Source organism: Desmodus rotundus, chromosome 12 (assembly GCF_022682495.2).
Source record: "Desmodus rotundus isolate HL8 chromosome 12, HLdesRot8A.1, whole genome shotgun sequence".
Lineage (NCBI taxonomy): Eukaryota > Metazoa > Chordata > Mammalia > Chiroptera > Phyllostomidae > Desmodus > Desmodus rotundus.
In genome coordinates, this window is record NC_071398.1 from 39,543,389 (window position 1) to 39,613,451 (window position 70,063).

At 50.3% G+C, this 70,063-nt stretch overlaps 2 protein-coding genes and 2 long non-coding RNA genes across 10 annotated transcripts; 2 read left to right on the top strand and 2 right to left on the bottom strand.

Moving 5' to 3' along the window:
- The first annotated feature begins 5,756 nt into the window (after positions 1-5,756).
- LOC112319959 (cell adhesion molecule CEACAM6) lies at positions 5,757-16,383 on the top strand. 3 transcript variants are annotated; one of them, XM_024577353.4, is made up of 9 exons: positions 5,761-5,987; positions 6,917-7,270; positions 10,920-11,198; positions 11,598-11,852; positions 13,774-13,894; positions 14,876-14,928; positions 15,268-15,299; positions 15,729-15,771; positions 16,021-16,148. In XM_024577353.4, exons 1-8 carry the CDS (start codon positions 5,924-5,926, stop codon positions 15,768-15,770), a joined length of 1,200 nt encoding a protein of 399 aa, XP_024433121.2. In that variant the 5' UTR covers positions 5,761-5,923; the 3' UTR covers position 15,771; positions 16,021-16,148. The 3 variants fall into 3 exon arrangements, with proteins under 3 accessions (XP_053771893.1, XP_053771892.1, XP_024433121.2); XM_053915918.2 differs by lacking the exon at positions 15,268-15,299 and having other exon boundaries at positions 5,757-5,987; positions 13,777-13,894; positions 16,021-16,383; XM_053915917.2 differs by lacking the exon at positions 15,268-15,299 and having other exon boundaries at positions 5,759-5,987; positions 16,021-16,383.
- Positions 7,917-23,710, bottom strand: LOC123478391 (uncharacterized). Of its 3 annotated transcripts, XR_006653582.2 has the most exons (9): positions 23,338-23,710; positions 22,157-22,296; positions 21,953-22,036; positions 21,292-21,411; positions 18,039-20,860; positions 17,714-17,925; positions 17,304-17,409; positions 16,668-16,744; positions 7,917-8,377 (listed from the first exon to the last, which is right to left on the bottom strand). It is a non-coding gene; the product is annotated as an uncharacterized lncRNA (long non-coding RNA). The 3 variants fall into 3 exon arrangements; XR_006653583.2 differs by having other exon boundaries at positions 17,714-20,860; positions 21,292-21,372; XR_006653581.2 differs by having other exon boundaries at positions 17,714-20,860.
- Positions 23,711-25,282: 1,572 nt separating this feature from the next.
- Positions 25,283-29,157, bottom strand: LOC123478393 (uncharacterized). Its single transcript, XR_008425827.2, has 3 exons — positions 29,010-29,157; positions 28,722-28,915; positions 25,283-27,278 (listed from the first exon to the last, which is right to left on the bottom strand). It is a non-coding gene; the product is annotated as an uncharacterized lncRNA (long non-coding RNA).
- A 15,141-nt stretch (positions 29,158-44,298) lies between these two features.
- LOC112319958 (CEA cell adhesion molecule 1) lies at positions 44,299-61,639 on the top strand. 3 transcript variants are annotated; one of them, XM_024577349.4, is made up of 8 exons: positions 44,299-44,507; positions 45,343-45,702; positions 51,113-51,391; positions 51,720-51,974; positions 57,166-57,292; positions 58,023-58,075; positions 58,756-58,787; positions 59,835-61,639. In XM_024577349.4, the coding sequence occupies exons 1-8, from the start codon at positions 44,444-44,446 to the stop codon at positions 59,952-59,954; spliced, it is 1,290 nt and encodes a 429-aa protein (XP_024433117.2). In that variant the 5' UTR covers positions 44,299-44,443; the 3' UTR covers positions 59,955-61,639. The 3 variants fall into 3 exon arrangements, with proteins under 3 accessions (XP_024433117.2, XP_024433119.2, XP_024433120.2); XM_024577352.4 differs by lacking the exon at positions 58,023-58,075 and having other exon boundaries at positions 44,300-44,507; XM_024577351.4 differs by lacking the exons at positions 58,023-58,075; positions 58,756-58,787.
- The last annotated feature ends 8,424 nt before the right edge of the window (positions 61,640-70,063 follow it).

Sequence of the window (70,063 nt, forward strand, 5' to 3'; positions counted from 1 at the left end):
CTGAGGGTAACTGCTCTGTTTTTGAGAAACAGCCTTTAGCTTCTTAACAGCCTTTGCAGAGACTGCTGCTTGACCATGGGCCACCACATCACCATGCAACCTGAGCTACGTGTGCACTGGGAAAAGGAATAATCAGAGCTTTCGGGGGTTACTGCACACAGGCTCTGAACTGACACCGGTTGCACCATGAGCTGGGTGCTGTTGGGCACACTGAGCCCTGACTCTGGTACACACAGCAGCACTCCATCATCTGTGGAAGTGCTGTGTGCACCATGCAGCCTGAGCAAGCCTGAGGGACAGGTAGGTAGGTGAAGAAGCAGCTCAAACACCCATGGTCCACACTCCTATACATGGCCCTCACTCCCAGCCACACCTACCGGGAAGGAGAAAACTGGGCCTGGCCTACAGGTTGTATGTGTGACATGCAGGTGCCACTGGACAGAGGGCAGTTGCCGCACTGCAGCCCCTCCCTGGGACGTCCCTGAAGGATCGTGTGGGAGGGAAATGCTCTCAGAGGCAGAGCTTCAGGCAGTGAAGCTCACTGTTCATTTTTCTTGGAAGGAGAAAAGGCCAGATGAGTGATTAGATACCAAGTCATGGGCTGTGGGCAATGCTTTGGCAAATGGTCAGGGACTTGAACATGATTGGAAAATGGAGTACAAGGAGCCTGGGGAAGAAGTGTGTGTGAGCTTAGGCCTCTCGGAATGCTCACCGCTGGCCTCAGGGGAGGGGGTTCAATGATCAAGTGGGTGGGACGCCCTGCTCTGTAGGCACAATCGGCCGTCCCTGTCATCCCCTGGGGGGCTCAGGAACAAGGTGGCCATGGTAGCAGGGATGGAGGGCATGCACGGGCTCAGCTACATGGACTTCCAGTCAGCAGCACCCGCCTGGCTGTGGACACCACTAAGGGCCCCATCTGTCTGCTCAAAGACCAACACGGGGCCCCTGACAACACTGCTCCCTGGGTGATCAGCAGCTACTTGGTGCAGGTTGATTCCCCTGGACCACTCCCGTCATGGAGCAGGAGCGTTTCATTCTTATTGGAAGAGACTCTCACTCTGGGTACACACTTGCCTTCCCTGCACACGTGCTGCAACAGACGCTGCCACCCACTGACCACAGGGTGCCTGTGCGACACCACGGTTCCCCACAGGGCACTGCTTCTGACCGAGGCCTCACTTCACAGCACATGAAACGCAGCAGTGGGTTCCTGCCCATGGAGGCCACTGGTCTCACCATCCTCAAACAGCTGGCTTGACAGAAAAGTGAAATGGCCTTTTGGGAACACAGTGACAGCACCAGCTATGTGACCATACCTTGCAGGGCTGGGGGAAGGTACTCCAGGAAACCACATATGCTCTGAATACAGGACGCTGCTTCTCCCAGAGCCAGGAATCACAGGTCCAGGGATCAGGGGGTGGAAGAGGAGAGACACCACTCTTTCTTACCTCTAAAAACCCACTAGCACGTGCTCTGCCCCCTGTGCCCAAGACACCATGCTCTGCTGGCCTAGAGGGCTCAGTTCTGGAAAATGAGAAAGGTTTCCACCTGAGACACAGCAGTGACCCCATCGACACATCAGGGCCCCTCACTCTACAGCTCTCCAGACAGTGCAGCACCTTGGAGAGCGCCAACCCCAGCTCCAGCCTTCCTCCCTTGCTGGAGCCAGGGCTCAGAGCAAATGAGAGGCTGCTGAGCACAGAGATGGTGAGGGGGCAGCACCACAAGGGCAGCTGCCTGGAATGGGAGCAGGTGAGGCCCTGGCTGAGGCTGCCCACAGAGGCCCAGGGAAAAGGAGGTGCAGGACAGAAACCCCAGGAATGAGGAGGGGGAAGGTGAGGCACACAGGCATTAGGGGGTTCTGCCTGGGCCCTGGGTGGGGCTGTGTGTGTGAAGCAGTCTCAGGACCAGGACTTCACCATCACAGCCCATGTGACAGAGAGCACCAACCACAGCTCTGGATCAATGTGGACCCAACACCTGACAGCCCAGCCACGGGCACAGGGCGCGTGAGGCCCAGGTCATGACCAACTGCTCAGGAAGCAGCTCCACTCACCTGATCAGGACCACAGAGAAGTGTGTGGTGCTGTGTGTCCCCAGAACCAGGGTCCCTGTCCTGGGCACCAGGAACTAGCAGTGAGGGGGACCATGACTCATCCATCCTGCCCCCTCTGCTGCCCTAACACAGACCTTCCCCTCCTGACACGCCTGGTTCCCTGCTCCTCCTTCTCCCCACAGACCCACCACCCAGCACTCCAGCCACACACACCACTCCACCCAGGGGCACCCTCAGTGTAACCTGCTGGAGACAAACACAAATGGATACACATTCCTGGAAATGTGAGCCTGGTAACATGTCTCTGAGGGAAGAGGCAGGGCCAACGTACTTACAGGAACAGGGACTAGGAATAACGGACCAGGATGATGATGGAGCATGAACATGGTATGTTTAACCCACGTGAAATGTCAATAAAAACATGTCAACGTGACTGCTATACTACCATCCCTCTCTACCAGAGGGCAGCAAAGACACTCCACAGGCAAGAGACACCCCAGGGGCGCTGCTGAACCCTGGCCTCCCCCTACTCTTCCCTGGCAGCAGCACCCACAGACCTGCAGGATGTGACCCTCCCCAGCACCCCACAGTCCACAGTCCTCCTCGCTATCCATTCTCCCCACACTGGATTCCATCAGCTCCTCTCTCCACCCAGAAAAGGCCAGCCCTCTGCAGGCAGCTGCTCTCAACACACCCTCCACATCCTTCCGGGGGTGAATGCCCACTCATGCTTCAGTCACAGCCAAAAGGCCACTTTCTCAGAGGGGCTCTCTGTGATCCCCAGACCAGCTGAGACTCACGTGCGTGCTCCAGATGTACCAGACACTCGCCCTTCACAGACCATCTCTCAATAACTGACTCCTTCCTTCCATGATTTCACTGAGTGACCGTCTCTCTGATACAAAGTAATCTCCATGAGCACAGGGCCCCCTATGTCCTCTTCTCTGTGGAGTTCCCAGGGCCCAACACAGGGCCTGACACATCACAGAAGCTCAGTAAATGCTCATTAAGTGGATGAGTAAACCACACAGCAGACGCCTGTAACCCGTGTGACACCTGGGCTCAGAGCATGTTCCTTAGTCAGGAAGACACTGGTGTCAGCATGGGAAGAAGCCACCAACTGCCCGTGGCTGTCACAGGGACAGGCCTGTGCTCCTTGTAGAGTCATCACGAGGACAGGGACCTCCTAACAGAGAGGGGTTGGAATCCCCTCATTCCCAGAAAACCACAGCCCTGCCTACCTCCTCCCTGTGAGTGACATCTCTTGGGGAGGGGGTAGGGCAGCAGCCTGAGTCCTTCTCTCCTCACAGAGACCTGACTGGGTGCAAACTCTGGATTCTCCACCCTGGTGAGTCACCACCAGGGAAGGGGGGAGTCCGTCCTGACCACAGAGAAATCAGCGGGTGACTTTTCAACCACAGGGTCCCTGGTCCATAGGGACACCTGCCTGTGGTCCCCAGAAGACATCTCACCACCCAGTCCATGGTGTCCTGGGGAACAAGAGGCACTCCCCGTGCATGATGGGACTGGAGGACCCAGGATCTGGGGTGGCTTCCATCTCAGAGGGGCTGAGGGTCCCACAGAGCCTCCCCATCCCCTGCCCGAGTCTCCATGTGGAGCTTCTCTGGCTCCTGGGCCCTGTGGGGAGACCTGGAGCAGATGACAGGCAGGGACACAGGTGACTTGTGTTGGGGACACACAAGGCAGTCTGTGGAGCAGCCCCCCAGGCTTATCCCTCTCAAAAAACACCAAAGAGACCCCTCACTTGGTCCTTTCTAAGAAACCTCGGGGACAAAGAGCTCCTCCTGAGACAGCACATCGCCCTTGGAGAGCAGCTCTGACACTGAATCAGGACTCAGCTGGACAATGCCTGTCCTCTCACTGGGTTCACTCTGCCCTGGGATGGACTCGAGAATCCATGGCCAGGAACCGGGGTGACTGGCCACTCATACTGGTGGTGTGAGTCCACCTCTGCCCAGGGCTCATGGTCAGCTCCCACCCTCTGGAGCATGGTCAGCATCCTTGTTGCAGTTCTGACATTGGCCGCAGGTTTCCTTCATGCCCTCCAGGGGGCATCATTGAGACACACAGACAACACAGGAAATAATACAAGAACCTGGCTTTGGCTAAGGAGATAGAAAGAGCCTGATTTCCATACCACAGACCTTTCTGGGCCCCTCCCACATACCTGCTCTGTCCTACCGGCTCCTTCTGGGGGTCTAGGAGCAGCTGCTCTGCCAGGGGTCCCTGGGCTGCCTCCCACTCCATGCCTGGGACCACCTGTAGGTCCAGTCAAGGCTGGGTGACCACAGGGAAGTCCCCCAGGCAGAGGACAGAGACAGCCCCAATGGTCAGGGAGCACATGGACATGCTCGGTCAACAGACACGGAGAGGGGGGTCTCCCTAAAATCACCGACCTCAACAACCAGGGAGCCCACAGTCACCTGACCGCCCACCACAGGCCTCTCTTCCCAGGACACACAGGACACCTCTCCCTTCACAACCATGGGCTACCAGGCTCCTAGTCCTGGTCTCTGTCCTTAGAAGCAGAAGCCAGGCTGGTGACACCTGAAGACAGAGGATGGGTCCCCTCAGCAGTCATCACCCAGCTTGTCCCTTTGTCACTCCAGAATCACCTCTGTGACCTTCCTGCTGGGAGGATACCCACCTCCCCAGAGCATCTGAGAACCTGGGGGAGACCCGGTGCCCAGCTGGGTTTGGTATCACAGACAGAAACAATCCCCAGGTTTGGGGACACAGGGGCTCTCTGTGTGGTGCTGCCAGACCCAAACCAGGACACAGCAGAGACCAACTCTGAGGAGAGCTGTCCTCTCAGGGAAGGGTCTCCATCAGCCTGGCTATTGGAGCGTGCTCCTGCGCTCTTGTGATTTTTTTAATGAACAAATTTAGATTGTTTACAAAAAATGTCAAATGAAACACTCCAATGGATTTATTAACAAGCATTGTATTCTCACTTTTGTGTTTTGTTCACTGCTGTATGTCCAGTTTCTAAAAACAACTTGGCAGAACAGTAAATCTCAATAAATATTTAGTAAACAAAAAAATTAAAAGAAAGTGTGCTCCACAAGCCAGCAAGATTAACTTCCCCTGAGAGCTTGTCAGACGCAGAGTCTCTGGCCCACTGTCCCCCTGCAGAGTCAGAATCTGCATTTTTAACGGGACCTGAAGACCCTCCCAGCACACAGAGAGGGGTTGAAGCTGCCCTATCTGTACTCACAGGGTCTCAGCCTGGCGGAACACCCAGGTTAGCAGAACAACTGCTGAAGCACCATTTCTATGGAGTCACCTGGGCATCAAGACCTTTACAAATTTCCACAGGAGATCAGATGAATAGCAGGGTGATGTCCCTGGGACAAGAGTACCTGATGTGGCCCCAGGGCTCCTGCTCTGAAAGAAAAAGCCAGAAGAAATAAGAGAGGCCTGAGGGTGATGCTATTGTGCACAAAGAAGAGCTGTGGGGAAGGAAGAAGGCCCAGGCCCGCTGTTCCAGGCTTGTGCAGGTTCAAACAGGTTGTCCCTGGGTGTGCGGATGTGCGGGAGGGAGGGTGTTAGGGGTAAAAGAGTGGAGAATCACTTTGGGAAAAGGCAGAGGCCTCAGCAGGTCCCAGGATCTGAACACTAAACAAAACTAAACGGGAGGAAAAAACAGGGGAGGGGGGAATGGGGGAGGGAGAGGGAGGGCCTGGGCACAGGCTCCACCCCAGACCCCGTGACTGGGGAGCTCTCCAGACCCCGAGCAAGCTCAGACCTACCGCAGATTGCATTCTCCAGGACAGGGTGCCCCTGAGCATTTCTGGAATCCAAGCTCCTGTCACAGAGGGAGGGACAGAGCAGACAGCAGACGCCATGGAGGCCCTCTCAGCCGCGGCTCACAGAGGGCGAGTCCCCTGGCAGGGGCTCCTGCTGGCCGGTAAGGAGGGGACAATCCCTGGGGGTGGACCGGAGGATGGGGGCAGAGGCTGTCTGGGTCTCCTGGGGAGGACAGCGCTCTGAGAGGGGACAGAGGGCTTCTGTTTGGCCCTGAGCAACATGGCAGGGGAGCCGAGTAGGATGGGGGAGGGGGCTCAGCAACAGGGAAATCTCATGATCTGGAAGTGTGAGGGGCAGGAAAACCTCAATGGCTTTTCATACCTCAAAATTATACATCGCTGAATATTGAATTTTGAAAACATTTGTTAATAACAATTTATGTAAGGAGACAAAAAACATAATTAGGGACACAAAACAGTTTCCTTACCACCAACCTCAGAAATGGCGAATACAGACTAGGAGATGCAGGACCTGGGACCACTCGCTCATTCCCCCACAGGTACCTGCAGCCTGTTGCAGGCACTGGGGGTGCAACACAGTCAGACAAGCCCCTGCCTGCGTGGAGCTCACATTCTGTGGGGAGGAGAAGGACAAGGAAAGATCTAGATGTGATGTCAGGTACCCACAGGTGTCATGAAGGGAACAGGGCAGGGACAGGTCAGAAAGTGAAGACAGTGTCATTAGAGGAGGTGGTCAGGGAACGTGTCTCCCTGGGACACCCCTGAGGGCCAGCAGGGGTCTGAGGGCAGTGAGGGGGGAGCCAGGCAGACACCTGGGGAAGTTTCCAAAACAGAAGAAATAACAGGATCAGAGGTGCTGAAGTAATTAACGGTGGCCATGCTGCTGACCTGGACCATGGGAGACACACTCACTCACACTCACAGACCACACTCAAACATAGACCAAGGCTGAGAGAAATGGTCAGGACCCAGGGCCTCACCTTTACACCCCAATACATAGACCAAATATTGGATCAATTTCTCTTTTTCGTTGGTTTGTTTTTGCATCAATCTCTCTCTCTACTCCTAGTCTCACTCTTATCCTTCTGGAGCCCGCCCACCACTGCCCAACTCACTATTGCATCGACCAGTGCTGCTGAAGGGGATGATGTGCTTCTCCTGGTCCTCAATGTGCCTGCGAACCTTGGAAGGTGGGACTGGTACAGAGGCAAACGTACAGACAACAAACAAAAAATTGGAGCATATGTAATAGAGACTCAGGCAATGCTCCCCGGGCCAGAAAACAGCGGTCGAGAGAGAATACACCTCAATGGATCCCTGATGTTCCAGAAGGTCACCCTGAAGGACACAGGATACTACACTGTACAAATCACAATGAAAGATTTGAATAGAGACACAGCTACTGGACAGCTCCGAGTGTATGGTGAGTGATTCCTCTCTTACCTCTGGGTGGCGTGTGGGTGAATTCTACTTCACACACAGCACTCACACCCTGCACTCAGCCCCCACCTCCCTCTGCTTCACGTCCCAGGCTGGGGTTGGGCATTTGGTGCAGGACACACACAGTGCAGACAAGCTTCCTAAGATCAGAGTTCCCCTCCCGGATTCCAGCCCTGCAGACGTTCACCGCAGAGAGAAGGACCAGTCTCATGAGAGTAACTCAGCAGAGGGAGACCCTCTCAACCCAGCCCTCTGGGTCCCTCCCCATGACCATGACTCAAAGGAAGACCCTGCAGGGCTGGGTCAGGGCCTGGACTCAGTGAGGAGCCCAGGGCCCCTGGGATCCTCACTGAGAAGTTCAGCCTGGTCAGCCCCGCCCAACACCCCTGTCCCAAGGATCCTGACTCCAGGGACCTTGGGGAGACTGTGTCAGGGTGGGTTTGTGCTTCTGGGCAGGGCTGACTTGGAGCAACAGTTTCCTGGGTGCCCGAGCCACAAGGCTGGTCACCAGCCAGGGATCAGCCTCAAGAGCCACATCTGGGAACTGGTAGAACATGGCCCTTCACCTGAGACTGTGAGTGGACAGCACATGTGGACAAGATCCCCAGGCCACTACCTACCTGCCCTGAGGGACATAGGAGACTCCAGAGGAAGGTCAGCGTCCCCAGGAGAAAACAGAGAAGACACTGCTCCCAGCTCCTCATCCACCAGGGGTCAAGCCAGGGAGTCCTCTCTCGGGGACACAAATGATAACAGACAGAGGCTGTTAGCTGGGGCAGCTCCTCTGTTCCAAGCTTCAGGTCAGGAAACTGGGGAAGATTTAAGGTTCGTTCACAGACAACCTGGCAAGCCTGAGACCACTCGCCATCTACCCTGCTTTATTCAGGGGAGCTGAGTTACTGGGGCACATTCACGCAGAGTCACACAGACCAGGACTGTCCAATGAGTCAGGCCAAGACCTGTCTGCAGTCACAGCCCATCCCCTCCTCCCCTCCAAGGGCCTTATTGCACACGTGTAGACTCCAACACCAGCTGCCAGTTCAGATCTTTTCTTCTTAGGGCTTGTCAACTCAGAGGGAGAGATTCTGGTCTGGGGAGGGAAAGAAAGTGGAGAATTAATGTTTTTACTCCCGAACCAAAGAACCTGCAGTAACAATCAGAGTCCGTGCTGGGAACGCCCAGGCCTCCCCCTCAGGGGGCCGGTCCAACCTCCCTGCCCTGGACTTGAAATCCCTTCTTTGCTTCCCAATGTGCTGGTGTCACTCCCACTGGACATGAAGGGAAGGACTGTGCCTTCTCACCCCTCACCCCACACCTGCAACCAGCTCAGGGACCAGCACTCAGTTGCTCTTTCATGTAAGATAAGACTGGAAGGTGAGAAAAGTGAATAACTAAATGAATGAATGATTCATAACCTGTACAGAGGCTGGAACCTGGATAGAGTCATAGAAAGTTTTGGCCACACTTGTTCCCTGTCTCTCCAGGGCAGAGACCCACATTCCATCACTCTGACCAACTGCCCCTGGAGCCCCCTCAGGAGCCAAGTCTCACAGTGACTGTGGGGCTGCCCAGCTGCGGGAGGCTTTCTGGGCTGCACTGGCCCTGCCCTGGGGCAGCCCTGGGCTCTTGATCCCTGGGGTCCTTGAAGTTGCCTATAACCTCCTCTGCTTACCAAAGACATTTCGGGCTCTCTCTGCTTCTTCCATGTCCCTCATCTGCTTCCTCCTCACTCCCAGCCCACTGACCTAGTTTGTTCTGCTTCCTCCACACTGCAGGCTCCCCCGATTCTCCTGCTCACACCTGTGTCCAGGCCCACCCCCCTGGGCAACCGGAAAGGACACAGAAGTCAGTCAGAGCAGCAGCCCCTGGCTCCATCATGAGCCAGGTCCCCAGGTCACCAGGAGGAAGAGCCTCTGCTGTGCCCCCTTCCAGGGCTCCTTCCCTCCCAGAGGCCAATAAGAAGCACAGAACAAGTGATAGGAACATGTAAACCATTCATCTGCTCTCTGTGTGACTCAGCCAGGGAGTCAAAGGCAGAAGGACAGGCCCCAGTCCCCAAAAGCTGATGTGCTCACTTCACTCCTGACTCATAACTCACATGTGATGTGAGGCTCCCAATCCTCCCAGGGACCTGGAGACCTTGCCAAGGTGGGGCTGGTGACCCAGCCCCATGTAACTGGTTCACAGCCTGTGTCACACACGTGTGTCCTCATGGCAGCACCTTTGCCGTGGGTTGGGACCCTCTCAGATGATGAGGTGCACCTGCCTCTGTCCTTTCTCTTAGGTGCTGTTCAATTTGAATGAATTTGATTAAAATCTAGTTTTGCTTCCTGAGTTATAAAGAGGGAAGAACACATGACATTTGCCCACTGGGGGCTCCTCTGCATCTGCTGACTGTCCACAGACACTGGTGACAGGGACCGTCTTCCTCCATGTACTAACATAACACATGTCTTTTCTACCAGTTTGGCGTCATCCCTCCCTTTATGCAACAGAGACGCCTGCATGTGCCCTCTGGTCACTTCTGTCCCCTCAGCAGGACTCACAGTGTCTCCCCCCCCCCAGGGAGGCACTGACTTCACACTCACTGTAGCGTCCTCCTTTGGTCACAGTGTGACTCTGGTGTAATGCAGAACTTGCTCTGTGACCTTCAATGTTCTCTTGACAGATCCCTCCAGAGACTGGTCTTAGATCTTTGGGGCATGAATAATGATTGTCACATGTTCTTTCACAATTTAACTCCAATTTTTGTCTCATGATGCCAAACACGAATGGTCCATGAGGGCCATATTTCAGCAAGACCAGCTCCCCCACTTCCCACATGTCCCCCCTTCTGTAGCTGCTGTTGTCTGGGTGTTTGAGGAAGGGTCCTGCCCGCTGCAGTGGGAGACAGCACAGCAAAGAACGAGGGCAGAGAGCCTGCTTCCACTGCCCAAGCCAGCCAGCTCCCACATCCCTCACTGTATTCCAACTCACTCCTGAACTCCACTCAATCCTTTCTGGGATCACTCTCTCATGTCAGTCACCAATGAAACAGTCACCAGTCCTGGGCACACTGCCCACCTCCTGAACTGACCACCAGACCTGCTCCAGTCTCCCCATGTATTGTATCTGCTCAACCACCCAGTCCCAGGCTACACTGCCCAGTCTTCTTGGGCTTTAAGGACTGTGGGATGGCCCATCATGACTCATCTCTAGGATAACCTTGGAATGAGGCTACCGTGGAAACACATCTTGACCCAGCAATGTAGCTTTGTGTAGCTTGAAGGGACCCAGCACCTGCACATTCCATATCAAATCTCCATAGAGGATAGTCAGGCAGTCAGCTGGTCAGTGAAGAACCAGGACAAGTGCCCAGTGGACTCTGACTCCCAGGCCTATGTCTTTCCATGATCAAATCCTGATAGTTAACTGACTCATCAGAAAGTCTGTGCTTTCTCCAGACACAGAACAGGAGTGCTCACATTCTCTGAGCACTCAGGTGCTCATTTTGTTGTGTGATACACAGACCTGCCTTATTCTTTTAAGGACTCAAGTTAGCTGAGAGGTGAGAGGTGACAACCCTGATTGAAGATGCCTTTGAAAAGTCAAAGGTACCACCCAGGGCAATGTTCTCTCTGTTACCTGCACAGCGGTGTTACCCAAACCCAGCATCACGAGCAACAACTCTAACCCTGAGGAGCACAAGGACCCTGTTCTGTTAACATGTGGACCTGAGACTCAGGACACAACCTACCTGTGGATGATCAACAGTGAGAGCCTCCAGGACAGCTCCAGGCTGGAGCTGTCCGAGGACAACAGGACTCTCACTTTGCTCCATGTCACAAGGAATGATACAGGACCCTATGAGTGTGAAACCCGGAACCCAGTGAGTGCCGGCCGCAGTGACCCATTCTTCCTCCATGTTCTCTGTGAGTAACTTCTGTCCCTGTGTGGTCCAGGCTGCCACCCAAACCCATACTCCAGAGGCCAGGATAGAACTATCCCTGTCCTGAATACATAGACCCTCACCATGGTAACCCAGGGTGGCCACAACTTCCTGTGCCAGACAAACCCGGGCAGGACCAGCCCTGAGCCAAGACTACGATGGGATGGGCGGCCCCTGTGCTGTAAGGCTCACAGTCAACACCCTGTGGTGGGACAACAGGTTAATGTCTTAGACTCAGCTCAGTGAGCCCAAGGGTTGTGGGTGGGAACTTTCACAACAAGGCTGGGGCCCAGCTCAGAGGGACAGTGTGGCCCTTGCACAGACAAGGAGCTTCCCCTTCCCTCTGATTACATCATGTGTGGCTTTGCTCTGTTTGCTCCAGATGGCCCGGACGACCCTTCCATTTCCCCCTCGGACCCCCATTATCTACAAGGGGCAAACCTCAGACTCTCCTGCCACGCAGCCTCTAACCCACCTGCACAGTATTCTTGGCTTATCAATGGGAGACCCCAGCAACCCACACAGGAGCTCTTCATCCCCAACATCACTGCGAATGACAGTGGGTCCTACACCTGCCTCGCCCATAACTCTGTCACTGGCCTCAGTAGGACCACAGTCAGGATGATCACAGTGACTGGTAAGTACCTCCTGGACCATCAGCACTGAGCGCTGGGGTGGAGGTCAGTCTGCTTTTCAGAAAAGAGGCTGATTGTTGTCTCTATCCTGTGGCCATGGACACAGCACATCACAAATCCTTCCCCTGAACCTTCCCCACGTCTCTGTAGTCTCTCTCCTCCCCTTGCCCTTCTGATTTCTCATGGCAGAGCTGCAGTCCAGTCTTGGAAAGAGAGGAGGGGGTTATCTCAGCCTCAGAAAAGCCCCATGTGGTGAGGGGGCCTCACAGAGGGGAAAAGCAAGGGGCTTCATGGTCAAGTTGCTTCTTCTGTCACTAACACATTCCTTCTGGCCCCTCCTTCTTTTCTATGACCCACTCCATGTGCTCTAGGGACCATATGAGGCTTTGAGTCAAGCTCACCTCTTCCTCCCCAAAGGAAACAGTGAAACCCCCTCTGAGGAGGTGAGCAGCACAGACCCCTGCTCCCTACTCTGCTCCAGGCTCACTTGGTACCTGACTCTGCCGCCCCCAGTGCAGGACAGGCCCCATGGAGGAGTTGCATGGGTGGCCTGTCCTCAGTCTGGCCAAACTGAGCCACCCACCAACACCAGAGCCTCCCTCAGGTGAGGCTGCTGGAAACAGCCATAATGTAGCCGCCTCTGAGCTGTGTCCTGGCTCTGAGTCTACCAGCTGTGTAATGCTGTGCGACACCAACATGTGTGATGTTCAGAGGACAGCAGTGAGCGATGGGGCTTCCCTGACAGATAGGTAGATCCCTGCACGAAGTCCCTTCACAGGACAGAAGGAGCAGTGCCACAACCCTTATAGATTACGGAGAAGGCTGAGTCCCAGCCTTTGCTAAACTGGGACTACTTCTCTCTGGAGGTTTCTCTTCTCTGTGATATTCACTCCACAGGCCAGGGAGCAGGAGTCCTATTCACACTGAGAAAGCCTTTGGAATGGAATTTATTGAGGCTCTAAGGTCAAGAAGACTGGCTGGTCTGTTCTCACTGTCTTATAAGTTATTTAACAAACAGGAAATGCCTTCCCTTCTGAGCCTCAGTTTCCTCATCTATAAACTGCAATAAAACAGCTGGAGTGTAGGACAGTTGTGAGGATGTTTATTATGAGATTAACAACATTAGAGGCCTTAGGGTCACTCACAGGTAGGGCTCAGTCAGTGCTGTCAGATAGTGTCATTTGTATGAACGTTGTTGTCATCAGCTGTAAGTCAAGCAGAACTGGGTGAAAATGTTGTTTATCACTCACCAGTTCTGTTACCTCCAGTGATTTTTAAGCACTTCCCATGCATATTCTGTCCATGCTCCGTGGGGTGACTCCCCACCCCTCGTGGGGATGGATGGAGCAGATGATGTACAGTGTTTCCTACCCTCCCGGGGCCACTGAACACAGTCAGCACGCCCTTACCACAATCAGCACTGAGCAGACAGGTCAGGCCTGCCCTCTGAGAGTGTCTTCAGGGCTGGGGAAGAGGAAACAGAGGGAAGAGACACAAGGTGAGAGGGGAGAGGAGTCAGGAGGACAGTGAACAGGACGCAGGTGTGGCAGGTATGAGAGCACGTGCACCGTTAGAGCCGATGGAAGGTTCCAGTGTGCAAAACGACATGATGCAACCATGGGCAAAGGATCAAGTGAGGCCTTGACCTTCCCATGACGTCACAGCCTGGGGTGGTTCCTGTCCTGGGTCCTCAGTCCCTTCCCTGGTCACTGCCCCTCGAACCCGACCTGCCTGTGGGTCCTTCCCCTGTGGGCCCAGGTCAGCCATGGTTTCTTAAGGCCTTGCCTCACAAAGGCAGTGGGATGACGGCACATCTGAACCACACACAGATGGTGACAGTTCCTTCCTCCCTAACCAGGCCTCCCCCCTGCAAGGCGCCTTTTGATTTCCCCTCAATGCTCCCCCTTTCCCTTCTCCTTTCAGCAGAAAAAAACTACACGGGCTCCTCCGCGGGGACCATCGCTGGCATCATGATTGGGGTCCTCATCCTGCTGGCACTGGGGACCTCCCTGGGGTATTTCCTGTACCGCAGGAGGACTTGGAGGTACGATGGCATTTCCTTCACCAGGATCCTGCCCCGACCCAAGGCTGACCCCATCACACCCCAGGCCAGGAAAGGAGGCCCCTCCCTGATGCTGGGCTGGCTCTCTGTGGTCTCCCGAATTTCCCCAGGGACGTTCCTAACTCCCTCCCTCCAGCTCCTCCCACACTAGCTGCTGACCAGGGCAGTTTCCTCAACAGCTTCCTCATCTATAAATTAGTCACAACTAAGGAGCTGTCCCCTCAGGATGGTCCTGGTTCTCTCCTCACACCTGCACGGAGCTGACAGGGAGTATGTGCTCAGTGAGGCACCTGCTGCTGTTTGTCTGAGTCCACCCATCTGGTGAGGGGGATATGCTGCCCCAGGATCTGAAGGGCATCCTCACCAAGGTCACACAGCTGAAGGTGGCAGAGCCTGCACAGGCCGGGTGGGCTCAGGAATGTGGGTTGGGAAATACAACCCCTGATGTGTGAGACAGGAGACCTGGGCCTGGACAGGACAGCAGATCCTGTGCTGCTGTTTTGGCCTCTAGTCCAGGCAGATAGAGACAGAGGACCGGCCCCTGTAACAGTTCAGCTCTTGGGCCTGAGGGGCAGGTCTGAACCCAGCAGGGCACCACGTTCATCCAGAGGCAGCAGGCACAGGGCCCCAGGGTCCTGCACAAGCCACTGGCCCTGATTCCTTCTGTGGCCTTGACCTTCCCACGAAGTCAGACCCTCAGGGTGGTTCCTGTCCTGGGTCCTCAGTACCCTAGGTTCTCAGTAACTGCCTGTCGAACCCGACCTGCCTGTGGGACCCTCCCCTATGGTCCCAGGTCAGCCATGGGTTCTAAGGCCTTGCCTCAGTTTCCCTCTCCTGTGCCCTCTCCCTCCTAAACAGTGGAGAGAGGTCCCCACCCCTATGAGAAAGGAAACCCTCCCTGTCCCCTGTTGTGACACCAAAGCTCCCCTTGCTCCCCTCACAAGTATGTCTGACTTTTCCTAGATCCAGTGACCCACAAGGCCTCAGAGAGCACCGACCCCCAGCGTCCACCCCTGGTGAGTGTTTGTGCAGCCTGGGAGAGGCTGGAGCCACTGACCTGCCCCACCGTGCCCACTCCTGCTGTTCCCCTCAGGCTCTGACCCTTCCCTGGGCTTCAGGGTGGGGCTCTCATCACCCACTCAGCACAGGGGACCCCGATTGCCCATCACCCCTGACCTGTAGGGTTGTGTCATGTGTCACCACCCCCCTCAGTGGACCCAAAAATGGCCAGAGGGTCTGTCTCTGGGAGATGCTCTGGCACCCCTGGTTCTCTGGAGCTAAAGGACCCAGCCTCTCCCAGGAGGATGGGTGAAGCTCCCTCACCCCTGGGTGCTAACTCCTGTCTCTGCCCCCAGGCCAGGGTCCCTCTGGAGCCTCCACCTCCTCGGTGAGTCCATCCCCTCCCCATCTCTCTGCCCAGGGTCACAGCTGAGCAGGCTCAGGGCAGGGGCACTGTCCAACCTCGCCACACAGCACAGACCCCGTCCCCAGAGCAGCCAGCACAAGGCCTGCCCCAACTGGCCTGGAGGGGGCACCCACATCAAGGGCAGACCCCAACCCAGTCCTAAGTCTGCCCTGGTCCCCTGGGGCAGCCTGAGGGGAACCCTGGGGTCCAGCATGGAGCACAGCGGGTGCTGAGAGCACCAGCCAGGGTTCCCAGGCTAACAAGGGCCAGGGGGGTGCAGCGTGGACTGAAATTGGGGTGCAGGGTGACAGTAGGTGTGGGGACAGCTGCTCAGGAGGCAGAGTTGTCACTCCTGTGCAGAAATGGGCTCCCATCCTGTCCCCTGATGCCCTCTCTCTGCCCCCTGTACAGGGTCCCCTCCCCAGCACCAGGACAGCTGTGCCCCATATTTGAGGTGAGTGTGGTTGATGAACATTCTGCCCTGCAGGTCAGAGGGGGCCCATGATCTTCCCCCAGCCCAAGCCTGGCTGTGCTTCATATTCAGGAAACAGCAGCATAAAGTGAAAACAGAGGGTGGGGAGGAGGGAGGTGCCCAGGGACAGGCACCCCCAGCAGTCAGGCACCAGCGAGCCTGCGAAATGCGGCACTCGGCACTCGTTCTGAGGAGGCTGCAGGGCTCAGAGGTCTCTCCTTTCTCTCACAGGACTTACTGCACCCAAGCACAGACTTGTACTGCCGCATCAGCCCCAGAGCTGACGGGGCTTCTTAGTTCCTCTGGGTCCTGCTCCTCCAGGGCTGTGGGGAGGGGTCAACCTGAGACCCAGACACTGGGGGTAGGGGAGGGGGGGTCTAGACCTGGAACCTGAGCCAGAGAACCAGCTCCAAGCCTGGAGGATATTCGGGGACCTGGGCCTGAGGTTGGGGTCCCTCCCAATTACTGAAGACCTGACAGGCCTCCCTGACCCTGATGGACCAGGGTAAAGGCTCCCATCTTCCAGAAAGTGACCGGGCCACTAAGGCACCAAGGACCACCTGCGTGATCTGAATAAAGGGTGCCTTCCCCTCATTTGCTCTTTTTCTATGAATGTGTACTTTTTTAAAAAGATTTTATTCATTCATTCATGGAGAGAGGGGGAAGGAAGGGAGTAAGAGAGGAAGGGAACATCAATGTACAAGAGAAACATGGATTTGATGCCTCTCACATGCCCCCAACCAGGGACTTGGCATCCAATGCAAACCTATACCTTGACCAGGAATTGAACCAGTGACCTTTTGGTTTGCAGGACAACACCCATCACATTGAGCCTCACCAGTTAGGGCTGAAAGGGAACTTCTTTAGCAAAAACTCACCTGAAACTCTTGGTCCTTTTGCTCCAGGGTCACACAAGGGAAAGAACTTGCAGTTAGTCCAGGCTGCTGTCTGTTTCCTGGGAGAGAGAAAACACTATGGATATGGAGATGGGGGGATGGGGTGTGAAGGGAAAAGCAGAGCCCTGACTGGGTCGCTCGGTTGGTTGTGGCATCTCCCCATTGTGCCAGAGTTAGGGGGTCACTCTCTGGTCCAGGACATGCAGGAATCAAACCAGTGAGTGCATGCGTGGGTTGACCAACAAACCGATGTTTCTATTTCCTCTCTCTCTCTTTCTCACACACACACACACACACACACACACACACACACAAACCAATAAGTAAAAAAATATAAATAAAGCAACTGCAGAAATAAATGGAGATACAACCAACCAGGAGAGCCCTGGGCTGTCCTCACACGGCCCCGGGGACCAGGCCATGGACACCTCCCAGGGTTTGACATTTGCTCATGTGCCCTATGTCTCAGAAGCACCCAGTAGGAGTCATCTCGTATTCTCACAAAGATGGGCAAGGATACCTCTGTGAGGTCATTGCCTGCACCCATGGGGAGGGCATATTCCTGAGTGGAGCCCCTTCTGAGTGTCCAAGTGTCCTGTGTCCTTCCTCCTTCCTCACCTGGACCCTGGTGGCCTCCAAAAGTTGCTCCCCAAATCCAGGATCCAAGGAGCTGGGCTCTCTCCATGAGTTTCTGCTTTGACCCAAAAGCCAGCCTTCAGGTCATCTTCCCATTGGGGAGACACAGAGAGAGGCTGTCAGAGTAACCAAGGTGGCAAGGACCCGGGACTCTTGCCCTGAGCAGCCCCTCCTTGTCTCTAACCATGACCTCAGCCCCCACTTCCCATCAGTCCCCACTCTCCTACTGCACCTGGATCTCACTGACACGGTGTCCTTTCCACAACTGTGAGTCCAGGTGTTCCACCAACAAACTCTAACCCAGGGTCCCATGGAGAGAGGACAAAGTGTCTCCTCCTGCACCTAGCCCAGCTCCTCCCACACACACCTCACCTGCCTCCCCCTCTACACACCTGGGCCTGCTGTTCTCAGTCCTTCCCTGAGGGCCCAGGATGGGTGTGTTCCCATGTAGGTCCACTCGGGTCAGGGTGCCCACATTCACACAACAAAGCTGGTCCATTACTGAGGGTTCTGCACACAGCAAAGCTGGTCCATTACTGAGGTGCAGAATCCTCAGTAATGGACTCATTATTCAGGAGGACATTCCACGTTGCCCGAGCATCATCTGTCATGAGATGAGATATAGTAATAAACTGCCAAAGGTTCACATCACGAAGGAGCTCTGACTCCCCACCCTGTCCCAATGCACACAAGGTTGGGTTAGACAAAGTGACGCACGCCTCTTGCTGGTTTCCTACAGCTGCTGCAGCCAATCACCACACACTTAGCAGAGTCACATGGCACAAATCGCAACATCGACATGGTTGGTTCCTTCTGGAGGTTCCCCCTGGTGTCTTTGCCTCTTCAAGCTGCTAGAGGCACCTGCATCCTGTGGCTTGTGGCCCTCCTCCATCTTCAGAGCCGGCAGTGCAGCATCTTGAAGCCCCTGCACTCTGCTTCCATCACCACATCTTCTTGGGCGCTGCCTCTCCTGCCTCCCTCTGTCCCTTATAAGGACAGGACCCTTGTGATCATAATGGGCCCAATGCTGAACCACCATAAATTCCCAGTGACATCCTCTTTCATCTGTAAGTTCCCTGTATCAGGTGACATATTCACAAATTCCAGGGACAAAGATGTGGACTTTAGGGACCCTTGTTCTGTCTACCCCCCCCCTCTCCAGGCCAAGTCCATCATCTTTCTCCACCATAAAGTGCCCGTGGGCAGCCTGGACTTGGTCGTGCTGACTCTGGGGTCAGTTCACGCAGTCAAGTCCATAACACCCCCCCCCCGCCTCCAAGGGAGGGAGACAGTGGACCTTCCACACACCCAGCAGCCCCCTCCACCTCCTCCTGTTAGTAATGCTCCTTGTAAACAATGAAAACAAGGCAGACACAGGTCCCAGCTACCAGTGCACAAGCCCTGGTTGTGGGTGGTCAGCAACACAGACGGGGTCTGGGATGCTGCTCTCTGGGGCTGCAGCAGGGCAGATGCCATGAGAAGGGACTGTGGGAAGGCCACTTGTTCCATTCCACATGAGAAAGACACAATGAGGGGGATGTTATCACCAGGAAAACCCGATTCTGCTCCAATCTGTGAATCATGAACCCATTGTCCATGGCTGGACATCAGTTGTTGGCACTGTCCACACATGGCCGACTGTGGCACCCAGAGGTGACCTCTCAGAGGCTGACCGTGCTCTGGCCTCAGGGAATCTCCCTGCCCCTGGGGGTCAGGCCACTGTCTTGCCTACAACACGGAGGGGATGTTCCCAGAAGAGCTCTACATTTGCTCCCTCCACACTAGGTGCTGCCCTTCTCACTCCCTCTCCATTGTCATTCATTAGTCCCTCCTATAGCTGCTAAGTGCCTGGCTCCCTGCTCCAAGGATTGGAATCACTCAGGACTGTCTCCGTGGTGTCCCCAGGCCATCCTGGTCCTGGCACAGAACAAATGCTCAGGGAGTGCTCACAGGGACAGAAGCAAATCAATGAAGAAGAAACCAAAGACCAGACAGACGGGACACTAGAAGACACACGGACACTGGCACCATTGCGGGTTCTCCCATGGACCTGGGTCATGGACCCTCATGAAGTCAGGAGGACAGGTGTGCACAGGTGTGAGGGACAAGCTCCTTCAGGGCCAGGACACTGACCACACCCACCCTCACCTCTCAGCTGTGAGCAACTTCCCTCCCTGCTGTGGGCTCTCCTGGCACCACCTGCTCTTCTCACACAGGGTCCTGACCAGGCCCAGAACCCCTGACCCAGATCCAAGGTGATGTCAGCACCGGGCAGGACTGAGCCTCCATCCTGCAGAGGGAGTCAGGACAAGTGTCCCACAGCCCCAGCTGACCCACCCCCACAGCCTCTCCTCCCAGACACGCAGAGTCACACTTCACACTTCTAGAAACTAGTCTTGCTGGGGCCCGCAGGTCCTGACCATCTGTCCCTGGAAGCTGTGTCCAGACTAGAGCCCCATGGAGATAAGAGGGGGTCCCTCTCCGCAGTCATCACCGACTTGACCCCTTCTCACCCCAGTGTCATCTCTGTGACCTTCATGCTGAAAGGAAACCCATTGTCCCCAGAGCATTACAGGACACGGGGATGATCCGGTGCCCAGCTGGGATTCTGTCACAAACCAATATAGTCACTTCCTTTTGGGGACCCTAGGGCTCTCTGTATTGGGCTGAGAGACCCAAGACCAGGACACAGCAGAGGCCAATACCAGGATGGGTGAGGAAACAGGTCCCCAACAACATTACCAACACAAGTGGGCAAACAGGAAGGACCGGACAAGAGAAGCAGGACTAAGTGGATGGAGGGAGAAGGGGTTCCCGGGCACAGACTCCACCCCCAGTTTACTGACAAGATGGGTGCTCCTGCCCCTTGACGATCTACCCACACGGAGGAGGGACATCAGCTCTAACATGTCTAAACAGAGGGGCCTATGAGCATTTCTGGAATCCAAGCTCCTGTCACAGAGGGAGGGACAGAGCAGACAGCAGGAACCATGGAGTTCGCCTCATCCCCTGCCCGCAGAGTGCAAGTCCCCTGCCACGGGCTCCCGCTGGCCAGTAAGCAGGGGCAATCCCTCGGGGTGGATGGGAGGATGGGAACAGAGACTGACTGGGTCCTCTGGGGAGGACATTGCTCTGAGAAGGGACAGAAGGCTTTTGTTTGGACCTGAGGGGAGAGGACAGGGGAGCACAGTAGAATGGGGAGGGGGCTCAGCAACAGGAAAGTCTCATGATTTGGAAGTGTGAGGGGCAAGAAATCCTTGATTACAGTAAATTTTACAAGTTCTTCATCACTGAGCAATAATTTCTGAAAACAGATAAAAATAACAATTTATATCAGTGTGATACGAGAATAACTTAACCAGAGACAGTAAACGTTTTTTTACCACCAACCTCAGAAATAAGCAGATACACCCCAGGAGGGTCATTCAGGACCTGGGATCACTCACTCATTCCCCCACAGGTACCTGCAGCCTGTTGGAGGCACTGGGGTGGGGGTACAACAGGGTCAGACAAGCCTCTGCCTGCATGGAGCTCACGTTCTGCGGGGAGGAGACAAAGAAAGACCTAGATGCAATGTCAGGTCCCACAAGTACCACAAAAGGAAAAGAGCAGGGGCAGGACAGACAGTGAAGACACAGGATCTCTAGAAAGAGTGGTTGAGAGAGAAGTCTTTCAAGGACACCCCTGAGTGTCAGCAGGGGTCTGGGGGCAGTGAGCGGGAGCCAGGGAGACACCTGGGGAAAAGCATTTGAAACAGAGGAAATAGGTTCAGAGATGCTGAAGTAATGGTGACCATACTGCTGACTTTGAGACACAGACAGAACAAGGCTGAGAGATGATAAGATTTGCTCAGGACCCAGGGCCTCATCTCTGCATCCCAATACATAGATTCCAATATTGACCAATTCCTCTCTTCCCTCCTAATCTCTCTCTTAACCTTCAGGAGCCCGCCCACCACTACCCAACTCACTAATGAGTCAGTGCCGCCCAATGCTGCCGAAGGGGAGGGTGTGCTTCTCCTTGTCCACAGTCTGCCTGAGAATCTTGCTGACTGTGCCGGTACAGGGAGAAAGTATGCATGACAACCATTCTGTTTGATCATATGTAACAAACACAAGATATTACACTCAGGCCCGTGTACAGCCATCCAGAAACAGTGTACCCCAATGGATCCCAGCTGTTCCAGAAGCTCACCATGGAAGACACAGGACACTACAGCATACAAATTAAAAAAAAAAGTTTTCAGAGTGAAGAAGGAACTGGACAGTTCTGTGTGTACCACAAATGATCTCTCTGTGAACTCTGGGTGGCAGGCGAATTCTATTTCACACACAGGACTAGTAGCCCTGGACTCAGCCCTCTTTCCCCCTGCATCATGTCCCAGGTTGGGTTTGGACATTTAGTGCAGGACACACACAAGTGGAGACAAACTTCCTAAGATCAGAGTTCCCCTCCCGGATTCCAGCCCTGCAAATGTTCACCAGAGACAAGGACCAGTCTGATGGGAGTAACTCAACAGAGAGAGACCGGTCTCAGTCCAGCCCCAACAGACCACGAGCAGCAGCTGATCCGCGTCCCTGAAATCTGTCTGCAGTCATAGCCCCTTCCCTTCTCCACCCCAGGGGCCTTACTGAGGGTCTGTGGATCCCTAGACCACCCATTGGCTCAGATGCTTTCTTCTTAAGTGTTCTCAGCTCAGATGGAGAGGGTCTGGTCTGGGGAGTGAAATCAAATGGAGAATTAATGTTTTACCTCAAGAACTGAATTACCTCCATGAACAATCAGAGTCAGTGCTGGGAACGCCCAGGCCTCCCCCTCAGGTGGCTGATCCATACCTCCCTGTGCTGGACTTGAAATCCCTTCTTTGCTTCCTGATGTGTTGGTGTCACTCCCACTGGGTATGAAGGCAAGGACTGTGCCTTCTCACTCCCCACTCCATATCTGCAACCAGCTCAGGGACCAGCACTCAATGGCTCTTTCATGTAAGAGAGAAGAGTGAACCATGAATGAATGAATGAATGATCCAAAATCTCCTTAGAGACAGGAAACTAAATGCAGACTCAGGCTATACAGCTGTCCATCCAGGAGCTGAGACCCATGTCTCAGGCCCTTTGTTGATCTCTACAAAATATTCCTTCCTGCAATTGGTCCTAGGTCGTGGGGTATTAATAAGTTTCACATATGCAAGAATTTTAACTTCTTTTTACATTTCTCTCTCATAACTAACAAATGCAAACAGTCCAAAGGTCCACAACTGCAGCAGGTCGGTGCCTTTCTCTTTCCTTTGCTCACCCCTCTGCACTTGCGCACGTCCTCACCCGCTCTCGGCAGAGGGAGAGTGACGTTAATGACCAAGGGCAGAGCCCAGGGTTCTGCTGCCACAATCAGCTCGTGACTGTTCCCCTCACTCTTTTCTAGATGATTCTTGGACTCTGCTCTGTCATTTATTGGCTCACTGGCTCATGTCAGTCACACTCACCTAGAAAGCCCTGACCTACCTCTTGGCCCTTCGGTCTGAGTAGTCAGGTGACCACCAGCTTGCTCCTGGTGTCCATGTGTTATTTCTGCTCAAACCAGACTCCAGGATGTCCTGGGAAGTGGTCTCTCACAGAAACACACATCAGCTGGGTGACAGAGGGCTGTGCTGCTGGAAGGGATGGCCCCTGCCAGCCAGGCTGTCAGGAGGTTGGTGAAGAACCAGGAGAGGTGCAGAGAGGGTTGCGGTCTCTGACTCCAGGTCCTCCGAGTGCTCTGTTCTCTCACAACAAAACCCTGCTGACCTGCTGGCACCTGAGAACATCTGTGCTTCCCCCCAGACATGGGGATGAAGGCCTTATGCTCTCTGAGCGCTCAGATCTGCACGTGTTTGTTCTGAGATATGCAAACCTGCCTTATTCTGTTAAGAACATAAGCTGGCTGAGAGGTGACAGGTGCTAACCATAAGTGCGGAAGCCTTTGGGGGACTCACAGGTGCCACACAGGGCACTGTTCTCTGTTACCTGCACAGCAGACTTACCCACATCCAGCGTCACAACCACAACACCCATCTGAGAGTTCGGATTTGCATTTTCCTGATGATAGTGATGCTCAGCGTCTTTTCATGTGCTTATCGGCCATTTGTGTATCTTCTCTGGAGAAATGTCTGTTCACGCATTTTGCCCATTATCTGAATCATGTTACTTGGTTTTCTGCCTGCTGCTGAGTTGTGGGAGCTCTTTGTCTATGCTGGTATTGACTCCTCATCCTGCACATGGTTTGCAAAGCATCTTCCCCGTCCCCAGGTCACATTTCACTCTGTCGATTGTGTCCTTTGATGGATGTAAGTTTTTCATTTTGACAGAGTCCAATTTCTCTCTTTTTATTTTTTCACCCATGTTCTTCATGTCAAACTCAAGAAATCACTGCCAAAGCCAATGTCATCATGCTTCTCTGTATATATTCTTCTAAGAGTTTTATAATTTCTGGTTTTATTTCTAGGATTAATCTATTTGAGTTCATTACTGTGCATGATATAAGAGAGCAATTCACTTCATTTGTTTCCTTGCACATGTTGTTCAACACCTTTTGCTGAATAGACTGTGTGTCTCCGTCAGTGGGCTTGGCTCCTTTGCTGCAACCCTTTGATTGTGTCTTTGGATGAAGAGAATTTTCATGCCAGTGTCACTCTATTCTCTTAGCTCTGCGATAACTTTTGAAATCGGGGTATTTGAAACCTCCCATGTTATTCTTTTTCTTTAAGATCATTGCCACCATTTGGGATCCCTTGAAAGTCCCCATGAATTCTGGGATGGATTTTGCTGTTTCTCCAAAAAAGTCATTGGGATTTTGACAGGGGTTGTATCGAATGTGTGGGTAGTTGGTGGCTTCCAATCCATGCGTATGGATGTCTTCCCATTTATTTGTTCCTTCTTAACTTTCCTTTGGAAACGTTTGCTACTTTCCAGGGTACACAGCTTCTACTTTTTTGGTTAACTTTACTTCAGACTATTTGAAGTCTTTGTGAAGCTTTTGTAAATGGAACTGTTTTTCTAATTTCATTTGGGGTTTGTTTACTTTGCTGAAAAAAAAATGGAAATGATTCTGAGTGTTGGTTTTGTTTCCTGCAACTTCAGTGGCTTCGTCAGTTCTAAGTTATTTTTCTGTGTGGTGAGAAGGGCAAAATCTTTAGTTTGCACATGTAAGATTATGCCATCTGTTAAAAGAGAACATTTTTCTTGTCTCCAATTTGGATTGCTTTTGTCTCGTTCCTGCCAGAACTTCCAGTACGATCATGAATAATTAGCAAATGCAGCATCTGTGTCCTGTTCACAATCTTAGTAACATCTTTGTTATTTCCCCTCAGAGGACTGTGTTTGCTGTGGGCTTTCGTGTACGGTTTCACCATATCAAGTAGTTTCCTTCTACTGCTGCAGTCCCAGGCTTTTGGTAAAAACAGCACCCTTCTCTCTAGAGTTGTCCTTCACAGTGATATTCAGTCCACAGGCCAGGAAATAATGTCCTGTTCAGACTGAGAAAGCCATTAGATGGAACCTGAGCTCTGTCCTCCCTCCAGGGGGACTCTGACATGACAGTAGAAACGCAGGGAGGACCCGCACACGGGTAGTAACACTGAGACAAGAGGCTCTAGGCACAGAGCGATCTCCCTGCCTTGTCCTGCTCCGAGAGGGAGAAGAAGGGACCTGAGAGCCCAGGTCTCAGGCTAAGACCCTGGGACAGGGTGCAGCCCGAATGAAGGGGCCATTTCCAGGCAGGTTCTACCCCATCTAGAGATCACACTGCACCACTGCCCACCTGGCTGGGATTTCCTGCAGGGAACTGTGTGAACCAGGGACACGAGTCTCTGTAGCGACTGGGAACCCCTGGGCTGAGACTCAACAACAGAGGGACCCGTGCAGGACAAAATGTCTCCCCACAGCAGACTTTACCTTCAATACAGAGACATCTCCCAGGCACACCTGCTCCTGAAGACACCCGTCCAGGCAGTCTCCTGCTAAGAGAGAAGAACCTCAAGTCCTGGGACATCCCACACCCCTCCTGCTGGCCCCAGCCCCTCTGAGGTCTCACAGGAAGGGAGCTGCTATGTATTCTACTGTGGGGAGGGCAGGGACAGCTAAGGGGGTGACCCAATTCTCTAAGGCCGTGGAATCACTGTCACTTCCCCCACACAGGGTGGGGCATCGGGGCCCTGAGTGTCCAGTCTATTCTGTCCATCCCTCTTCCCAGTGACTGGGGTCCTGGGGTTGGTTCTGGGTTCCACCCTGAAAAAATCTAAAGAGTATTTGAGCATGGGGGTTGTGGCTGTAAAAACACTTGCATTTCTTTGTCTCAGGTGATGGAAATGGTGCAGGATCTCATCGCCCCCTACTGGATGGTTCCTGCTAGAAGAGGAGTAAATGGGAGGGATTGCTGAGAGGTTAGGGCTGACCTGGACAAAGGGCATATTCAGGATCAGAAGGACTGGAATTGAAGATGAAAGAGGAGGTGGACAGTGTGGGGGATTGGGGGGGCAAGGTTGGGAGAGAGAATAGCAGGGCCAGGGAGGCCTCCTGGGAACTCTGGGGGCAGGACGCCCAGCAGGGCTCTCGTCTCCTCAACAGGGATCTTTGGGGCTGGTCATTCTGGTTGGGGGCTGTCCTGTGTGCTGTGGGGTGATTAGCACTGTCCCAAGGCCTCTGCCCACTAGATGCCAGGGAAACTCTCCACCCCCCACCTGAGTGTGAAGAGCATTTCCTCTGACATTGCTGTGTGTCCTGGGGAAAGGGGAGAAAAGGTGGGACCATCGCCCCTGGTCAGGAACCACTGATCTGCACTCATCTCCAGCATCAACTGAGCAAATGACGCCCTGCTCCTCTCTGGGAGTGAAGAAGGGAAGAAACAGACATGGTTACTGTGTAAGAACAATGAACTCTTCTCAACCAGAAGTTCACCTGTCAGTTGCAGGCATATTTAGAGGAGATTAACTGACGTCTTCCTGGAGCTCAGCAGCTGCAGGACTGGAGTGGTCAAAGGTGTCACCTCAGGTCAGAGCCACAGCACTGGGCTGTGCTGCAGGCAGATGAGGGAGGTGCTGCAGACACTGGGAAGAGGAGACACAGAGCAGATCCGCACGCAGTGTCGTTACACCGTCTACTCTGATGTCCTTACCGTCTTAACCAGAGTGAATGCAATGGATGCAGGGTCCCCACTGTAATTTGGAATCAACATGTTATTAAAAAGAATGTTTGTCACCCTGGCTGGTGTGTCTCAGTGGGTTGAGCGCCGGCCTGTGAACTGAGGGCTCGCTGATTTTGATTCCCTATCAGGGCACACATCTGGGTTTCAGGCCAGGTCCCCAGTTCGGGGCATGTGAGGGGCAGCTGATCAGTGATTTTCTCACACATCGATATTTCTCTCCCTCTCTTTATCCCTACCTTCCCCTCTCTCTAAAAAGTATATAAAATCATTTTTTTAAGAGAGTATTACATCATAGAAGCTTTCTATATTTTCACAATCATACACCATGGCATTATTCCTTACATATGAACACCCAAAATGGACTCCGTTGTTGACTAGAGAGTGTGGGGTCTGGTTCCCACACCTGTGGACTGACAGCACCCCTCCTCCACCCCGGCCCCTCTCTGAAACACAGGACCTTTGATGCCCCCTCATGTAGGGGACATTGCAGTGTCCTCACGAGTCATCCCTCCATTCTCTTCCCTGGGAAGACCCTGTTGTCCACTCTTGACTGTGATATTTAAGTCACTGACCTCCATTTCTGTCCTTCATCAATCCCACCATGAGACAGGCCCAGGAGGTGTCTTCTGCATGTGATTCTGAGGGAAAAATTCTCAAAAACAGTTGCATTCGCCCACCTTGCACAGACCTGCACCTTGGGTGCCGTCGTCATTACCAGCAGTGTTTGGACACCTTCCTTTTCTCACGGTGTTCAGTCCTTCCCAGCTCCGGGGAAGTGTGACTCTGCGTACAGGGATGAGTGACAGAAACGCACAGAGAGCAATGGCATTAGTGTTCAAGGAAGATGATCTATGTGAACCTAATAAAGATTAAATCATAGGAGAGTCCACATAAAGTTGGCATTGCCCTTCTGAGCGCAGCCCCTCCATACCGTCAGAGCAGGCACCCAGGTCTGCAGTCACCACCGTCAAAGCAGTTCCCACACCTCAGTGCCCGGGGGACTGTGCTGAGCCCCCAGGCAATGACAGAGGAGCCTGAGGTTTGAGGAGGACCCCTCTTCTTCCAGAGCCAGACAGTGAGGGCAGGAGGTGGGGGCAGGGTGGGGGACATTTCCTTGAAGCCCCAGATGAGAAATTGGGGGGGTCCCTTCCTTGAGTTCAGGTGGGAGTCTGAGCAGAAGCCTTGACTCCTGTCTGGGAGGAGGAGACACAACCTAACACCTGCCATCCTCGTCTCTGATCACCTGGGGCCCAGACGCACCAGCCCAGGGCCCAGACCCTCAGCTGGGTGAGGATCCGACACCAGGACTCAGGCCTGACCTGAGTTTACAGTAGAGGACACCATTAGGGGCCCCATTTTCCACTGAAGACACCCACTTTCTGGATCCCTTCCAGGAACCTCTGGACACTCAAGTCCCAGCTGCTTTCACCCTGCTGGGCCCTCATCTCACTGCCGTGGGTCACGGGCCACCACGGACCACCTGCACCAGCTCCCACCAACAGGGCTGCCAGGCTCCCAGACCCCAGTCCTTCCCTGAGGAGCCCACCAAGCAGAGGTGTTTGTTTGGAATCATGAGATCTCAGCTGCCCAGCATCTGGCACTGCACTTCCTGTGGACACTCCGCCCTTCCCATATGGAGTCCACTTGGGGCCCCCAAAAGAACATTGGGAACCCCTTGTCATCCCATCCAGTCACAGCTGCAGCATCCCCAGCCCTGCCCTCTCACCCCTCTCAACACATCAGTCCCCGCCTTTGCCAACCTCAAGGACACCTCACTCAGAAGTGGTCTGTGCCTCCATCACCCCCACCCCAGCTCAGACCTCAGCTGCCTCGGCCCTTCTCTCTCCTGTGAGGCGAACACTCCCAGGGGCCTGCCCCAGCCATCAGTGAGGTGGTGGTCGCCATGGGGGCTCCTGACCTGTCTGCCTGGAAGCTGGGGACCCAAGGCCTCTGTGTGACCCAGGGGGAGGGAGGCAGGATCCCTTTGCACATGAACTACCCTCCTGTCCACATTGGAAAGACGTTGCTCCTATCAAACCCTTACCCTCCCGCTGCCTGCCCGCTTCTTCCTGCCTTTTCCCCAGGGTGCAGGCTTGGCAGGAAGGCTCACCTTCCCTACCTGTTCCATTGCCAAGTTTGAACATACACATTTGTTCTCCTCAAATACTAAGAGGCTGCTGCTTTATTACCATAGAATTTGTCACATTCTTTCTTGTTTAAACTCACAGAGTAAGACTTTGGTGTGCAGAAGGGTTTTTGGCTTTGGACCACATCCCTGGGCTCAGTCCAGGAGGCACCAACAGGTCACCCACAGTCCTGACAGCCAAACGCACCTGCAGACACTGCCCGACGTCGCCGGTGGGAAGAATCCCTACAGCTGAGAACCGCTGAACTAATCCACACACTCTGCAGGGCTAAGTCTAAAAAGAGATGATGAACAAGAAAATTAGAGACAGACCTTATTGTAGCACAATGTCATTTAAATGAATACAAATAATATTTCAGGCAGCATACAGATCAGAAACCAGGTGAGAGACCCCTGGGACACTTCCTGCTCTGCTCTCTCCGTCTGTAAACACTGTTCCAATGTCAGGCTGTGGTTGTTCCTAGTTATGGAGACAGAAATCTCAGCTGTGGACAGAGCAGTCCCTTCGCTCACGGAGCTCCCTTTCTAAATAATGAGGAGACAGAAGACAAACAAGTAAACAAACATATCCTTTGTCAGTTAAGGATATGGGACATAAAGAAAAATAATTGATTCACTGCTGAGGAATGAAGAATTGTCATTTTCATGGGAAATTCCTTGTTGTGTCGACAGTCCTGGGCCTTCCCACGTTTATTACCTCTCACCCCACACCACGTTCAGGAAGGCCTCCCAAGTCACTGATGGAGCCAAAGTACTCCCCAAACACAGAACATTTCCTAAGAGGGGAGAATGGTGAGAGCAGTGCTTCCCCAGTTGCGGAAACTTATAAATATATAACATTTATGTTATACAGGCCTTGTGGCCCTCCCCTGAGAGAGTAGGGGCTTCCAGGGAAAGCAGACAGTCTGTGAGCCTCCTGTGGTCACCAGACAAGGATCTGAACAACGAGGACCCTTCCCTCATTGGCTCTTTTCCTGCTCATGGGAATTTGCTCATAGCAGACATTCACCTGAAACTCCAGGTCTGTCCTTCCCTGGGGTGCACAGGGAAAACCTTGTGTCTAAGTCATCCCGGCACGCATCCCTACTTCCTGGGAGAGAGGAGTTGTGGTGGGGACAATACTGACAGGGAAGGATGAGAATCACAAGAGCCCCTGTCCAGCCAGGAAGGCTCCGGACAATCCCTGGAACCCAGGGACCTCGGACAGCTCCCAGCCTTTCTCCCTTAGCAAGTGCAGGTAGGAGCCCAGGAAACAGAATGCCGGGCAGCTGCTGCCCCACAAGTATGAGCAAGGAAGGAGCAACCACGGTGGTGTGCACCTGGTGGGGGTAACTTCTCAGCCCTTCCCCAGGGTCCTGAGCCATCTTCCCCTTGCAGCCCAGGCTTTGGGGGAAAGACACCTACAGAACACATCAGCTCTTCAGAAAAGCAACCCTCTGGGTCATCTCACCGTCCCCCTGACCTCCCGGCTCCCCTGCTCCTTGTCATCCCAAGTCCACACACACTGCATCCAAAGACTCTTGGTCCATCACCACCTGCTCTTGGCACAGGTGTGGCTCAGTTGGTTGGGTGTCACCCCACAGAGTGAAAGGTCTCCAGTTCCACTCTCAGTTGGGGCTCACGCCTAGGGTGCAGGGTCAGTCTCCAGTTGGGGTGTGTTCTAGAGACAATCAATTAATGTTTCTCATGCCGTATTTTTGTTTCCTTCCTTTCTCCCTCCCTTTCCCTCTCTCTAAAAATATACTAATTTTTTTTTAAAGACTTGCTCTTCTTCCCCCGTGTCTGCACGCACAGTCCCCACCTTAAATGCCCTCTCCCCTTTCTCCATGAACCTGCTTTTTCTTCTTCTTGGCAGCCAGACTCATTGGTTGTCCCCCCACAAGGTCCCCCCAGCCTCCAAGGGGACACAGTGGGCCCCTCTGAACTCCCACCTCCGACTCTTCTCCTTTGTGCTGTGACGTCCAGGAGCACTTTCCTGTGCTCATGTCATGCGTCCTGTGGATCCCTGAGCTCCTGAGACAGGCAGGATGAGATCGCTGTGCTTCTCTGTGGCCCCATCACTGCTCCACAAGCCCTGGCACAGGAAAACGGTGGTGCGTGTCAGCGAGTGAACACAGGGAAGAGGGGTGGATCAATGGGGGGACACTGCCTCTGCCCCCAGCAATTCCTGTGCATGTGCCAAGGGCGTGAAGAAATGCATGTTTACATGCACTCCCACTGTGTACTAGTGCAAGTTTTTACAAGGTAATGTGTGGGTTTCACTCCTAAATTTTTTGATTGCTTTAAAATAAAATTCACATAAACTGAAAATTATTCTTTAATCATTTCAAAGTCTGGGGCCAGAGGAATGTGGCCCATCTGGTCCTACCAGAGTTCCATGCTGCGGGACAGACCCAGGGTGGCCAGGGTCCTGCACTGACTGTCACTGCAGGTGAAAGGTCGCAGCCCATCTCTGCCCAGAGTTCCTGTCCACAGCACTGACCTGAACCCTGCTCAGGTGCCTGGCCTCAGGGCTACCTAAGGGTACAGTACCCTCGTGTCCACCAGAGGGCACTATGGGGACACACATGGTGTCTGTCACACCCCCACACCCACCCATCCCTCAACCCCCTGACACACACACACACACACACACACACACACACACAGGGCACTGCTAGACTCACTGACCCACAAATGTCCTCCAGTGCCCTGAGTCAAATATGACTTTAGGAGGACAGTGACCACCATCCTCTGTCAAAATAATAGACGTGCCTTTACTGGAACAATGATCCTGCCCCAGGAGAAGTGGCATCTGTCTCCATGTGCACCTCCTGGGAGAGCTGAGCTGAGGGACACTTGTCCTGTCTGAGTGGGGTAGGGGTGAGTCTGCTCTGCGTGCAGACATGGCAAAGCTCCTTCTCCTTGTTCTCTCCCCGCAGGTGAACAGGCCCAAGGAGCCTCAGCACTTCCTCCCTGCTGGGCCACCATGGGCACTGTGACTGGGGTCCAGGCTGGGCTCACTCTGACACAGAACTCCTGGGTATCTCTGTTCCCAGAAGCCTGTGGGGCCCTTCTTCAGGCCAGGCTCCTCTCTGTCTGTTTCCTTTACTTGGCAGTAGGCCAGGGGGCTCCCCTCCTCTGCAAAGGGGTCTCCCTTCTAGTCCTCCTCCCTCATCCCCAGGTCCATGATAATCTCCTGCACTCACGTAAAGAGGGTGACTTTCCACTGGGCCTTGGACTGAGGCAACCCAGCTGCCAGCAAATCCCCAACCCCAGTTCAGGAAGCAGTTGACAGTGAGGGCCCCAAGGACACCCACATCCTCTGTCTCCTTCCTCCATGCACTTTGACCCCTGTCACATTCAGGTCATGAGCTTCCACACAAAGAGCTCACACTTCCCGAAAAGAATAGGACAGTCCCAAGGGAAATGCCTCCAAAGAGCGGACCCTCCAGGCTGGCCCTGTCAGGCCAACCAGAGAACCATGTCCATGGGCTCCTCACCTGGTTCACTCCCCTCAGCCACCCCAGGAGCACCTGGGACTCTGAGGTCTGTGGGCTGGGGTGCCTCAAGGTCTTCTCAGAGAAAGGTACCTCCAAGTCCTCCCCCACGCAGCTCACCAGGGCACTTACATCTGTATCTGTTTCTTCTGACAGAACCAGGAGGTCTGTGTAGCAGAAAATAAACCGCTGATTCAGAGAGGGGGGAAGGGATGCAGGGGCTCAGGGAGGTTGGCTGTGGGGTGGGTTTATCATTTCAGACCTTCCCACCCACCTGCAGAGTCCAGAGGACGCACCCTTCGCCATGACTGGGAGTGTGAGTGTGTATGGGAGCCCAGCACCCTTGAAGAGCTGCGTGATGGCTCTTCTCTGTCAGGTCAGAAACTACACTGGGAACTGCTGCCACTGACCGGGAAACCAAAATGCGAGGGAGTACCTGGATCCTGAGGTAGCAAGTCTAAGAGGCAGCACCTAATGGCCAAAGGCAAGGTGGGCCATGGTCACCATGATAGACAGTAGATCAAAGCAGTAATCAGAATGGTCTAACTCCCAGAGACCTGGGCCTTTGGCTCGTTGAGCTGGGTGTTCCTAGAATGAAAGAGGTCAGAAGTCTGCTAAATTCTCACTCAATGTATAAGCAGAAGAGTTCTAGGTCAGTGAACAGAAGTCTAACTTGAATTATAGGAACAGAGTGTAGTGGCCAGAGATCCCCAACAGATCTCTGACATGAGGCAGACTTCTGTGTTTCTTCAATTGTCATCTATAGATAATATCAGTTTTTTATAACTATACCCTTTGGACATTGACTGATGAGCTATGCATGCATGCTGTATATCCCTGTACCTACTGACCCCAGTAAGTCAGTTCGGAGAAGGGCTCAGGGCATTCTCGACTAGAGGGAATCGCCACCCCTTTCCCGCCGGAACAACAGATTGTGTCTGGGACGACTTATTCTCATCCTCGGCAGCCGGGAGAGCTCCGTGGGACGGGGTCTCCCACATCTGGAGCCTGAACAGGGACCCTCAATTCAGGACCTGCATCAGTGGAGAGGCTACAAGCCATCATCGCGGAAGGCACATATAGATAGACAGGAGTTGGCGCCTTTCATCCCACGGTGAAGGGACAGCGGCACCAGTGCTTTTGGTTATGCCGCGGGTGTGTCTAAGATAAGAGGAACAGGGATTTCTTCCAAGGCCGCCTCTCTTGCCGCCGTTTTGCCTTCGGTTTCATCTTCTTCTCCTCCTTCCACTTCCAGACATACTAGGAAGTCACCCTCAGCACAAAAGCTAGCAGTCAAGAGTTTAATGAGTGCCCTGGTCCCAGCCAGACTCCCAAGAAAAGAGGTACTTCCTCCCTCCAGCCCTAGTCCTCAGGTGGCCCTACGTGAGTGGGGCCTTGTGGAGGTGTCTGGTCAATCCCTAAAACGTGCAGGGGCCTCATAGGGAACTCCCATCACTGTAATTTAACTTTCGGCTCATCTGGGAAAGTGCAAAATAAGGATTGGTCACCCAGCACTCCAAGCCCTCCCAGCTGATCTAGACAACTGGGAGAGAAACAGAGACACGTAAGAGAGGCAGAGATGACCAAGGGGTGACACCCTTGGGAGCCCTCCTCACAAATGGACACTTCAACCCTCTACATTTATCTCATTCCCCAGCAATCAGCCAGAAGAGGCTTACAGAACTAGTTAGGCAGAGTGAAAGCGACAGAGGACAAAACAAAAAGTAAAACTATCCCAGCCGCCAGAATGGGCTCAGGACTTTCTAAGGAGCAGGAGATGTAGTCTCGGCTGCTTCAGCAACTTCTTAAGGCTGCAGAATGTCAGGTTAAATAACAGAACTTAACTAACTTATTACAGACAGTAAAGAACTACTGTCCTTGGCTCCCAGATAAAGGCACTTTAGATATAGAAGTGTGGGAAAAAGCAGGACAGAAATTGAAATGGTACCAGGAGAACAGGACCTCAATAGAACATTAGAATTTATTAACCTGATGCCTAGTTAGAATGGCTCTGGCCCCTATTCATACTAGAAACCCTCATAACCAGGAAAACTTAGAGGAAAAGGAAGGTACCTATAGGATGGCGGCAGGCGTGGGTGCTGAACCAAATAAAAACCCACTGCCACAGAGGAGGAAGGCTCCCTCCCCAGCTCCCCTTTGGCCCCACCATGGGACAACTCACCAGAGGAGCCACTCCCTCCCCCTCCTCCTTTTCACATTCCCCTCCAGCCATGCCGCAATGTCTGTGAGAGGCTGTGAAAGCCTCCAGAAACTGGAAAGCTCTGTCTGCTCTCCCCATTGTCACTAAATGGTGCACACAGCACATCCAGAGGGGAATTCCGAAGGGGTCATTCCTGAGGTAAGGGACAGCAGCCCCCAGGCTTGGGGAGGCTGCCAGTGTGCTTAGTTTCGAGAAACAGGTTTCTACTATCTTTCTACTTTCTCTCTACTATCCTATTTTTCTATCTCTTTCACCCAGCTGGTTTCTTGGGTCTCTCTCCACGGGTAGAGAATGCTTCTAGCATTTCTCCCCAGGTGGCTTTCTTGGAGCACCTATCTCTTCTCCAACACTTCAATTTGCATCCAAATACTCCTTGTAAGAGCATCAAGGAGGGGCAACATTACATTTGTTAGGTGAATGTTCTTTCCCTCTCACAGTTGCCACATCCTGCGTGCATGGGTCAAGCATTTAAAAGACACTAGGGCGCTCCCCGCTAGAAGACACCTGTGAGAGGATAAACTGGGACGTGGGCTGGGACAGAACACTAGGTGTTCCCACCAGCCAGAAGAAAAAGTCCACACACGGATAAAGGCACACTGTAGAGCAATCACACTCCCTTCCCTGTGGTGCTTTCCCCACTTAGGTTTAGTTCTCGAGAGGAGAGAGCAAGATTTTAGCCTTTAGTGGAAGTGCTAGCTTTTCCAGTTTCTTTTCTCCTGATTATGCCTTTTCTTCATTCAAATTTGCTTCATTTATAAGTTTCCCCCTCTTCATTTCATAATTGTTATGTGGATTACGTATGTTGTAGAAAGTTCAAGTAAATCGTAGATGGTCTGTACAAGTTGAAGGAAGATTGTGTAGGGGGAAGAAAGAAAAAAGAAGGAATTAAGAAAGTGAAAGAAAAGAAAGTGAGAGAAGAAATTAAGAAAGTAAAGGAAAGGAAGGAGAAAAAAGGAATTAAGAAGGTGAAGGACTGTGAAGGAGAAGGGTAAGAAGGAATAAAGGAAAAAGATAGGGACTTCGGCCAAGATGGAGGCGTAGGCAGACACACTGAGCTTCCTCGCACAACCAAAAGAAGGACAACAACAATTTAAAAACAAAAACAACAAGAACTGACAGAAAATTGAACTGTATGGAAGTCCAACAACCAAGGAAATAAAGAAGACACATTCATCCAAACCGGTAGGAGGGGCGGAGATGGGCAGCCAGGCGGAGAGGACTCACAGCAAGGTGGCAGCTGGTGGACCCAGTGAAGTGGCAGATTGTGGATCGGTTTGGGCCAAGCTGCAGCTGGCTGGTGAGGCAGCAGCTGGTGGACCAGGTGACAGACCGCGCAACCCAGGGTTCCAGCATGGGGAAATGAAGCCTCAAACCACTGAGTGAAAACACCTGTGGGAGTTGAGGCGGCAACAAGAGAAACTCCCAGGAGAGTTCGTTGGAGAGACCCACAGGGGCCTAGAATGGACACAAACCCACCACTCAGGAATCAGCACCAGAAGGGCCCAATTTGTGGGTAGTGGAGAGAGTGACTAAAAACCGGCAGAGAGCAGAGCAAGCGCCACTGCTCCCTATTGGACCCCTCCCCCACATAGTGTCACAGCGCAGCCTGGAGAGTTACCCCGCCCTGGTGAACACCTAAGGCTCCGCCCCTTTATATAACAGGTGTGTCAAGACAAAAAAATGGCCCAAATGAAAGAACAGATCAGAGCTCCAGAAAAAATGCAACTAAGCGAGGAAGAGATAGCCAACCTATCATATGCACAGTTCAAAACACTGGTAATCAGGAAGCTCACAGAATTGGTTGAATTTGGTTGCAAATTAGATGAAAAAATGAAGGTTATGCTAAGAGAAACAAAGGAAAATGTACAGGGCACCAATTGGGATGGAAACTGGAACTCAAATCAATGGTGTGGACCAGAGGAAGAAAGAAACATCCAACCAGAAAAGAATGAAGAAACAAGAATTCAAAAAAATAAGGAGAGGCTTAGAAACCTCCAGGACATCTTTAAACGTTCCAACATCTGAATTATAGGGGTGCCAGAAGGAGAAGAGGAAGAGCAAAAAATTGAAAACTTAATTGAACAAATAACCAAGGAGAACTTCCCCAATCTGGCAAAGGAAATAGACTTCCAGGAAGTCCAGGAAGCTCAGAGAGTCCCAAAGAAGCTGGACCCAAGGAGGAACACACCAAGGCACATCATAATTACATTACCCATGATTAAAGAGGAAAGAATCTTAGAAGCAGCAAGAGAAAAGGAGACAGTTACCTACAAAGGAGTTCCCATAAGACTGTCTGCTGATTTCTCCAAAAAGACCTTACAGGCAAGAAGGGGCTGGCAAGAAGTATTCCAAGTCATGAAAGGCAAGGGCCTACAACCAAGATTGTTCTATCCAGCAAAGCTTTCATTGAGAGTGGAAGGGCAGATAAAGTGCTTCTCAGATAATGTCAAGTTAAAGGAGTTTGTCATCACCAAGCCCTTATTATATGAAATGTTAAAGGGAAAAAGAAGATGAAAAATATGAACAGTAAAATGACAGCAAACTCACAGTTATTAACAACCATACCCAAAACAAAAACAAAAACAAACTAAGCAAACAACTAGAACAGGAACAGAACCACAGAAAAGGAGCTCACATGGAGGGTTATCAACAGGGGAGTGGGAGAGGGAGAGAGGGGGGAAAGGTACAGAGAATAAGCAGCATAAATGGTAGGTAGAAAATAGACAGGGGGAAGGTAAGAATAGTATAGGAAATGTAGAAGCCAAAGAACTTATATGTATGACCCATGGACATGAACTATAGGGGGGGAATGTGGGAAGGAGGGGCTGTGCAGGATGGAGTGGAGTGAAGGGGGGGAAATGGGACAACTGTAATAGCATAATCAATAAAATATATTTTTTAAAAAGGAAAAAGATAACACATTCGTGTGTAGCATGAGAAGGAAGGACATTGGAGGGGTAACTAAAGAAGGGAAGTGGAAATAGAAAATAAATAAGAAGGAAAAATAAGCATCTAGGTCTTTGAAACACTGCAAATTCTGGACCTAGGAACCACCAGGTCCCGAGAACAATAGGGTAATTAACTCACTGCTCAAACTCTTTACAATTTGCAAAAACAGCAGGGGGCCTGTCTTTCCAAGCAGAAGAAAAAAGTGACACTTAAAACTCAGGCTGTTTTTCAGCCCCCTCTTGAGGCCTGAGCCTGTTACCTCAGCTGTTTTTTTCTCTAGGTTCCTGAGCAGAGCAAAGGGGGGAAAAGTCACTCTAAGGATGGCATGAACTGCTTCTTAGGTCACTCCCAGGGAGTGGGCCACTGTTTAACCCCTCAACTCCCCACTCAGGTTTAAGTCTTAAGAGGAGAGAGATCAAAAAAAAAAAAAAAAAAAAAAAGGAGAGAGATCTTCCTACTATCTTTCTGCCATCTAAGAGAGATGAGAACGGGGCTATCGAAGGAACAAAATGTTGAAATATTGCCATTGGTTCCCAGACAAGAGATCTTCATACCTCCAGGTCGGGGCGAAGGTAGGGCAGAAACTAAAGTGGCACCAAGAGCAGAGAGCAGACGTAGACTTGCGATGCCTCCTCACTTGGAGCCTTGTCCACACCGCTCTCTGCCCGTTGCATACCGGGCAGCCAAGGGTTAAAGAGCTTAAAGCCGATAGAAGGGGAGATACCCAATTAACCTCACGGGGAAGTCTCTCCTTGCTCCTGAGCTGAGCTAAGTCTTGTCAATCAAGCAATGCAAACTAGGCAGTTAACTCAAGTAGGTTGCTCACACCCTGTGCGGTTATTTTGTTTTCCCACTCTTCACACACCTACAGGAGTGCTGGGACAGTTAACCCCCAAATTTGAAATCATTGAATGGCTTTTCCTCCCTCACCAGCCACAAAGGAACTGTTGATTTTCTAACCTAGGGAAGAGGGTGTGCTTGTGTCTCCTCTTCAGAAGGACCCTTGTAGCTGCTGGCGAAGATGGTGAAGCCTTATCATAGAAAAGGCTACCCCGCTCCATGACCCACCTCCGCTCCATTGGAGTCCCCTGATCCAGGGGGCCTAGCTGCCCTCAACCATGCTCTTTCCCAAGTGAGAGGGCGGCGTTTCTTAGGAACTCTCATCACTTGTACTGTTTCTGCCATCGTTATAGCTGCCTCTGCTGCAGTGGCGGCCACAGCTCTGGCTGAATCTGTCCAGACCACTCATGCTGTATCACCCTCCTCACCAATACAACCCAAGAGATGATTCAACAGACGCATATTGACCAGGAGGTCCTTGCCAGGCTCTCAGCTGTAGAGTCTGCAGTAATACGGCTGGGAGAACGGCAAGACGCTCTTCTCACTTACCAACAACTCACTTGTGATCCAGGCTTCTCTAAGCTGTGTGTCACCCCCCTGAAGTGGAACTCCAGTCAGCACCCATGGGAGGAGGTCCAACATCGCCTGCGTGGGGCCTTCTCCTCCAATCTCAAAGGGCAAACTGATCAGCTCCAGCCTGAGCTGTGTCAGCAGCTTCAGGACATTAAACAGTTCACTGACCTAAGGGTCTTTCTGGCCTTGCGGAAAAATTTATAATAGCTCAATCCAAAAACTTGATTTGAGGGCCTAAATTTGGGTATCTGGGTCATGGGGGATACGGGATGCCTCCTGATTGTTGTGGTCTTTTGTGCCTTGAGATGTACCTACAAATTGTTTTCCAGAGATCATACATGCAAAGAGCAAGTAGCAGGCTTCATCGGACTTACCACCGTATCCGCCATAACAAACAAAAAAGGGGGGAGATGTTGGGGACCACTCTGTGTGGTTCTGGAGACTGTAGCCCCCCGTGGACAAGGCCTTGCCTGTAAGTCTCAACTGGAAAGCCAGGAAGCAGGTGGAAGGCACGACTGGATACTAACATGGAGGGTTCCTGTGGGAAATTAGGCCTAAAGTATACATTGTATCCTTTGAAGCTTGCTTTGATTTAGTATAGTCCTGTTGGTGTAAAACAGTTTAAGTTCAAAACATAAGGAGTGAACTCCTTATCTTAGGAAATACAACCATCTGGCACCAACATGTCTAATAGACCCTGACATGAGGCAGATCTCTGTGTTTCTTCAATTGTCATCTATACATAATATCAGTTTTTTATAACTACAGACTTTGGACATTGACTGATGAGCTATGCATGTATGCTGCATATCCCTGCACCTACTGACCCAATAAAAGCCATTTCAGAGAAGGGCTCGGGGCATTCTCCACTAGAGGGAATTGCCATCCCTTTCCCGCCGGAACAACAGATTGTGTCTGGCATGACTTATTCTCATCTGCGCTGGCTGGGAGAGCTCCAAGGTATGGGGCCTTTCACAGTTCCCCACAGGGCACTGCTTCTGACCGAGGCCTCCCTTCACAGCACGTGAAACGCAGCAGTGGGTTCCTGCCCATGGAGGCCACTGGTCTCACCATCCTCAAACAGCTGGCTTGACAGAAAAGTGAAATGGCCTTTTGGGAACACAGTGACAGCACCAGCTATGTGACCATACCTTGCAGGGCTGGGGAAGGTACTCCAGGAAACCACATATGCTCTGAATACAGGACGCTGCTTCTCCCAGAGCCAGGAATCACAGGTCCAGGGATCAGGGGGTGGAAGAGGAGAGACACCACTCATTCTTACCTCTAACAACCCACTAGCACGTGCTCTGCCCCCTGTGCCCAAGACACCATGCTCTGCTGGCCTAGAGGGCTCAGTTCTGGAAAATGAGAAAGGTTTCCAGCTGAGACACAGCAGTGACCCCATCGACACATCAGGGCCCCTCACTCTACAGCTCTCCAGACAGTGCAGCACCTTGGAGAGCGCCAACCCCAGCTCCAGCCTTCCTCCCTTGCTGGAGCCAGGGCTCAGAGCAAATGAGAGGCTGCTGAGCACAGAGATGGTGAGGGGGAAGCACCACCAAGGGCAGCTGCCTGGAATGGGAGCAGGTGAGGCCCTGGCTGAGGCTGCCCACAGAGGCCCAGGGAAAAGGAGGTGCAGGACAGAAACCCCAGGAATGAGGAGGGGGAAGGTGAGGCACACAGGCATTAGGGGGTTCTGCCTGGGCCCTGGGTGGGGCTGTGTGTGTGAAGCAGTCTCAGGACCAGGACTTCACCTCACCATCACAGCCCATGTGACAGAGAGCACCAACCACAGCCCTGGATCAATGTGGACCCAACACCTGACAGCCCAGCAGCCACGGGCACAGGGCGCGTGAGGCCCAGGTCATGACGAACTGCTCAGGAAGCAGCTCCACTCACCTGATCAGGACCACAGAGAAGTGTGTGGTGCTGTGTGTCCCCAGAACCAGGGTCCCTGTCCTGGGCACCAGGAACTAGGAGTGAGGGGGACCATGACTCGTCCATCCTGCCCCCTCTCCTGCCCTGACACAGACCTTCCCCTCCTGACACACCTGGTTCCCTGCTCCTCCTTCTCCCCACAGACCCACCACCCAGCACTCCAGCCACACACACCACTCCACCCAGGGGCACCCTCAGTGTAACCTGCTGGAGACAAACACAAATGGATACACATTCCTGGAAATGTGAGCCTGGTAACATGTCTCTGAGGGAAGAGGCAGGGCCAACGTACTTACAGGAACAGGGACTAGGAATAACGGACCAGGATGATGATGGAGCATGAACATGGTATGTTTAACCCACGTGAAATGTCAATGAAAAATGTCAAATAAACAACGTGACTGCTACATTCCCAGCTCTGTCCACCAGAGGGGGGCAAAGATACTCCACAGCCAGGAGCCACCCCAAGGGCTTGTTGAACAGTGCCCATTTATCCCTCACAGCAGCACCCACATCCCAGCAAGGTGTGACCCTCACCAGCATCGCTGGGTCCACAGTCCTCCTCAGTCTCCATTCTCCCCACACTGGATTCCATCAGTTACTCTCTCCAGCCAGGTGTCTCCCCAGAAAAGGCCAGCCCTCTGCAGGTAGCTGTTCTCAACACCCTCCACATCCTTCCGGGGGTGAATGCCCACTCATGCCTCAGTCACAGCCAAAGGCTACATCTCAGAGGGGCTCTCTGTGATCCCCAGACCAGCTGAGACTCACATGCGTGCTCCAGATGTACCAGACACTTGCCCTTCACAGACCATCTCTCAATAACTGACTCCTTCCTTCCATGATTTCACTGAGTGACCGTTTCTCTGATACAAAGTAATCTCCATGAGCACAGGGCCCCCTATGTCCTCTTCTCTGTGGAGTTCCCAGGGCCCAACACAGGGCCTGACTGACACATCACAGAAGCTCAGTAAATGCTCATTAAGTGGATGAGGAAACCACACAGCAGACGCCTGTAACCCGTGTGACACCTGGGCTCAGAGCATGTTCCTTAGTCAGGAAGACACTGGTGTCAGCATGGGAAGAAGCCACCAACTGCCCGTGGCTGTCACAGGGACAGGCCTGTGCTCCTTGTAGAGTCATCACAAAGGACAGGGACCTCCTAACAGAGAGGGGTTGGAATCCCCTCATTCCCAGAAAACCACAGCCCTGCCTATCTCCTCCCTGTGAGTGACGTTTCCTGGGAAGGGGGCGGGGCAGCAGCCTGAGTCCTTCTCTCCTCACAGAGACCTGACTGGGTGCAAACTCTGGATTCTCCACCCTGGTGAGTCACCACCAGGGAAGGGGGGAGTCCGTCCTGACCACAGAGAAATCAGCGGGTGACTTTTCAACCACAGGGTCCCTGGTCCATAGGGACACCTACCTGTAGTCCCCAGAAGACATCTCACCAGCCAGCCCATGGTGTCCTGAGGAACAAGGACACTTTCCATGCATGATGGGACTGGAGGACCCAGGATCTGGGGTGGCTTCCATCTCAGAGGGGCTGAGGGTCCCACAGAGCCTCCCCATCCCCTGCCCGAGTCTCCATGTGGAGCTGCTCCAGCTCCTGGGCCCTGTGGGGAGGCCTGGAGCAGATGACAGGCAGGGACACTGATGACTTGTGTTGGGGACACACAGGGCAGTCTGTGGAACAGCCCCCCAGGCTGATCCCTCTGCTAACACACTCAAAAGACCCCTCACCTGGCACTTCCTTTGAAACCTCAGGGACAAAGAGCTCCTCCTGAGAGAACACATCCCCACAGGGGGACAGGTCTCCTGACACTGGATCAGGATTCCACTAGACAATGCCTGTCCTCTCACTTGGGATAGACTCTGGAAGCTTGGAGTCACAGTGACCAGGCCCTGGGGTGAATGGCCTTTCAGGCTGATGGTAAGAGCCCGCCCACCTCTGCCCAAGGCTCAGGGTCAGCCCCACCCTTTAGAGTGTGGTCAGCATCCCCTGTGCAGCTCTGACGTTGGCTGCAGGTCTCCTTCATGCCCTGCAGGAGGCGACATTGGGACACACAGACAACACACAGGAAATTAATACAAGAACCTGGCTGTCTAAGGAAATAGAAAAAGAGCCTGATTTCCACACCACAGACCTGTCTGGGACCCTCCCAAATGCCTGCTCCTTCCCACCTGCTCCTTCTGGGGGCCTGGGAGCACCTGCTCTGCTAGGGGTCCCTGTACTGTCTCCCACTCTGTGCCTGCCATGTTGTCAAGGCTGCCAGGCAAGTCCCCCAGGCAGAGGACAGAAGCTGTCCCCAAGGTCAGGGAGCACACGGACGGGATCAGTTAACAGACACAGAAGGAGCCCCCTCCCTGAAAATGTCCCCTGAGGACCAAGGAGCCCACAGCCACCAGACCACCCACTAGGACACGCAGAACACCTCTCCCTTCACACCCAAGAACTGCAGGTCCTTCTGAGACACCCAGTCCTGGGTCTCTGTCCTTAGAAGCAGAAGCCAGTGACACCTGAAGACAGAGGGTGGGTCCCCTCAGCAGTCATCACCCAGCTTGTCCCTTTGTCACCCAGAGTCACCTCTGTGACCTTCCTGCTGGGAGGATACCCACCACCCCAGAGCATCTGAGAACCTGGGGGAGACCCAGTGCCCAGCTGGGTTTAGTGTCACAGACAGAAACAATCCCCAGGTTTGGGGACACAGGGGCTCTTTGAGTGGTGCTGCCAGACCCCAAACCAGGACACAGCAGAGACCAACGCTGGGGAGAGTTGTCCTCGGGAAAGGGTCTCTACCAGCCTCACTACTGGACCGTGCTCCCGAGCTCCTGTAACTTTTTTAACAAATTTATGTTTACAGGAAATGTCAAATGAAACACTCTGATGGATTTATTAGTAAGCACTGGATTCTCACTTTTATGTTGTGTTCACTGCTGTATGTCCGGTTTCTTAAAGGGGCTCAAGAGAGCAGAATAAGCTCATTAAATATTTGGTAAATGAAAAAATAAAAATGAAAGAGAGCCCACAGGCCAGTAATATCAACCCCCCCTGAGAGCTGCTCAGATGCAGTCTCCGGTCCACTGCCCCCCTGCAGAGTCAGAATCTGCATTTGAACAGGATCTGTGGACCCTCCCTGTACACAAGAGAGGGGACTGTCCCTTCCCCACATCAAGGGGTCTCATTTTGGCGGGCATCTACGTTAGCAGAACAGCTGCTGAAGTAGCATTTCTGTGTTGTCACCTGGGCATCATAACCTTCACCAAGTTCCACAGGTGATCTGATGAACAATGGGGTGACATCCATGTGACAAGGGTGCCTGATGTCACCCCAGGACTCCTGCTCTGAAAGAAAAAGCCAGAAGAGATAAGAAGGCCTGAGGGTGAAGCTACTGTGCACCCAACGTGGAGCTGTGGGAAATGCCCGGCCCAGCTGTTCCTGGCTAGTGCGGGTCCAAAGAAGTCGTGCCTACTTCGCACAAGGGTTGGGGGTAGAGGGGTGGAGAATCGCTTGGGGGAAAAGGCAGAGGGCTCAGCAGGTGTCAGGGTCTGAAATTTAGACAAAACAGAGACGGAAAGGAGGAAACAGGGAAGGCGGGAATGAAGGGAGATAGAGGGAGGGACCTGGGCATAGACCCCGCCCCTGCACCACGTGACTGGGGAGCACTGCTGATCCGGAGCAGGCTCCCCACACCTGGAGATAGACGGCAGCTGGCAGCTCGCACAGTTCAGGACAGCAGTGCCCGTGAGCATTTCTGGAATCCAAGCTCCTGTCACAGAGGGAGGGACAGAGGAGACAGCAGACGCCATGCAGTCCCTCTCAGCCCCTGCCCACAGAGGGCCCATCCCCTGGCAGGGGCTTGTGCTGGCCGGTAAGGAGGGGAAAATTCCTGGGGGTGGATGGGAAGTTGGGGACAGAGACTGACAGGGTTTCCTGGGGAGGACAAGGCTCTGAGAGGGGACAGAGGGCTTCTTCTGTTTGGCCCTGAGGGGAGAGGACAGGGGAGCAGAATAGGATGGGGGAGGGGGCTCAGCAACAGGGAAATCTCATGATCTGGAAGTGTGAGGGGCAGGAAAACCTTGATTACAGTAAGTTTTACAAGTTATTCATCATTGAAAAATAATTTATGAAAACTGATAATAATAACCATATATGCCAGTATGACACCAGAAAAACCAGGAACACTAACCTTTTTTCTTACCACCAACCTGAGAAAGAAGCAAATACACCCCTGCAGGACCTGAGACCACTCGCTCATTCCTCCGCAGGCACCTACAGCCTGTCACAGGCATTGGGGGTGCAACAGGGTCAGACAAGCCCCTGCCTGCATGGAGCTCACATTCTGTGGGGAGGAGAAGGACAAGGAAAGATCTAGATGTGATGTCAGGTACCCACAGGTGTCATGAAGGGAACAGGGCAGGGACAGGTCAGAAAGTGAAGACAGTGTCATTAAAAGAGGTGGTCAGGGAACGTGTCTCCCTGGGACACCCCTGAGGGTCAGCAGGCATCTGAGGGGATGAGCCAGGCAGACACCTGAGGAAGAGTTTTCGGAACAGGAGAAATAAAAGAGGTGCAGAGGAATGGCGGCCATGCCTCTGACCTCACACTAAGGCTAAGAGATGAAGAGACTTCTCACCACCCAGGGCTTTGTCTTTACATCACAATATATAGGCGCGAAAACTGATCTATTTCTCCTTCCCTCCTAGTCTCACTCTTAACCTTCTGGAGCCCGCCCACCACTGCCCAACTCACTATTGAATCAGTGCCGCCCAATGCTGCTGAAGGGGAGGATGTGCTTCTCCTTGTCCACAGTCTGCCTGAGAATCTGGGAAGGTATGAATGGTACAGAGGGGAACGTGTGGACAGCAAGCACCAAATTGCATCATACATGATAGAGACTCAGGCAATGGTCCCCGGGCCTGCACACAGCGGTCGAGAGACAATATACCCCAATGGATCTCTACTGTTCCAGAAGGTCCCCCTGAACTACACAGGACCCTACACCATACAAATCATAAGAAAAGATTTTAGCAGTCAAAGAGAAACTGGACAGCTTCATGTGTACCGTGAGTGATTTCTCCCTGATCTCTGGGTGTCGGGTGGGGTGACTTCTACTCACACACAGGACTGAGAATCCTGGACTCTGTCTCCATCCCCCTCTGCATCACGTCCCAGGCTGGGTTTGGGCATTTAGGGCAGGACACGCACAGTGCAGACAAGCTTCCTAAGATCAGAGCTCTCTTCTTGAATTCCAGCCCTGCACACACTCACCACAGACAGAAGGACGAGTCTGATGGGAGAAACTCAGCAGAAAGAGACCACAATCTCAGTCCAGCCCCCTGGACCCTCCCCATGACCATGACCCAGAGAAAGATCCTGAAGGGCTCAGTCAGGGCCTGACCTGAGGGGCCCCTGGGATCCTCACTGAGAACCTCAGCCTGGGAGCCCCTCCCTAGACCCCGTTCCAGGGATCCTAACTCCAGGGACTCTGGGGTCAGGGTGGGTTTGTGCTTCTGGGCAGGGCTGACTTGGAGCAACAGTTTCCTGTGCGCCCAAGTCACAAGGCTCATGAGCTGGTCACCAGCCAGGGATCAGCCTCAAAGGCCACATCTGGGCAGGGGTCCTTCACCCAAGACTATATGCGAAAAGAACATGTGGACAAGGTCCCCAGGCCAATAGGTACCTGCCCTGAGGGACATAGGAGACCCCAGAGGAAGGTCAGCGTCAGCAGGGAGGAATAAAGATGCTGCTCACAACTCCTCATCCACCAGGGGTCAGGCCAGGGGGTCCTCTCTCCAGGACACAAATGATAACAGAGGCTGTTAGCTGGGGCAGCTCCTCTGTTCCAAGCTTCAGGTCAGGAAACTGGGGAAGATTTAAGGTTCGTTCACAGACAACCTGGCAAGCCTGAGACCACTCGCCATCTACCCTGCTTTATTCAGGGGAGCTGAGTTACTGGGGCACATTCACACAGAGTCACACAGACCAGGACTGTCCAATGAGTCAGGCCAAGACCTGTCTGCAGTCACAGCCCATCCCCTCCTCCCCTCCAAGGGCCTTATCGCACACGTGTAGACTCCAACACCAGCTGCCAGTTCAGATCTTTTCTTCTTAGGGCTTGTCAACTCAGAGGGAGAGATTCTGGTCTGGGGGTGAAAGGAAGTGGAGAATTAATCTGTTTTTACTCCCGAACCAAAGAACCTGCAGTAACAATCAGAGTCCGTGCTGGGAACGCCCAGGCCTCCCCGTCAGGGGGCCGGTCCAACCTCCCTGCCCTGGACTTGAAATCCCTTCTTTGCTTCCTGATGTGCTGGTGTCACTCCCACTGGACATGAAGGGAAGGACTGTGCCTTCTCACCCCTCACCCCACACCTGCAACCAGCTCAGGGACCAACATGTAACAAACACCCAGTCGCTTCTGATGAAGAAGGAAAGAATTATGGTGAATGAATGAATGATAATCTCTATAGAGAATGGAACCTGGATGCAGAGTCCTAGGAGATTTGGGGCACACCTATTCCCTGTCCCTCCTGACCCTGAGACCCATGTTCCATTCCTCTGACCACCTACCCTTGAAGCCCCCCAGCAGCCAAGTTTCAAGGTGGCTGTGGAGCTGTTTGGCCATTAGAGGCTTTCTGGGCTGCACTGGTCCTGCCCTAGGGCAGCCCTGGGCTCTTGGTCCCTGGGATCTTTAAGTCACCTGTAACACTCCCTGTGCACCAAGGATATTTCTGGCTCTCTCTGCTCCTTCCATGTCCCTCATCTGCCTCCTCCTTCTCTCCAGCCCCACTGCTCTGCTCTGCTTCCTCCACCCTGCAATCTTCCCAGGCTCTCCTGTTCACACTTGTGTACAGGCCCACCCTCCTGGGCAACAGGAAAGGACACAGAAGTCAGAGCAGCAGCCCCTGGCTCCATCATGAGCCAGGTTCCCAGGTCACCAGGAGGAAGAGCCTCTGCTGTGCCCCCTTCCAGGGCTCCTTCTCTCCCTGAAGGACAGGAGCAGGCCACCTGACAGGGACATGTAACCCATTGATTTACTCTCTGTATGACTCAGCCAGGGAGTCAAAGGCAGAAGGACAGGTCTAAGTCCCCAAAACTCACGGGATCACTTCACCCCTGACTCGTGACTCACATCCGTGTCCTGGTGTGAGGCTCCCATTCCTCCCAGGGAGCCTCCCAGGGTAAACTTGAGACCTTCCCAGGTGGGGCTGGTGACCCTGCCCCATCTGACTGGTTCACTGCCTGTGTCACACACATGCATCCTCATAATGACACCTTTGCTGTGGGGTGGGACCCTCTCAGACACTGTCCTTTCTCTTAGGTGCAGCACAGTTTGAACGAATTTGTTCAAACTCTAGTTCAGTTTCCTGAGTTAGAAAAGAAAGAGCACATGCCACAGCCTGTGTGTGGGTCCCTCCCCACTGGCCTTACTGGCCACAGAAACTGGTAACCGAGTCCTTCTTCCTACGAGTACTAACATTACACATATCTTTTCTGCCAATTTTGTATCATCCTTCCCTTTATGCAACAGACACACCTACACGTACCCTCCGATCACTTCTGTTCACTTAGTAGGACTCACAGTCTCTCTCTCCAGAGTCACTGTTTTTTAATAAACATTTTGTTGTTGTTCTATTACAGATGTCCCAATTTTTCCCACTTACTCTCCTCCACCCAGCCCACCACATGCTCCCACAGACAATTGCCACCCTGTTGTCCGTGTCCGTGGGTCATTCATACAGATCCCTTGACTAGTCCCTCCCCCTTCTTCCCACTTTTATATCCCTCCCCACCTCCCATCTGGTCGCTGTCAGTCTGTTTCTTATTTCCATGCCTCTGATTCTATGTTGCTCGTTTCTTTGTTTTGTTCATTAGGTTCCCGTCATAGGAGATCATATGGTATTTGTCCTTTACTTCCTGACTTATTTCACTTAGCATAATGCTCTCTAGTTCCACCCGTGCTGTCGTGAATGGTAGGAGCTCCTTCTATGTTTCTACTGTGTAGTATTCCATTGTGTAAATGTACCACAGTTTTTTGAGTACACTCATTTGCTGATGGGCATTTAAGATGTTCCCAACACTTGGCTATTGTAAATAATGCTGCTATGAACATTGGGGTGCATAAATTCTTTTGAATTGGCCTTTCAGGATTATTAGCAGTGGGATTATTAGAGAATCCCAGCAGTGGAATCTCTGGGTCAAAAAGCAGTTCCATTTTTAGTTTTTTGAGGAAATTCCATACTGTTTCCCACATTGGCTGCACCAGTCTGCATTCCCACCAACAGTGCACTAGCGTTCCCTTTTCTCCACTTCCTTGTCAGCACTTGTTAATTGTTGATTTGTTAATGATGGCTATTCTGACCAGTGTGAAGTAGTATCTCACTGTGGTTTTGATTTGCACCTGTCTGATGGCAAGTGATGCTGAGCATCTTTTTCATATGCCTCTGGGCCCTGTGCATGTTGTCCTTGGAGAAGTATCTGTTCAGGTCCTTTGTCCATTTTTTAATTGGATTGTTTGTCTTCCTGGTGTGGAGTCACGTGAGTTCTTTATATATTTTAGAGATCAAATCCTTGGGCAAGATATCATTGGCAAGTATATTTTCCCATAGTTAGTTCCCTTTTCATGTTGATGGTGGTTTCTTTAGCCATGAAGAAATTTTTTAATTTGATGTAGTCCTATTTGTTTATTTTTTCCTTTATTACCCTTGCCCTAGGAAATATATTGGTGAAAATATTGCTGTGTGGAATTTTACTGTCTGTGTTTTCCTCTAGGACGTTTATGGTTTCATGACTTATATTTAAGTCTTTTATCCATCTTGAGTTTATTTTTGCGTATGGTGTAAGTTGGTGGTCAACTTTCATTTTTTCACATGTACCTGTCCAGATCTCCCAATACCATTTAATAAAGAGGCTATTTTTAATCCTTTTTATGCTCCTGCCCCCTTTGTCAAATATTAATTGACCATAGAGACTTGGGTTTATTTCTCTATTCTGTTCCATTGGTTTATGTATCTGTTCTTGTGCCAGTACCAGGCTGTTTTGATTACAGTGGCCTTGTAGTATAGTTTGATGTCCGGAATTGTGATCCCTCCTACTTTGTTCTTCCTCTCAAGATTGCTGAGGCTATTCAGGGTCATTTTTGGTTCCATATAAATTCTTGAAATATTTGTTCTAAATCTGTGAAATACGCCATTGGTATTTTAATAGGGATTGCATTGAATCTATAGATTGCTTTGTGTAGTATGGACATTTTAATGACGTTAATTTTTCCAATCCATGAACATAGTATATGCTTCCATTTATCTGTATCTTCCTTAATTTCTTTCTTTAGTGTTCTGTAGTTCTCCAAGTACAGGTATTTTACCTCCTTGGTTAAGTTTATTCCTAGATACTTTATTTTTCTTGTTGCTATAGGAAAGTCACTGATTTCAAACCCACTGTAGCATCTTCCTTTGGTCACAGTGTGACTCTGGTGTAATGCAGAACTTGCTCTGTGACCTTCAATGTTCTCTTGACAGAGAGATCCCTCCAGAGACTGGTCTTAGATCTTTGGGGCATGAATGTCACATGTTCTTTCATAATCCAATTCCAATTTCTGTCTCATGATGCCAAACACAAATGGTCCATGAGGGCCATATTTCAGCAAGACCAGCTCCCCCACTTCCCACATGTCCCCCCTTCTGTAGCTGCTGTTGTCTGGGTGTTTGAGGAAGGGTCCTGCCCGCTACAGTGGGAGACAGCACAGCAAAGACTGAGGGCAGAGAGCCTGCTTCCACTGCCCAAGCCAGCCAGCTCCCACATCCCTCACTGTATTCCAACTCACTCCTGAACTCCACTCAATCCTTTCTGGGATCACTCTCTCATGTCAGTCACCAATGAAACAGTCACCAGTCCTGGGCACACTGCCCACCTCCTGAACTGACCACCAGACCTGCTCCAGTCTCCCCATGTATTGTATCTGCTCAACCACCCAGTCCCAGGCTACACTGCCCAGTCTTGGGCTTTAAGGACTGTGGGATGGCCCATCATGACTCATCTCTAGGATAACCTTGGAATGAGGCTACCGTGGAAACACACCTTGACCCAGCAATGTAGCTTTGTGTAGCTTGAAGGGACTCAGCACCTGCACATTCCATATCAAATCTCCATAGAGGATGGTCAGGCAGTCAGCTGGTCAGTGAAGAACCAGGACAAGTGCCCAGTGGACTCTGACTCCCAGGCCTATGTCTTTCCATGATCAAATCCTGATAGTTAACTGACTCATCAGAAAGTCTGTGCTTTCTCCAGACACAGAACAGGAGTGCTCACATTCTCTGAGCACTCAGGTGCTCATTTTGTTGTGTGATACACAGACCTGCCTTATTCTTTTAAGGACTCAAGTTAGCTGAGAGGTGAGAGGTGCCAACCCTGATTGAAGATGCCTTTGAAAAGTCAAAGGTACCACCCAGGGCAATGTTCTCTCTGTTACCTGCACAGCGGTGTTATCCAAACCCAATATCACGAGCAACAACTCCAACCCCGAGGAGCACAAGGACCCTGTCCTGTTAACGTGTGAATCTGAGACTCAGGACGCCACCTACCTGTGGATGGTCAACAGTGAGAGCCTCCAGGACAGCGCCAGGCTGGAGCTGTCCGAGGACAACAGGACTCTCACTTTGCTCCATGTCACGAGGAATGACAAAGGACCCTATGAGTGTGAAACCCGGAACCCAGTGAGTGCCGGCCGCAGTGACCCATTCACCCTGAATGTTCTCTGTGAGTAACTTCTGTTCCTCCATGGCCTAGGTTGGCCACTCAGATCCACACATCAGAGGCCAGGCTACATCCCTCTCAGTCCAAGTACACAGACCCTCACCCTGGACACCCAGGTTAGCCATGACTTCCGATCCCAGGAAAATATAGGCAGGCCTGACGGTTGGGACAAACAGGTTATCTCAGGCTCAGTGAACACAGGGGTTGTGGTTGGGACTTTTTAAAACAAGCCTGTGACCCAGCTCAGAGGGACACTGTAGCCCTTGAACAGACGAGGAGCTTCTCCTTCCCTTTGATTACCTCATGTGTGCCTTTGCTCTGTTTGCTCCAGATGGCCCAGATGACCCCTCCATTTCCCCCTCGGACTCCTATTACCGACCAGGGGCAAATCTCAGACTCTCCTGCCACGCAGCCTCTAACCCACCTGCACAGTATTCTTGGCTTATCAATGGGACACACCAGCAATCCACACAGGAGCTCTTCATCCCCAACATCACTGCGAATGACAGTGGGTCCTACACCTGCCTCGCCCATAACTCTGTCACTGGCCTCAATAGGACCACAGTCAAGAATATCATAGTGACTGGTAAGTGCCTCTGGGACCATCGACACCAAGCTCTGGGGGTGGAGGCCTGTCTGGTTTTCAGAAAAGAGCCTCGACATTATCTCCCACTCTGTGGCCATGGACACAGCAAATCACAAATTCTTCCCCTGAACCCTCCCCTACATCTGTGTAGTCTCTCTCCTCCCCTTGCTCTTCTGATTTCTCATGGCAGAGCTGCAGTCCAGTCTTGGAAAGTGAGGAGGGGTTCTCTCAGACCCCAAAGCCCCATGTGGGGGAGGGGGCTTCACAGAGAGGTCAAAACAAGTGTCCTCAGGGTCAAGTTGCTTCTTTTGTCACTAACTCATTCCTTCTGTCACCTCTTCCTTTTCTGTGACCTACTCCATGTGCTCCAGGGAACATACGAGGCTTTAAATCAAACTCACCTCTTTCTCCCCAAACGAAAGGGTGAAACCTCCTCTGAGGAGGTGAGCAGCACAGACCCCTGCTGCCTGCTCTGCTCCAGGCTCACCTGGTGCCTGACTCTGCCGCCCCCTGTGCTGGGACCGGGACCCATGGAGGAGTTGCATGGGCAGCCTGTCCTCAGTCTGGCCAAACTGAGCCACCCACTGACACCAGAGCCTCCCTCATACCAGGCTGCATAGAACTGGGAAGAGAACAAAGCCATAGTGTAGATGCCTCTGAGCTGTGTCCTGACTCTGAAATCTCCATAGACCCCATCAGGAGGGAGGACACTGGGGTTTATCAGTGTGAGGTCCTCAACCCCAACAGCTCCAGCAAAAGTGAGCCCCTCAGGCTGGGTATGCAATGTAAGTGACCACTTGCCCCATCCTACACCTTCCTGGGATGGCTGCTCTACCAATGTTATGTGAAATGAATAGAAGTCACAGGGGGCAGAATGTCAATTAGGATACCATTTCAGTAAACAGAATGGAAAAGTGGTTAAGAGCTGTCTCTGAATCACATATTCCTACTTTCTAATTCTGAGTCTGGTATTCATCGTGACTCATGGCTTGCACATGGCTTTTTATTGCCATTTTTATGTAATAAAATATACATAGAATTTACCGTTTTAATTATGTTAAGTGCACAGTTCAGTAGCATTAGTACATTCATATGAATAATTATGGAACAACTACCACTATCCACTTCCAGAACATTTTCATCTTATCATACTAAAGCCCTGTATCCATTATCTCCTCACTTCCCTATCACCAACCCCTGTAAACCACTATTCAAGGTACTTTGTATCAGTGGAATCATATGATATTTGTCCTTTTGTGTCGAACTTATTTCACTTATCATAATGTCTTCCAAGGTTCATCCATGTTGTGCATATATCACAATTTCACTCCTTTTCAGGCTGAGTAATATTCCCTTGTATGTGTCCATCATGTTTCACTTATCATTCATCCATCCATGAACTTCTGGGTTGTTTCTACCTTTTTCTTATTGTGAGTAATGGTGCTATGAACAAGGATGTACCAATATCTATTCAAATTCCTGCTTTCAATTCTTTTGAGTACATGCCCTGAAGTAGAATTGCCTGATCAAATAGAAATTCCTTGTTCGATTTTTTGGTGAACTGTCATTATCATTTTCCACAGTGGCAGCATCATTTTAGATTCCTGCCAGCAATGTATAGAAGCTCCAGTTTTTCCCCATCCTTGCCAACAGATTGTTTTCTGGGTTTTTGGTTTGTGTGTGTGTGTTTTAGTAGCAATCATCTTAATGGATATGAGGTGTATCTCATTGTGGTTTTGATTTGCATTTCCCTAATGATTAGTGATTCTGAGCATCTGTTCATGTGCTTATTGTCCATTTATATGTCTCCTTTGAAGCAGTGTCTACTCAGTTCTTCTGGCCATTTTTAATTGGATTTTTTGTTGCTGTTGAGTTGTAATAGTTATTTATATAGTGTGGACATTAATCCCTTACCAAATATATGATTTTCAAATATTTCCTCCCATCCTGTGTGTTGCCTTCTCACTTTGTTGACAGTGCCCTTTGATGCACAAAAGTTTTTAATTTTGATAAAGTCCAGTTTATCTATTTTTCTTTTTTGCCTTTACCTTTAGTTTCCTATCCAAGAAATCATTGCCAAACCCAAAGTCATAAAGCTTTCACTCAATGTTCTCTTCTGAGAGGTTTTTGGATCTAGCTCTCACATTTAGATCTTTGATCCATCGTGAGCTAATTTTTTGTATATAGGGTTAAGTAAGAAATCAAATTCACTCTTTTGATGGATATCCAGTTTCCCCAGTATCATTTCTTGTAAAGACTGTCCTTTCCCTGTTTAATGGTCTTGGTACTCTTGTCAAAATCATCTGGCCTTATATGCAAGAGTTTATTCCTGGGCTTTCTGTTCCACTGGTCTATATGTCTGTCTTTATGCTAGTACCACACTCTTTTTATTACTGTAGTTTTGTAGTAAATTTTGAAATCAGGAAGTGTGAATCCTCCAACTTTGTTCTTCTTTTTCCAGATTGCTTTGGCTATTTGGGATCTCCTGAAATTCTATATGAATTTTAAGATAGGTTTTTCTATTTTTGCCCAAAAGGTGTCATTGGGATATTGATAGGGACTGCACTGAACGTGTAGGTCACTTTGGGCAGTATTGTCATCCCGACAATATCATGTCTTCCAATCCATGAACACAGAATGTCTTCCCATTTATGTCTTTAATTTTTTCTTCTCAGCAATGTTTTTTGTAGATGTTCAGTATATCTTTTACCTCCCTGGTTAAGTTAATTCCTAAATAGTTTATTCTTTTGATGCTATTGTAAATGGATTTCTTAATTTCCTTTCTGAATTATTCATTGTTCTTATATAGAAACACAACTGATTTTTACATGTTGATTTAGTATCCTTCAGCTTTGCTGAATTTGTTTATTCCTTCTAACAGTTTTTTGTGGGATATTTAGAGTTTACTACATATAAGATCATATCATATGATAACAGAAATAATTTTATGTTTTACTTTCCAGTTTAAATGTCTTTTATTTCTTTTTCTTGCCTAATTACTGGCTAGGACTTCCAATACTGTTTACAGTGGAAATGGCAAAAGCAGGCATCTTTATCTTGTGCCTGATCTTAGAGAAAGAACTCCCAGTGTTTCACAGTTGAGAAAGGTGTTAGCTGTGGGTTTCTCATAAAAGGCCTTTATTATGTTGAGGTAGTTTCCTTCTATTACTTGTTTGAGCATTATCATCATAAAAGGATATTGAATTTTGTCAAATACTTATAGTGATTCAATCTCCTTACTATTTATAGGTCTATTCATATTTTCTATTTCTTCGTGATTCCATCTCAGTACATTTTGTGTCGCTATGAGTTTGTCCATTTCATCTAAGTTATTCAATTTATTAGCATATAATTATTTATAGTACTATTATAATTTTTTAAAGATTTATTTATTTTTAGAGAGAGGGGAAGAGAGGGAGAAAGAGAGGAAGAGAAACATCAATGTGTGGTTGCCTCTCACACACCCCCAACTGAGGACCCAGCCACAACCCAGGCCTGTGCCCTGACTGGGAACTGAATCGGCAACCTTTCGGTTTGCAGGCCAGCACTCAATCCACTGAGCCACACCTGCCAGGGCTAGTACTATTATAATTCTTATTTGTTCTATGGAGAAGATTTAAATCTTCTCTTTTTTTCTTAGTCCATCTACTTAAAAGTCTGTCCATTTAGTTAATATTTTTTTATTTTTTGAGGAAAAAAATTTTCATTTCATTGATTTTCTCTATTGTTTATCTATTCTGTATTTGATTTATCTCCACCTTATCTATTATTCCCTTCCTTCTGCTACCTTTGAGTTTATTTTGTTCTTCTTTCTCTAGTTCCCTAAGTTTGTAAAGTAAGGGTATTGATTTGGGATTTTTCTTCTTTTGTAAAATAAGCAGTTACAATGACAAGTTTCTTGCACAAGATTCTTAACTTCTCTGAGCCTCACATTCCACAACTGGAAGTTACAATAAGAGCACTTATTTTGTGGTATTGCTTTAAATATTTAATGTAATAATAGTTAAACCCCTAGCAAAATGCCACACACAGTGGAAAGGTTCCATAAGTGTTAGCTGCTATTATAACTACTATTATCATTAACCTCTATGAAGTCAGGTAGCCCCAGAGTCAAATCCCAGATCCATCTCTTACTAGTCATATGACTTTGGGTAAATTTTTCACCACTGTAGAGCCTCTATTTTTTCATCAGTAAGGTAAAAATAGCATCTATTTGACAGAGTTATTATAGGAATCAAATGAGATGTAAGTGGAAGATTTAGCACAGAGCCTGGCACATAGTAGGCATCCCCTAAGAGTAGCCAACATGAATATTAGTCATCAATCTTGAGGTCACTAGTGAGGGCAACAGAAATAAAAGGAAGAAACAAATGAAAAGTGATTTATGTTTGGGGGAGTACGAGGGCCATTACACACAAAATTCACTGGGACAGGAAAAGAAAAAAGGAACTGAGTGCAAAGTTTCAAGCCCAGCTTGTTAGTTTTCATCCCCTGAGATACAGCTAACATAGGATTAGACATACTGAGTATTTATTGGAAAAAGTGCCTGTGGAGGAAAGTGGGATGGAAGTGGGAGGAGCCTGGCAGGTTCCTCAGACCACGGTGCAGATCCGATCCTGTGAAGGAGAAAGAAAAGACAGTGTTGGGTTGCAGTGGTTGGTTCTAAGAGAGAGTCTGCAAAGCTGACGGGGAGACCTTGAGCTAAAGTCACCCATAGGAGGAAACAGTTTCTCACAGAATTGAGCTTATTTCATGTCCCTGCTGGGAGCCCAGGGAAGCGTGGTCTCTGTGCAAAGGAGGTGGTTAATGCACCACCTTCCGTCACTTAAGCCCCCCCACACACACAGGAGACCTGAGTGGCACATGTTCATGGCTGCCACACCTGGTACACAGGAAACACGCAACCATGGAAAGGTGGGAAGTGATAACCTACAAAAATGGCAATCAGCCTTTGTCACATTTCCAAAGCTCCAAAAATATCTGCGCACAGGAAGGCCAAGAAGGCAAGTCTGACAACCATCCTAGAAATACCATGAAAGAAAGAAATTACAAAAACCTTATAGAAGCCTTCCCACAGAAAATTTATTCCTAGGTGGAACAAGTAGAGACTTCTTCACGTTGAGAGTTGTTTCCCAGGGCACCCCACTATAAAATAATGTCACCTTCATTCATTCTTCTCTTTTCATAACAGATGTTTCAACATCACCAAGTCCTGGCCTCTCAGGTGGGGCCATTGCCGGCATCGTGATTGGAGTCGTGGCCGGGGTAGCTCTGATCACAGCCCTGGTGTACTTTCTGTACATCAGGAAGACTGGAGGGTATGATGGCCTTTCCTCTTGCCTGCTTTCTCCAAGGCTAATTGCCATCCTTAGAGAGACAAGGAGACTTCCCCTCCATCTCTGGGCCTGGTTCTGAGGCTCCTCCTTACTAAACCCCTGCTGCTTAGCACTAATCCCTGCAGCCTCTTCTTCCCTGGTCTTCAAGCTTCCTGTGCCCCTCTCTCTCTGGGAAATGGTTATTCCCATCCCTCTGGTTTACAGAGGCAGACCTGATCATGTTCCTTCATCCCTCAGTCAGGGAAAGAAGGTCCAAGAAGAAAAACAAATGAAAAGAGGAGCAGGAGAAAGTAAGGTGTGTGCTCTGTCAACCACAGGAAGAGAAGGAGAAGCGAGGGGCAGGACAGTAAGAGAACCTAAGAAGAAACAGAAATCGAAGGCCTCTTGGGCAATAAATAAAGTGAGAATAAAAACAGCATCTGCCTAGAAAAGGGAAAGATGTCAGGGTAGAAGCAGGCTCAGAAGCAGTTGATAAAGAAGGGACCTATGTGAACGTCAGGCCAGCAGGAAGGGGGTGCACACTAGAGGGGATGGCGGATGGCTGGTACATTGAGGAGGAGGCACTAGGAGGAAAGGCAGTTCTGACCCTGGTATAGATGAGCACTGAGGAGCCCTCACCCAAGGAATTATCTGCTGACAGTGTCCTTCCTACTTCAAGAAGCAAAGATCCTATGCTTGGGAACAGCAGTCACAGTCTCTGATATTTTTTTAGGGCAAATAACCAGAGCAATCTCACAGAGCACAAACCCTCAGCCTCCAACCACAGTAAGTAAAGCCACCACTCAGTGAGAGCTGGTATGTTCCACCACGTGCCCTGCTCTAGCAGGGAATCCTGGATTCTCACATGCCCAGTACCTTCTGAATTTTTAGAAGGGATCTCCATTTCCCAACCTTAGGTTGAAGTAGGCCCTCACACCCGTCTAGCCACAAAAGATTCCCCGGAGACCCAGACCTGAGTGAGACTCCCTCAGCCATCCAGGCAGGCCTGGGTGAGACGGACATGTTTCTAGAAGCCATTCCCACATCTTCCCCCCCTGCCTCTACTACAGATGCAGGCACTCTCCTTTGGTGAGACTTTTTCTGTCTTATGGTGCTCTGGGTGCTGTGGGTTTCAATGTCCCTCCCTGCCACTGGCACCTGCTGCTGAGGAACACATCTGGGCAAAAAGCAAGGCCTTGTGAACAGGAATAAATCTTCAGAAGTGAACTGAGGCCCCTACTCCCGCCACCTCACCACCACCGCTGTTACTAACACCCCAGGTCTAAACCGCAGGCTCTGAGGGAAGCACATTCCATAAGTGGTGATGGGCCCCCTCCCCACCCCACCCTCTCCACCTGCCACCTCCTTCAGCTAGAAATCACAACAGTTTAGGAGCACCATGGCCATAACGCCATAAGCCAGCTTTGCATTTTCATGGATCGGTAACTCTTCTTTCACTTCCCCAGGTCAGGGACATTCTGATAACTCAGCTAACGAGGTAAGCACAGCCACTTTCACTGGCTCATTTTCTCATGGAAACACCTCCCGGTAAAATGGGTTACTCTTGAAGACACAAATGTGACCAAGTTTAGGTCCGAGTTCCTCAATGCAGCAACAAAGATGGACTAGACCCCATGGGGGGCCTACCTCATGCAAAAACGTGGGCTCTGGAGTTATTCCCATCTTATATTTGAATCCTGGCTGTGACTATTAGTAGCTCTATGACCTTAGGCAGGTAACTGAGCCTCTTTGATCCCCCCACTCTGTCATCTGTAAAATGGGCGTGCTGCCTACTCCAGAGAGAAGTTGGAGGGATGAAAGGAGGCAACAAATGCAAAGAGCCCGCACATGCCCAGCACGAGGAGGGCACTGGGTCATTCTCCCTGCTCCACCTCCAGTCTGACCCTGCTCTTCTGTCAAGGAATACCATCCATTCCAACGGGTCTGAGGTCTTAGGTCTTTTACTTTAAAATAATTATACTGATTTCTCTCATTTAGCCTTTCGATAGAACACACATATGTATTTAAAAATGCTTAAGTCATATGTGTATGTTAACAATGTATAAATTACCGTGAATTGAACTTACCTTTGTAGGAAGCTCTGAAATCAAGAAACACGTCATCCCCCTACAGAATGAAACCCGCCAGTCCCTTCCCTCCAAAGAGTAGCCACCATCCCGACCTCCAAGGCACTACATTAGTTTTGCCAGTTTGTGGTCTTACATCGAAAAACACAGTATATCCGCATATGTGCCTGGTTTCTTTCATTCGGAATGGTTTGTGAGACCCATCCGTGCTGTTGCATGCACTCACAGCTGCTCGTGCCCACTGCCGTGTCATCGCATTCTGTTGTGTGAGTGCCTAGTCTGTCTCTTCCCATGACCATCCAAAGGGTGTCTGCAAGCAGGGAGGATGGGTGGTAAAAGCCCTTCTCCAAGGCTAGGAGTTTCAGAGTGGTGAGAGCAGGGGGTGCTGAATCACACCGGACCAGGTGAGGGCCTGGCCTGCGACACTGATTTAACTGACTGCTGCCGTTGCCTTTCAGATCTGTGAAGTTACATACTCTTCCCTGAACTTCAATGCGCAAGAATCAAAGAAACCAACTTCAGCCTCCCCGTCCCCAGTAGCCACGGAAATGATTTATTCAGAAGTGAAAAAGAAGTAATGCAACCTGCCCTGCTTGCTGCACTGAGGGCTTATTCCAAGCATCTCAACCTGATAACCAGGAGATCCCTTTACTTTCAGGGAAAAGGAGAAGCAGCCTCTTTCCCCACCCCCTTTCACTTCCTCCTGCTGCACCTCCAGGCTCCTGGTCACAGCCCCTCCCTTCTTTGTTTACAGATGAAAAAGCACATCCCAGGTCTGTAGGAAGCCCAGCCTTCCCGGTCTGTCATTGAAATTTGCAAAGCAGACCTTGGAGAGAGTTGCCAGAATCTCCTGCCCCTCCCCCTTTCCTGACCTAGACTTGTTCTACACTTACCTATTCAGCGCACACTCATTCCTTTCCACCTCAGTCCTGTCCTATTGGCCATAACCTTGAGAGTTATGTCCTTATCCACTAAAATGCATGTGCCACAGAAGAAGAGAGAGAAAAAGTAGAAGCTTCTCTTCTCTCTCCAAAACCCAGTGTGAACCCACCACACACAGGAAAGCAAATGTAACTAACCAGTTCTCAACAGAAAAAGTCTATACCTTTGCCTGCTCTCGGGGTGTCTACCAGTAGGACCAGAGCCCAAACACCTTGCTGCTGGGCTAGAGTACCACCTAAGCCCTTTGGCAAGCCTGTCTTCAGAGAACTCACCAAAAAAATGCACATATGTTTTAATAATTTCAAGTACTTTTATTCAAGGAAATATCTACAAAGGGAGGAGGTTGCAGCTTTAGGGGGCAGTCAGCTCCTAATAGACGATCTGCTGCAAATTTCAGAAAGGAATCACAGGTTCCTTTCAGAGGTTATTTAAATAACTATAAAGAATGTGCAATTTGGGGCATTGGGGCTTTTCCTGTTTCTCTGACACATTCCGCCATTTTAATTTTTTGTAATTCCTTATTTATGTGAAAGGGGTTATTTTTACTTAGCTTTGCTGTGTAAACCAATCTGAGGGCCTTAAGGTGAAAGAAGCCACCAGAATCCCTTAGGACCCCTTGGCCAGGAGCTCCTGGAGGCTGCTACGTCAGGGGCTCCAGACAGAAAAGCAGAATCAGTTTCCTCATTCTGGGCTAGAAGCCGGTCTGTCAGTTTCCAGGCATCCCAGGCCGACCATCAACCACCATTCGATTCCATGTTTCTGCCTGTGCATGTTCTGTCACTTTCTCAGGGAACCTTGGCCTCTGCTGAGGTGTACTTGGACCTTGAGGAGAGGGCTCTCTGAAGCGAGGACGCTGTCACTCACACTGTTGACACTGTTTACAACCCAGAGAGCTGCCCTGGTGCTGACACTCCCAAGGAGACGGGGGCGGATCACACTGGGCCCCAGGCTCCTTGAGCAGCTTCTGAAATTTGTTTCCTCCCACGGGAGAAATGCGCCAGAATAAAAAGGAAGAACGGGGAAAGGCAGACGTACTGCCCTCCCAGACTCCCACACATGTGACTCTCTTTGGGGCTGTCGAAGATTTCTTCAACATGGATTTCTCATGCTGTGTGTAAGAGGCTCCTCAGAGAGGGTTAGGTGGGAGTTCTCTGTACCCAGGTACCTCTTTCAGGGTTTTCTAACCCTGACACAGACCACATGTTCTTCCCCTCACCCATGATATTCTGTGTTATTTAACTTTGCCTGCCTAAGGCCACTTTCAAATTATTTGTAAAATTTGTTTTCTATTTATAATAAAAAATTATATATCAGACATCAACATGCCGCTTCATAGTCGATAATACTTTAGACAATGTCTTCTCTACAGGCAGAAGGAAGAGAAATTGCTGAACTGGGAGTCACAGCCTATTTCTAAGCCTACAGATATTTGACCTAGTGGTCGGAGAATTAGCAAAATTCATTTGCACACCAGCTAGCAAAGTGAGTCTATCCAGTAGCAATAGCCCTTGGCTGCAGCCTGCCTCGAAGAAACTGCCTGTTTTCCTCTGGGAAAGAAGATGATTTCACGAGTAAAAACTTTCCCGGCCACACTTTATTAGGGACAAACAACACTTCCCACACCGGTGGCTCATGTGAACCAGATGCAGCCACAGACCTTCCTTCACGGGAGTCTCCGTGGGGTCTGTCCTTGTAGACATCCCTCCAGCACCTTCTATCTTCCCGTGCCCAGGTCCTTTATTCTGCCTCCTCCTAGGGTCGGAGCTCTTCTAGCCTGAATAACCTTCATTTATTTATTCCACTAAGTACTAGCCTATTATCTCTTTTCCTTCATTTCCAAGGGATTTAAGCGTGTGCTCTTTTCCTTTCTCATCACCCAGTTTCTCCTCCACCCCAGAGATGCTGGAAGCAACACAAAATCAGTATCCATCTCTTGGCAAAATGTGAAGATCTTTTCACCGTCCTCCCATTGTTCACTTTTAGAACATCTAAGACCACAAAACAACTTTTCCCTTCTTGTGTGTCCTCCTCCTGTCCCCAGCCCATGCACCACACCCCACACACCAGGGTCAGCACTCAGACCCTGCGGGCTCCCTCTACACCCCGCTCTCCCCCAGCTTCAGTTGCCTCTGTGCCAATGGCTCGTGCCGATGGCTCCTGCCACTCCATCTCCAGCCCCTACTGCTTCCTAGATCTCAGGCACTCACATCCCAGTACCTTCTGAGATTACCCTGCTTTCCCCCACAGCTCACTCATTTGTCTGTCACACCACTGTTCCTCAGGCCTTGCTTCCTGTTTCCCAGATTCGAAACACCGTCAAAGCCAGTCAATTCTTTTTTAACATCTCCCAGTTGTGTCCTTCTCTCCATTCCCATAAACCTAAATAACCCAGGCTCTCAACAACTGCTGGGAGTACAGCTTGACTTTTGGTCTCTGGTGTCTAGTGAACTCTGCCTCGCAGACAACTACCTCACTACCTTCCTAAAACCTGGTTTGCTCTTCTACTCAGGAATCTACAATGGCGTGCTCTGCCCTATCAGGCAAGTTCAATTTTCTTCCTCTCTACTAATAGTACCTATTCTCTTTACCACCACTCTCTAGTATAATTCCTCCATTCTAATTAGATCGTTCTCCTTACCCATCCCTGCCTGTCTACCCCATACACACACAGAATTCCTAGTACCAATGCTATGCCTGAAAACAAATACCACACAGGGCAATGTCCCTTCTGTATTCACAGAGGAGTCACCCACACCAGTCATCACAAGCAACAGCTCAGGCCCCGGGGAGGACAAGGAACTATAGCAATAACATGTACAGCTGAGACTCAGGAAATACCCTACCTGTGATTGAGACTCTTCCTAATGATGAATTTATGTGCCCACGAAATTTTTAAAAAGATTTTATTTATTTACTTTTAGAGAGAGGGGAAGGGAGGGAGAAAGAAAGGGAAAGAAACATCAATGTGTGGTTGCCTCTCACATACCCCCTACCAGGGACCTGGCCTGCAACCCAGGCATGTGCCCTGACTGGGGTTGAACCAGCAACCCTTTGATTTGCAGGCCAGCATTCAATCCACTGAGCCACACCAGCTAGGGTGGGCCCATGTAATTTTTATAAGGCACCTACTGTGCTATAAGTCTCAGTGTTAGATCGCAAGAAAAAGACAGAAATGAGAAAGACAGGGTTTCTACTTTAAGGAACATGAATGCTAAGACAAGAGAGAAGACATGAAAAACTATTATAATACAAAAATAGAAAGGGAGAAATGCCACAGGAATAGACACAGAGAAATCCAATGGGAAATAAGGCTACTCATTAGAATGAGTAGGAATGAGGGGAATTTTAAAAACAACTGATACTCGGTCCTTACCAAGAGATTTCAATTTAATTGGTGTGACGTGGAACCCAGGCTCTGGTCATTTTGTAAAGCTTCCCAGATACTTTTCAACATGCAGCCAGGATGGAGAACCTCTGCTGTCATGGGTAGCAGAACCTAAAAGTGGTTTTTAGCCAGGAGTATAAATCAGAATGACCTAGGGAATTTTTCCAACATACATAACAAGCTTACAAACCATGCCTGAAGAAGATGACATGGTTATGTCTGGAGTGAGACAAAGGCTTGTTATTGTGAAAAACTCCCAGGTGATTCTCACATATATTCCATGTTATGAAACACTGACATAAAACACAGGTAGAACTGAAAAATGGGGGAGTCGGGAGATCATTCCACAAGATAAACATAACATGAATAACGTATTTTGCAAGGCATCGAGAACTACTCAAGAAATTATTGGCATATAGCTAAACTTAACACACTGACGATACCAAGTGTTGTGAGGAGGGGAAACAACCCGTATTCTTACGTACTGCTGACGGAAATACAAAATGAAACAACCACTCTGAACAAGAGTTCTGCATTTTCTTTTCTTTTTTTTTTAAGATTTTATTTATTTATTTTTAGAGAGAGGGGAAGGGAGGAAGAAAGAGGAGAGAAACATCAATCTGTGGTTGCCTCTCATGCACCCTCAGCTGGGGACCTGGCCTGCAACCCAGGCATGTGCTGCCCTGGGCTGGGAATCGAACCTGCAACCCTTTGGTTTGCAGGCCGGCACTCAATCCACTGAGCCGCACCAACCAGGGCTGCATTTTCTTATAAAGTTAAATATACTTATACAGTCCAGCATTCCATCTCCTAGGTATTTACCCAAGAGAAATGAAAGTAGCTATCCATATAAAGAGTTATAAAGGCATAAAGAAAAATGGAAGGAAGGGAGGAAAGGGAAAAGTTATGAGATAACTGCACAAATCTGAGCATTGAACATTTTATGATATTGAGGATGTATTAATTTTTAGTGTGAGAATAGTACTGTGGTTATTATTTCTAAGATTTTATTTATTCACCTTTAGAGAGAGGGGAGGGAGTGAGAAAGAGAGGGAGAGAAGCATGCAAGAGATACAATGATTGGATGCCTCTCACATGCATCCACAACCAAGGCATGTGCCCTGACTGAGAACCAAACCAACGACCTTTCGATTTGCAGGGACCTTTCAATTCGCAGGCCAGTGCTCAAGCCACTGAGCCACACCAGCCAGGGCATGGTTATGTTGGGGGTTTTTTTTAAAGCCCTTATATGCTAGTAATACAACTGAAATGCAGGAGTTGGCAAACGTAGGTTTACGGTTGTTCATGTGGAAAATAATACAATAATTAATAAATAACAATACAAGAATAAACTCTGTGCTTTGCATACTCACAACTGTAAACCTCCTTTTGCCCACCCCTGTATTAAGAGATGAAATGATTTGATATGTAGGATTTGCTTCAGAACAATCCAGTTTGGGGAAGAGGGTATAGATGAAACAAGATTGGCCATGAAACAATTGCTGAAGCTATGTGATGAGCTTTATTATTTTAGTAGCCCTATCTTTGCAACTATTTGAAATTTTCCAGAAAAAAAGTCCTTTCTCTCCAGAAGGTTATAACACCAAGAGTCAGATATTCCAACACATAGAACACCATGTCGTTAAACAAAACAGACACACAGTGTGACTCTTACCGGACCAAACCAGGTCCAACTACTCGGTAGTGGCCAGCCAAAAGACAACTTGGAGAAGATTCTATGAGAAGGAACTTTATTGCAAGCCAGCAAGGACATACCAGGAGTCACTTCCCAAAGTCCTGTGTCCCCAGAAAAGGATTGAATTCATCATTATTCGGGGAAATCATGCATAAACATTAAAGTGAGCTTCATCATCGCAGGTATAGGTGGGGATGCGCAGTTCCTAAAAAACAGCTCGGGCAATAAATGTTAGCTGTTAGTGATGGCAGCAGTATCTCAGCCCACAATACAACACAAGGCCATATATACACTGCATGGTCAAAAACAGAGGAAAATCTCCATCCCTGAGCAGGAAATTTTAGTATTATGAGGGTATAATGAGAAAAGTTCATAAGGAGGGTCTTCCAAGCTGCTTTGGCCAGTCTTGTGGTTTCAGCCAGATCGACCCCCAATTCCACACTCCCCCACCCCCTACCCCATCCTGGGCTTGCTCCTGAAAAACAGCTCTGGCAATATCAATGTCAGGGATGGCGTAGGTGAGGAAGGAAGTTTAGCTAATTAAGTCTCAGCCTTTCAGTTAAAGTCTTAGCAAATTACAGGACATGGTTACACAAACCTTATAAAATCTCATGGTTTGTTGTGGGGAAAATCCAGTTCTTCTTGCCGACATAGTAAAGAATTACAGATCAGCAAGTCCGTTAGTATGCAAGCAAAGTTTATTAGTGATATGGTCTCATAGAAGAAAAGGGCCTTGCAGAGGTGGGGGAGAAAGGCATAGGTAAAGGCAGGGCAAGGGTGGCAAGGCATCAGGTCCTTTGTCCTAAGGAATTATATAGTTGGCAGGATGGGGTGAGGGAGTTACATATTGATTGGTGGGTAAAGGTGGTGCCAGCTTCCCCCAAGGGCCCTGGGGGAGGGGACGTAACCACCTAAACTTAGTCATGTATGGAGGGTTGTTAGCCCAGAATCCTTCTCTTGCTCCAGACCACATTTGTTCATCTTGCTGTAAAACAGATAACGTGACAGGGGGAAGTTAATTAAAGTTGAGGCAGTTACCTGAAGTTATTTATGGGCTTTTTCTTTGGGTGCTGGGGGCCCCATCCTCTTCCTCCTTCTAGGCCTTGGGATGAATATACAGTTTCAAAGCCTTTCTTTCCCAGATGGTGAAAACGGTACACACAGAACTTCAAGGGCTCCCCTCCTCTTGCGCTAGAATTGTGTTTCCTGTGATGTTCAGAACACCTGGGAACCTTATCAGACCAGGCTCAGGACTGCTGTGTTAGTAGGTGAGGTATGTGTCCCTCCTCCTCCTTGCCTTGGTTTACTATCTTCCCTACCTAACAGGTTTACAGATTACTCTAACAAAGTTATGAATTCTAAATAAAAGTATGTGCTAGGCTATATGTATAGGTTAGGTTACCGTAGTCAAGCTCCAAGGACAGTGACCGGCCAGGGGCAGGCAGAGCGAGTCAGACCCCTAACCAGAGACTCTAAGAAAGAGTATCCCAGGCAAAGGGCAGACAGGCGACACAAAGGAGTCAGATGTGGGGTGGCAGAGCTTCCCCGCACTCTGGATAACTTCCTAGAGGCCATGATCCTGAAAAGCACACATTTAGAGCCAGACCACCCGCACCGGAGTTCCTGCTCCTGAGTGCCTCCAAGGAGACTTCAGGCGAACTACAGGTAATGTCCCTGTGCCTCAGATTCTTCACCTATGGAACGGGGATTATAACACCATGTACATCACAGGGTTGTTGCCAGGAGTCAATGAGTTAATTCATGTGGGAAACACTTAGAAGGTGGTGGGTAAAGTATAAATGTTAACTGTAATGGTAGCAGTATCTCAACCCACAATACCACACATTTTGTAAATCTCATCTAATTTCTATTTGTTGTTCATCTTCTTTTTGTGAGACTGCACACCCAGAAAGCAGGGACTATGTCTTGTCTACCTCTACACTCCCAGGACCCAGTGTAAGGCCCTAACCGCAGCAGGCACTCACCTGGCAACTCTTCTTTAAGGCAGCAGATGAGGGACTGCCCTACTCCCCTGTGGACTGCACCCTCCATTCCTACAATTCTTTGGCTTCCTCTAGCTTCCTTCCTTGTTTCCACTTCCTCCCTTACTCTGCTTCAGAGGCGTTTATTCACTAATGGTGCTCTCTGGTCCCCTCTCCGGCAGGTGTTCAATGCTTCCTTTCTCTCTCCCACAGCGATATTCTCCAAATGGCCTCTGCGCCACTTATCCTGCAGTTAATAAAGACTGCGGGGCAGCTGAATTTCTAGACCATTGGCCTCATATCTATTTGTGAGAAGTAGAATCCTCTGAAAAAGAGAAACACAGGTAGGATGGTAGTCAGAAAATACGGCCTCATCTTTGAAGAAACACTCTAGACTTATTTGTACAGTCAGCTAACATCTCGCCTGGTTTTGAGAGGTTCAGAAACCACTGGGGAGGAGAGAGAGGCATGACAGGCAGGAAGCCCAGCTTTGTGTTAATTTTTGCTTTGCCAACTTCACGATTTCTTTTCCCACACTAAGAAACATCCTCATTTTCCCCCTAGGGCAGAGGGAAGAGAGGAACTCAGAGAGGAAGAGAACATAAAGATCCAGACACTAAGAACTGAGCAGCTACAAAACCACAGATGGCTGGCAGACTCTAAAGGTGAAGTAAGAAAGGTCAGATGCAGATCTCTCTCGAATCACAACTCCGTATACGAAATGCCCTCTGCCCTGAGCCCTGTTTTGGGGCGGAACATGACCCTTGTCTCCCCAAGTACGGGAATTGCTGGTGGAACATTAACTAGCTACCCAGGGGCAGAAGGAAATGGAGCCCTCTGAAGTACCTCTCCCTACCTATCCTCCCGAGTTTCTTCTGTGACGAGGACAATTCAAGGCTATATTCCCAGCCCTAGGATTTGATGGCTCTTCTGGGCGGTGGAGTGGGGTGGGGGTGGGGGGACCCAGTCAGTGAGGGGATCACAAAGCAGAAATGGGACACGGGCAAGAATGCACTAAAAAGAGAGTTTAAGCATGCTTCATTTAAAGTCAAATTCTTGTGAAACACACCAATCTCTCTCCACTGCTGCCTGGGCTCCTTACTTGGAACCCTATCTGAACTCAAACTAGAGCAAGAAAGAAAAAAAGGAACTGGGAACAGAAAGACAAATCAATACAGAGTGGCAGTCTCCCTGAAATACTAAGTGTGATTATAAGGAAGTAAAACCGGTTTTATATGGCTCAAGCTGGTTTTTGAGAACAACTTTACATGATCAGTGTCCAAAATATTTTAATTAATGACAGAACTTTTGGCACATATGTATAGCCGCCCAGGACAACTACTGTTAAGGTGCCCCTATTTATCTGGATATGATATACCTACAAAAGAAATCCTATAGTTCACATGAGTCTCATAACTTTGTTGTCTGAACGTACATAGGAACCAGGAACAGGTCGACAGGACCAGGAGTTTGAGGAGAAAGGGAATAGCAGGGAACAAAAAAGTGTATATGGTGGCAAAGACATGTGGAGAAGAACGAAGAACCAAAGAGAAAAGCAATACAAAGGAAACAATAAATCCTTATTATAAATCAGAGATGGAAGCAGTGATTTAAGTATGGCTAAAGTCAGCAACAGGCCAAGTCCCCAAGTGACAGACTTTCCTGGGTAACTCTGACAGCTGGTCCTTTGGTCCAGGGGTGGGACAAAGATGGATGGAAATGGGCAGGAACAGACACTAAATTCTCCCACTTCTATTTAAACCCAAGAAGGGCTTTATTACCTACACAGGAGAATTAGACTTTACACATCTGTTGGCTACTTTATAGTACACAGAGAATTTGATTAATGTCAGTTCCTCAAAGGCAGCTGTAAAGCTTGCCCATCACTAATGAAAGAGCAAGAGTTATTAGTGCTTCGTGTGTTTGTGAGCTTATTCTCTAAAGCAACCTCTGCTGTTAGGAATCCTAAGGCCCCTATATGACCCAGCAATTCCACTCCCAGGGCAGGGGCGGTGTATGTATCCAAGAGAAATGAAAACATATGTCCACACAAGAACTTGTTCACAAATGTTGGTAAGAAGCATTGTTTGTAATAGCCAAAAAGTAAAAACAACCAACTGGCCATCAACTGATGAATGAATAAACAAACTGGGTGTACAACGGAATATTACCTGCCAATAAAAAGAAAAGAAGTAGTGATACATGATACAACATGGATGAATCTTGAAAACATTTTGCTAAGTCAAAGAAGCCAGACACAAAGACCACGTATTATATGATTCCATTTTTATGAAATATCCCGAAGAGGCAAATTCAGAATTATAAGCAAATGAGTGGTTTCTGGGGGATGGAGGGAGGAGATGCAGAGGAGGGATGGGAATGAGGAGTGATTGGAATGGGTATAAAGTTTCTTGTTGGGGTGATGAAAATGTCCTCAAATTATTTGTGGTGCTGGTTGCATAATGCTGTATATACACTAAAAACCATTGAACCACATACTTTATTTTTTTTTAATTAATTTATTTATTTTTATTCGGTTACAATTGTCTGCATTTTCTCCCCTTCCCTCCACCCCACCCCAGCCAGTCCCACCTCCCTCCCCCACCCCTACCCTCCCCCTTGATTTTGTCCTTGTGTCCTTTATAGGAGCTCCTATAGACCCCTCTCCCCACTATCCCCTCC

Excerpts from the sequence above, each read along its gene's own strand:
- LOC112319958 (XM_024577349.4), top strand. The coding sequence starts at position 44,444 with ATGCAGTCCCTCTCAGCCCCTGCCCACAGAGGGCCCATCCCCTGGCAG. Across the intron at positions 51,975-57,165 it reads CAAGAATATCATAGTGACTG|ATGTTTCAACATCACCAAGT; the intron begins GTAAGTGCCTCT and ends TTTTCATAACAG. Across the intron at positions 58,076-58,755 it reads ACCCTCAGCCTCCAACCACA|GTCAGGGACATTCTGATAAC; the intron begins GTAAGTAAAGCC and ends TCACTTCCCCAG.
- LOC112319959 (XM_053915917.2), top strand. The coding sequence starts at position 5,924 with ATGGAGGCCCTCTCAGCCGCGGCTCACAGAGGGCGAGTCCCCTGGCAG. Across the intron at positions 11,199-11,597 it reads ATTCTTCCTCCATGTTCTCT|ATGGCCCGGACGACCCTTCC; the intron begins GTGAGTAACTTC and ends TGTTTGCTCCAG. Across the intron at positions 14,929-15,728 it reads ACCCCCAGCGTCCACCCCTG|GGTCCCCTCCCCAGCACCAG; the intron begins GTGAGTGTTTGT and ends CCCCCTGTACAG.